The sequence below is a fragment of the Phaseolus vulgaris genome, chromosome 6 (genome assembly GCF_051622355.1).
Source record: "Phaseolus vulgaris cultivar YP4 chromosome 6, ASM5162235v1, whole genome shotgun sequence".
NCBI classification, from domain to species: Eukaryota; Viridiplantae; Streptophyta; class Magnoliopsida; order Fabales; family Fabaceae; genus Phaseolus; species Phaseolus vulgaris.
In genome coordinates, this window is record NC_143503.1 from 30,772,544 (window position 1) to 30,828,871 (window position 56,328).

The 56,328-nt window shown below is 32.0% G+C and overlaps 7 protein-coding genes across 13 annotated transcripts; 2 read left to right on the top strand and 5 right to left on the bottom strand.

The window, feature by feature from the left end:
* Positions 1 to 617: 617 nt before the first annotated feature.
* On the bottom strand, positions 618 to 5,445 carry LOC137832095 (putative WD repeat-containing protein C2A9.03). Its single transcript, XM_068640087.1, has 10 exons — positions 5,149 to 5,445; positions 4,361 to 4,540; positions 3,984 to 4,151; positions 3,808 to 3,894; positions 3,422 to 3,556; positions 3,225 to 3,335; positions 2,802 to 2,893; positions 2,568 to 2,673; positions 1,348 to 1,434; positions 618 to 1,265 (listed from the first exon to the last, which is right to left on the bottom strand). The coding sequence occupies exons 2-10, from the start codon at positions 4,502 to 4,504 to the stop codon at positions 855 to 857; spliced, it is 1,341 nt and encodes a 446-aa protein (XP_068496188.1). The 5' UTR covers positions 4,505 to 4,540; positions 5,149 to 5,445; the 3' UTR covers positions 618 to 854.
* Positions 5,446 to 6,081: 636 nt separating this feature from the next.
* On the top strand, positions 6,082 to 10,983 carry LOC137832096 (Phosphoglycerate mutase family protein). Its single transcript, XM_068640088.2, has 5 exons — positions 6,082 to 6,431; positions 7,047 to 7,146; positions 7,248 to 7,427; positions 8,005 to 8,122; positions 10,576 to 10,983. Exons 1-5 carry the CDS (start codon positions 6,194 to 6,196, stop codon positions 10,636 to 10,638), a joined length of 699 nt encoding a protein of 232 aa, XP_068496189.1. The 5' UTR covers positions 6,082 to 6,193; the 3' UTR covers positions 10,639 to 10,983.
* A 3,803-nt stretch (positions 10,984 to 14,786) lies between these two features.
* On the top strand, positions 14,787 to 21,340 carry LOC137832097 (uncharacterized). 2 transcript variants are annotated; one of them, XM_068640089.2, is made up of 14 exons: positions 14,787 to 15,109; positions 15,635 to 15,888; positions 16,219 to 16,300; positions 16,433 to 16,536; positions 16,668 to 16,794; positions 16,987 to 17,081; positions 17,305 to 17,428; positions 18,750 to 18,830; positions 19,359 to 19,457; positions 19,562 to 19,741; positions 20,072 to 20,215; positions 20,298 to 20,369; positions 20,581 to 20,718; positions 20,964 to 21,340. In XM_068640089.2, the coding sequence occupies exons 2-14, from the start codon at positions 15,848 to 15,850 to the stop codon at positions 21,165 to 21,167; spliced, it is 1,491 nt and encodes a 496-aa protein (XP_068496190.1). In that variant the 5' UTR covers positions 14,787 to 15,109; positions 15,635 to 15,847; the 3' UTR covers positions 21,168 to 21,340. The 2 variants fall into 2 exon arrangements, with proteins under 2 accessions (XP_068496190.1, XP_068496191.1); XM_068640090.2 differs by having other exon boundaries at positions 14,825 to 15,109; positions 16,219 to 16,304.
* A 2,467-nt stretch (positions 21,341 to 23,807) lies between these two features.
* On the bottom strand, positions 23,808 to 28,069 carry LOC137832098 (myb-like HTH transcriptional regulator family protein). Of its 3 annotated transcripts, none has more exons than XM_068640091.1 (7): positions 27,807 to 28,069; positions 25,981 to 26,211; positions 25,629 to 25,705; positions 25,502 to 25,544; positions 25,301 to 25,361; positions 24,907 to 24,976; positions 23,808 to 24,554 (listed from the first exon to the last, which is right to left on the bottom strand). In XM_068640091.1, the coding sequence occupies exons 2-7, from the start codon at positions 26,198 to 26,200 to the stop codon at positions 24,042 to 24,044; spliced, it is 984 nt and encodes a 327-aa protein (XP_068496192.1). In that variant the 5' UTR covers positions 26,201 to 26,211; positions 27,807 to 28,069; the 3' UTR covers positions 23,808 to 24,041. The 3 variants fall into 3 exon arrangements, with proteins under 3 accessions (XP_068496192.1, XP_068496195.1, XP_068496194.1); XM_068640094.1 differs by having other exon boundaries at positions 25,301 to 25,358; positions 27,807 to 27,993; XM_068640093.1 differs by lacking the exon at positions 27,807 to 28,069 and adding an exon at positions 27,413 to 27,785.
* Positions 28,070 to 32,255: 4,186 nt separating this feature from the next.
* LOC137832099 (protein PHR1-LIKE 2) lies at positions 32,256 to 37,835 on the bottom strand. 4 transcript variants are annotated; one of them, XM_068640096.1, is made up of 6 exons: positions 37,122 to 37,835; positions 33,937 to 34,013; positions 33,803 to 33,857; positions 33,249 to 33,318; positions 33,078 to 33,147; positions 32,256 to 32,941 (listed from the first exon to the last, which is right to left on the bottom strand). In XM_068640096.1, the coding sequence occupies exons 1-6, from the start codon at positions 37,318 to 37,320 to the stop codon at positions 32,471 to 32,473; spliced, it is 942 nt and encodes a 313-aa protein (XP_068496197.1). In that variant the 5' UTR covers positions 37,321 to 37,835; the 3' UTR covers positions 32,256 to 32,470. The 4 variants fall into 4 exon arrangements, with proteins under 4 accessions (XP_068496197.1, XP_068496196.1, XP_068496198.1 ...); XM_068640095.1 differs by having other exon boundaries at positions 33,249 to 33,327; positions 37,122 to 37,776; XM_068640097.1 differs by having other exon boundaries at positions 33,249 to 33,327; positions 33,937 to 34,033; positions 37,122 to 37,653.
* Positions 37,836 to 43,677: 5,842 nt separating this feature from the next.
* On the bottom strand, positions 43,678 to 47,691 carry LOC137832100 (putative E3 ubiquitin-protein ligase WAVH2). Its single transcript, XM_068640098.2, has 3 exons — positions 47,118 to 47,691; positions 46,680 to 46,793; positions 43,678 to 45,310 (listed from the first exon to the last, which is right to left on the bottom strand). Exons 1-3 carry the CDS (start codon positions 47,274 to 47,276, stop codon positions 43,904 to 43,906), a joined length of 1,680 nt encoding a protein of 559 aa, XP_068496199.1. The 5' UTR covers positions 47,277 to 47,691; the 3' UTR covers positions 43,678 to 43,903.
* Positions 47,692 to 52,258: 4,567 nt separating this feature from the next.
* Positions 52,259 to 54,411, bottom strand: LOC137832101 (uncharacterized). The gene has a single exon (XM_068640099.2). The coding sequence runs from the start codon at positions 54,327 to 54,329 to the stop codon at positions 52,356 to 52,358; it is 1,974 nt and encodes a 657-aa protein (XP_068496200.1). The 5' UTR covers positions 54,330 to 54,411; the 3' UTR covers positions 52,259 to 52,355.
* Between the last annotated feature and the right edge of the window lie 1,917 nt (positions 54,412 to 56,328).

Consider the following 56,328-nt stretch of genomic DNA (forward strand, 5'->3'; position numbering starts at 1 on the left):
AACGTTAGAATCATATTTCTAAAAATTTAATTTTTATAAATATCAAATTATTTTAGATTATTTACAAATTACACACACACATATATTAATCAAAGGAATTTACATTGATTACAAATTACAATATTTAATTTAGTGTATAATGTTTAATACTATTTTTAAAGTTAAAAAAATACATTTATTAAAATAATAATAATAAAGTAATTCTGAGACTATGTTTAGGAAAAAATACAGAGAATTGCCCAATAAAAAAATCTTCCAGAAAGTAATATATAATAAGGATAAGCATCAAGATATAAAAATACGAAAAAACATAAAGTATGCCCTTAATAAAGTTACCAAAATTTGATCTTACTAATTTTTTCTAAAAATCTCATGCGTTTATATTTTCATAATAATAATAAAAGTCCTTAGAGAAAAGAGCAAAAATAAGGGAAGGTGAAGACTACCCTAGTCCATGTGATCAAACACAGATGAAGCCTCCAATGTTGGCTTCATATAGGGTAAGCATTCTTTGTTGCATTGTTGAATACATGCAAGGTATAATCACTGATTCATTCTCAGCAAGATCCAACCATGAAAAACCATGAAAAAGACAAACAACATGTGTATAGATCCTCTGTACAAACTTCCTCCAATTTATTACCATCCCAAGATTGAAAACAGACATCCCAAGTCAAATGTTATTTAGCATCAAACAACTGTAACATCCTCAACCCATGCTCTACAATGTATGATGATGAGGCAATCCACCAGTTTTTCTTCTTTGGCTAAGATGGTAGCACCAAACTCAAATTCCTAAACACTACACAACACAACATACACTGTAGGTACTTACAAGGTGTAAGGTTACAAATTTACAAGCAGTCCAGATACATGTAGTTTCTTCGTCGATTCAGCTGTAGAAGGCTTCCATAGGTGCGGTCCCAAACACCAATAAAAAGTGATTCTGTGTCAGGGCTAAAGGATACACCAGAGATCTCCCCAAAAAAATCAATCTCCTGCTCCTTTTCAAACCCATGCTTTGCGTCGTAAACATGCACGAAGTCGGCTGGCTCTGCCGTCGCCATGAACTGACCATCGGACGTGAAACGTATTGAACGAATAGCTCCAAGGTTGCCCTTAAGAACAGCAACAGATTTTGACAAGTTCCGAACATCCCAAACACGACATGTTTTGTCTTGGTTCCCGGTAGCAAATATTTGCCCATTAGGATGCCATGCGGATGCAAATGAGAAATCTAAGTGTCCATGCAAAGGTGTGATAGTCTACAAAGACAACCAAAACTAAAATTAGATATCCACAACTTTTCACACTTGCATATATAACAGACTAACAGAAGATGCCAACCTTTCCTGTTTGAGAATCCACCAGTAGTGCTTCTGGGTTGTCTCCAACAATTGCAAGTAGTTTCCCATCAGGGCTTAATGAAGTATGCTGCAGACCGAAAGAAAGCACGTTCGTATTACCATTTATTCCATTTACCAATAGACATTAAATCATATTTTCGAACACTATCAGCAGGCATCCACAATGCACATCAAACTAGAAAATTAAGAGGATATAAATAGAAACTGAGAGGGACTAGAATTATACTGAAATTAAGATATATGTTCAACCGGAAACTCTCGTTTACTAAAGAAGAAATTCAACGGGTAACATAGAAAGTGGGCAGAACAGATAACAAGCTGGATCCTCAGACTCTTCACTCCCAGGCCAGAGCCACTAAGCCACCTAGCAATTTCTCCTCCTACTTTACTTCATCATTGCGTAATTTTCCTCTCCAATCACTTGCTGCCACATTTACATTTGTTACTCTCCTTCGACCATTTCATTCTTAATCCATAACACATATATGTCTCTTCTTCATTCCACCTTCACTGGTCCATTTCCTTTTTGCTTCTTTCTTAGATACATGTGCAGAAGGCCCATAGACTCAATTATTATCAATTCTCACTCCCTTTTAAACTTTAACCATAAGAATCTACCCATAATGATATCATACAATTTTGTATTTGTAATTGTAAGGAGTTTCTAAGATAGATGTAAAGCTGAAAAATTAAAATAAGTGCTGTCTTAAAATTGATACCAAATGAGAGTTTCTTCTTACTTTAGTGCATGGATATTTTTTAGGCTGCTCATCCAGAAATTAATATTTCTTAAGTTTTAACACCAAGTTCAAGACATACAGACACCCAATTCAGCCCCAATTGACCAGAAAAGGGTATTCAACATTCAAGTTCACAGAATAAATTTATTTTGCAAGCAAGCTGTACAAATTAAGGCCAAAAGATGGTCAAAATGGTACTAAAATGGTCCTTTATAAAGCATAACTCTGTTTTTCCCCTTCTATCCCCTTCTCATTACTTGTATCCTAAAGAAGCACAAAGCCAAAGTCACGCCAATTTTAACAACAACCACACCTTTTTAATTCCACAAAGTCATGCCAATTCTCAATTGGTAAAAAATCCTAGCATAAAGCAATAACTATGCATCAAAATAACAATAACAACAATGTCATTATTCATATCTATAATTTAAAACATGGAAAATCAAGTGGAAGTACTTACATTTACTGGCCAAGGAAAGGAGAAATGCTTTGAAAGCTGAAACCTCTCCATATCAAAGTCTCTAACTCCAGAGTCATTGTTTGAAGCCATGAAATGAACAGCTCCACTGATAGATTAATCAATCGTTAGTAAGAATCCCTATTTGAGAGCTGTGTACAGTTATTTCTAACACCATATCAACAATTCAAGACCTGGAAAAAAATCAAGGAAAACAAGAAAGCAAAGAAGAAAGACCTTGGATGGTCATAAATCTCCACAGCATTTGTGATTGCATTGTCCTCATACGTAGTTCGAGTACAAAAACTAACTCCAGGCCGGTCTAAGTACTGCAGGACATTGAGATCAAGGAAAAAAAAATTAAAAAAATTGAGGATGGCTTCATATTATTCCCATTTTATTAAGCAGTTTCAATTAATCATACAAAAAAAATAAAATCAAGCCTATCTCAAAAAACAGGGTTAACATCTATACTGTATAATAAGTGAGTGTATTAAAACCAATATACTAATTTGACCAAAAGCCAAAAAATTAAAAAAAAAAGTGTGCATGATATTTTCTGGGGCAACATCACATAGAGAGGAAGAAGAGTAGAAGGTTTAGTACAGATGAATAATTATTTGTGTTAAAATACTAATCATTCATAAGTATAAAAAGTACCTTGCAAATAAGTTCTCCTTGAAAACCTCCAGCAATCAACAAGTTATCCCGTACTGACAGTGTACTAATTTGTGTCTGAGTAAAACCTTCCAAGAGGCTTCCAGGATGTTTCTATTAACAAAAAAACATTTGAAAAATCAGATGCTTTGTTTCCAAGTAAAGTTTTGAATAGAATAAAATAACTGAAAAATTATTACCTCACAGGGAGCTACATGGCCTGATACATTCAAAACTTCAGATCTCTTAGAACTTAATGAAGACCAGTGAATAATTGAGTAATTTGAAACAAGATATACATCATGTTTTGATGTTGACCAAACTAAATTCCTCAACTGCAAATGAAAAAATTAGAGTTTCACATAATAGTATTGCCAACAACTGCTTAATATAAAGTTCCACAAGAAAATAGAAAAACAAAAACATATATCCGATGTAGCAAAACACTGTCAGTTATGACAAAGGTGTACAGTGAGGTACAACAAGTCATTCCAGAAGAAACAAGATGACAAAATGGAGTGTAGACTACACAAATCTTATTACATCCTCACATGAATAGAAGTAAAGAATTACAAAATTAACATACTTGGAAATGAAGTATTGTTGACTTCACAGATCTAGTGTTTTGCCAGAAATCATAATAATTTCCCCCTTTATCTGTTGCTTTGCATTCCTATAGATGTGGAGAAAAAAGTACAGGGTCAAACGACATTTTCAAAAATGAAAAAAACTACACAGAAACCTCCAAACTAACATATTTACCTTCTCTGACAATTCCCCAGATTGTGGTATATTTTCATAATTCTTGTACTGCTCTAGTCTGGTTTGTCTATATTTCTCACGACTAATGGTCAACCTATCCCAAGGTATACCTTGGATATCCTTCCCCCTCCTAGCTTCTGCAGCAGTGGTATCTGTTATTCGGTCTTCCTGCATCAGGGAACCAAAAAGAGAGACGTGCAAGAAAATGAAAATATTATGTCAACGACCACATTCTATTAAGTTGTTGAATAAAACCAAAAGGCAGCAAATACATATGCAATAATACAGAGAAATATGTGTGCACACACACATAACATTGAATAGGGCTCAAAAGTTAGAATGAGCAAACAAGGTTTTGCTTATGAATCGAAACAAACCAAAGGGTCATATTCATAGTCGTCATCATCATCTGAATCTGATTCACCAAATGCTATGCCGCGAAAATACATATCATCTTCTACCTCTGCCATTTCATTATCATCTGCCGCATAGTCCATTTCATCACCATGGTATTCAGACATGTTTCTTGATGCCCTTCGGATTTTGACAACCGATACCTGGCATTGAGATAGGGTACTAAGATGAGTTCAAAATCATCAAACTCCATGACCTAAGCACCGCAGATACTAAGCTTAATTTTTTAAAGAATACAATTGGTTCATAAACCACTTATTGGTTCAATTTTACAGAGCAAAGAAAACTACTTACAGCCATTTAGCAGCAACAAGAACTTCATAAAAACCCTAAACCCAAATACTTTATTTTTTAAAATCCCATCTCATCTCATTTAGATTCCAAACCTAAACTGACAAGCTAAGTGAAAACAGGCAAAGCTTAAGAGCAACATAAACTAATTTGGGCAAATTTCAATTACCCCACGACGAAAGTAGACACATCTACATACATAGCTGGATTTTTTTCTACTAGATTCAGAAATTAAAAGAATGGTTTCACATGGTCCAAGATAACAATATTCGAAAACCATAAACAACAAATTAAACGTAGCTAACCGGAGACGAACTAGCAGCAAATATATACAAAAAAAAAAAAAAAATTAACAGAGAAAAAGGATAATTGAATTAAGAAAATGAAAAGGGGTGAAACAATTGCAATTCATAGCAGGAATGGTGAAAAGGGGGGGCTTGAAAGGTTGAAAAAATCGAACCTTTTCAATCTAATTTTCTGGGTTCGTGAATCGAAGGGAAAAACAGGTCCTTGTAGTTGTGAAGTTGTTGGATCTTAGTGATAAGGACCCGAATCGGATCTGGGCATAGAAATGAAGCAGCTTTGCAGAATATATAGATTATAATAACGGCACCTTTGAGTCTGTGATTGATAAAATCAGACACAGATTACTCTGTAGATTTTCTTTTCTTTTTTTTTCTTATATATTTTAAAAATAAAATAATGCTACTGTCTCCAATATCACTATGGACATCACAACCGAGTTACCCAGGATTTCACTCTCTTATCAATTTTTAGTTAGGTTTCAAATTTTAATTTTTTATTTATTTACTTTTATCTAATAATTATAAATATCATTTTAGCATAGTGATGATTAGGATTCCAAGTGTTTAAATCTTATTTATATTATGTTAGATTATATTATTTGCATCATAACATGTTAGACGATAAATCTTTAAATTATTTACATTATTTTAATCTCATTTTTTCTTAGTTTTATATTAAAGCTATAGTATAAAAAATAATTTTTTTTAAACTAATAACCAAGAAAATATTTTGGTTTAGTGGTGCTATTATGTTTAACAAAGGATTTGGTTCAAATAATGTAAGCATTTAATTGGGTAATTCCTACTAAATAATAACTCAGTTAATTTCTTTGAACAAAAAGAGTAAGAGATCCTTTGCTCATGTGCTCAATACTTTTTTTCCTCTCTTGTGCCTTTTATATCTCATTTTGTAAAATATTCCCAAAATGCTCATTTTTATGTTATTTTCAATAAAATCCAAACATAATTCCTAATATATATATATATATATATATATATTTACAAAAATGTAGAAAACATATGTTTTTATTATATAAAAATAAAAATATTAAATAAATTTAAATAGTGTCTCTGAAAAATGTGAAAGTGATTTTGGTAAGAGGGTGGAATCATAGATGTGTGTATTTGAGAAAGTTAAGGAAAGAGGAAAGGGTAAAATCCTGAAAGTGTAAGCATTCATCAGAGAGAGAGAGAGAGAGCATGAATGTGGGTTTGTGTGAGATGCATTCTGTAATCTGCAGCACCGCCGTCGCACCTAGCCTTTCCGGTCGCCGGAGCAAAGTTCGAAACCCTAATCAATTACGCGCCAAATCGTCTCTGCTCATTAAAAAACAGGACACCCTTCTGGCAGAACCCTTCTCCGACTCCGTCTCCGTCTCGCGCCGCCTCATTCTCCTCCGCCATGCTAAGAGTTCCTGGGCAAACCGCTCTCTCCGCGGTAACCAATCTCCTTCCCTAGTTTCAGTTTTAAACTCTCAATCTTTGCGCAATTACTTAGTGAGAACATAGCCTTCTAACAAATTGGAATGGAAACAGAGCTAAAGTGGTACTGCTTCCAAGTAGAACAACTGGTGGGATTCTGCTTGGTGCAATTCCGTGGTCAAAGTCTCGAACTTCATTACCTTACCCGTGTGAATAATGTTTGTGTTTTCGGACATGCATGCTCCCAGAACATCTTTTTAAGAAGAAAGAAAAAAGTGGCTTAAATACTGTTTTGGGTCCATGCAAATATACCAATTTTTTTTTTTTTTGGTTTATGATCCTTTGTATGTTTTTGGTTCCTACTGTACGTTTCTCTTTCAAACTCGGTGTAATGTTTTCACAATGCCACACCGGTATTCTTATAAGGTGGGATTGCCACAACACCTGGTGGAGTGATTTAAGCGATTTTGTGAGAGAAGGATAAAAACAAAGGTTTTAATACGGATTAAACAAGAAATATAAGGAACTTAAAAGCAAAATGTGAAATATTTGCAGGTGAAAAAGAATATTTAAACCTTTATTTTAAGAATTTGAAAGGAAGATAAATGAAAAAAAAAGTTTTTTATTTCAGACCATGACCGGCCGCTGAGCAAATCTGGGAAAGAGGATGCTGTGAGAGTTTCCCGCAAGCTCCAAGAGTTGGGTTGGATTCCTGAACTTATCTTGTCTAGGTTAGCAATTTCGTGGCTCTTACTTGTGTTGTGGCATTTCAATTGAGGGTCGTTGGGATGAATCTGCTTTTTGAGTTGTGTATTGATTTCTCGTGTTGCAGTGATGCAGCGCGGACTAAGGAGACACTTAAGATAATGCAAGAGCAAGTGCAGGAGCTTGTGGAGGCTGAGGTTCATTTTGTTTCTAGTTTCTATTCAATTGCAGCTATGGATGGGCAAACTGCAGAGCACCTTCAAAAGATTATTTGTAGATATTCAAAGGATGAGATACTTACAGTCATGTGAGTATCTACAAACTCCAGACCTTTTGGGTGGTTTCTAAATTTTGTTGTCTTGGTATTTGAAGGTGGAGGTTGATGAATGAAACTACATTAGAAATGTCGGTTTTATTTTTTTCACAAGCACAACCTATGGATTGTAGTTATTATCAATACTTTATTTGCTGCCATATTTGTATATTGAATTTGCTATACTCGAGAAATCACACGTGCATTTCAAATACAGAAAGTCAGCAGAGTCACATTTCACATTTTCCTTTTTCATAACCATATATTAATTTCCTTAAACTACTTGAGTAGTGTCTTTGGACTTCTTCCACAATGAGGATTGAGATGCATATGACTCATCTGTTCGTTGAATTTGGCTGGTAATTACCCTGTGTGTAGGTTGTTGTTATCTCAATCATGTAATGTAAAACCTATAAATAAACAATATTGTTCATTTTCAAGGATTCTCTCAGGGGCCTTCATTTATTTTTGGATGATATGTTTTAATTTTATTTTTAAGAAACAAAGTTTGATACTTACAAACTAAGATTGATAAGTTTTGATGGGTATTTGATCATTGAGTGGTATACAGGTGCATGGGACATAATAGGGGGTGGGAAGAAGCAGCATCAATGTTTTCCGGGGCCTCCGTGGAATTAAAGACATGCAACGCTGCACTGCTTGAGACTGCTGGAAAATCTTGGGACGAGGTTTGATTTCATAACCTTGCACAAGACTGCATATGGTGTATTTCCTTTCAAGGCTTTACCGTTTCCCATCAAATATTAGGTGCTATCTTTCATTGTTTACCCTTTTTTATACTTTTATGAAAATAAGTTATTCTACTAAAATATTTTATGGTCTTGTCTTTTGCAAACTATTATGTGCTCTGATTAACTTCTAATTGTTGGAGTTTAGAATCAATATCTATGAGGCTATAAATTAAATTTAGTGTTAGACCATTCTCTGTACAAGTAATTAAAGTGATTATGTACATGCATGGCTAAGATTTCATATGTTTCAGCCATTGGAAGTTTGACAAATACAATCGTTTGTTTCTACGTGGCCAAATATTGGCCATGCATGTATAAATACCTTGCTGTTATAACTACTTATTTTCATTCCAAAACAGTGAGAGATTATAATGAGAGAACTACTTTAGTAAGAGAAAAATATTAATTTAAATGTTGAGTGTTTGTAAACACTATTTTTATGTTTCCTTTTTCAAGTAGTTGAACTCCATTATAAATTGTGTTATTATTCAGCATTTATCATATTTCTCACAAATCAGATTATAGGGAATGTGCATAATTTCTCAACAATTGGTAAAGAGTCATTACTAGGACCCATAATATTTTATGTGGACATACCCCAAATTCCATGGATCTGAAGTTGTGGTTTCCCATTAAATGAAGAAATGATACTCTATTTATGCTTCTTTGGATTAGATTTTGTGTATATTATAGATGTAGTAGAACTATTCATGATCTTCACCTAACTACTTAAGCTTTTATGGAATTCTCTTCCCAGTGTCTACCTATCACTTGATGATTAATCACGTGTAAAACATGGTTAACTTTGTTTCCCAGGTGATTTAAGAGTAAAAGAATTTGATTGTATGTAATTATTGATCAATACTTATGACAGTAACGGGTAAGCATGTCTCACAAATGGTTAATAGTGTCATGAAGTTATTTAATGGAGATTAACTTTGCTTCAGAAGCGGTTGAGTAAATGAATGTATTGTATGTATACAATTATCAATCTTTTCTAGTGGTACTAATGGTTAAATATGCTACACAAATGGTTAATAATAGTGTCTTGAAATTATTGAAATATCTAATGTAGTTAACTTTGTCTCGCAAGTGGTTAAAACTTAATGAATGTGATTGTATACAATTATTAATTTATACTTCTGGCACTAATGGGATATACCTTACAAAGGTTTGATAATGTCATGAAGTTATTAAAATGTCTAATGGTGGTACTGTGCCTTAAAAATGATTAATTGTGTCGGATGGATGTTTTAAGTGGGACTTTTTTTTTCCTTAGTAGAGTTATTCCTTGACAGTCTCAAGTTGCTTTTACCTGGATGCAATGTTGCTGTTCATTGGAAGTGTATAGCTTTTCTCATGTATGATTGAGCGTCCTTTGTAGTTCAAAATATTTGTTGAGTGTTTTGTGGAGGAAATATCTATAATTTCACTTATGGGAAATGTTTATTTTTCTTTTGATAGCTTATAATTAATTTCTGGGGGTTAAGTGACTCTTGTTGATTAGAGGTTTGGGAAATCGGTAATAAAATTATATTTGTGACATGAATGCTGAATGGCTTGTTTGTTTTTTAGTTCAAGCAACCTAAACCCTGATGAACTCAAAGCTTGTCTTGGTTGGTTGAGTTCAAGTGGGGTTCGAACTGTTTCAAGTGAAAAACAAAATATGCCAATAAAAATTTGGAATTCCCTTTTAACATCAAACTTTGTTGTATAGCTGTTAGTTTTAGATTTCCAGTAACTGCGGGCATAGTGGAGAGTCTTTTCCTTGTGGTCATCATCACTCCCTGAAAATTACTCCTTCTCCTAAATCTTATAAAACTGTGACTCATAATGTGTTGAGGTAACTGTAACCCAAGATATTTTAGTTATTCCTTCCTTGAATTTCCGCAAAGTTGTTTCTTAAAACTAGTTGCTATTATCCCTGACACTTGCCCCAAAAAAGAAAAGCTATTTATAGGATTTTACTTTGGAAACAGGCGAATCGTGTCCATTCACCACACTGCTCACTTTCTAAATTTTGAAGTCTATGCTAGAAAGTGTCAATAATTTTAAACTCGAAATCCTTGGTATACTTGGATTTGCCTTGTACATGATTATCCACAAAACTTTAGTTTCTAATGCCAGGGTAGTGGCAAGGGGTATAAGTTTGAAATTTTGTACCATTATTGTAACCCTTCCCGCACCCAGAAAGTGCTCCAGAGTGGGATAGAAAACACTTTGATAGGAGTGGTTTGACCTTTCAGTTTATTTGAACAGGCATATAAAGAGGGGAAAAAAAACTTTATTACTTACATATTTTCATTCAGTATTATATTAGCTTCCAAAAGATAAAAAGTATGCAGTTTTGAAGTGACAAAAAGACGTGTATCTAACTTAGTATCTTACAGGCATTTGCCACCGCAGGATTTGGTGGATGGAAGCTTCAGGGTATAGTAAAGCCAAGTAGCTAGCTTGTTGTGATTTTCCTTGCTGAGTAACCTTACAAATAGATATGCAAGAGGTTGGAAGCATCAACACTTATCAAGGAAACCTAAAATTCCTCAGCTAGGTAAAGGCTACACAGCTGATGACTTCGGAAAGTATATACATGGTGATTCAAGATGATACATTGCTGAGGATAATGTGCAGGATCCCAATGGTTCATATATGCTGCTTAGTGTGAGGCATTTGTTCATTGAAGTGAACTTATGCTGCTCTGTGGTTGATGATTCATACACAACTACAGGTTTCCAAAGAAAAGAAATATTGCTTCTGTAAATCATATGCTGTGAAAAAAAAAAGGCATTACCTGTTACTTTTCTCCCATTACCCCCCATCTCTTCCATCTTGATAATAAAGACTGAAAAATCTATTTTGAAATACCAAAATGGTATTATTGGTTAATGATTATCAGCAACCAAAAAGACAAGAAGCCTCGGCTTAAATTTAGAATGAAGAGCAAGATAAGATTCCCCTAAAGGAATGACTAATCAAAGTTCAAAACCAAACAGTAATTACCGTGTTCAATATGTCAAATATGTTCAATAAGATTCTCCAGTGGTAATTTTGCTCAACATTCTGTATCAACTATGTAACCAAAGTTACTGATCTATGATTATGACATTGGTTTATGCTTCAAACAGAAAAGGAAAAAGCAAACGATACCATAAACAAATTGTACTGAATAATTTGACTGAAAGGAGCATAATTAGACAAGTAACTATGCCAATTTTTCCTCACTTCCACATTTTTTATTTGCCAGTTTGTATTTTCTTCAAAAGCTTAAAATTGATTAAATTCTCAAAATAAACAAAGAGACCTAAGCATGACTAGAAAAAAAATAGAGCCGAACCCAATACATAGACTAATTTTGATAAAAAAAATTAGTTAAAAAGATAACTAAATAGCTGAAAACTAACTAAAATCTAAAAGTGTATGCAAAACTAGCTAAAAATTATAAAATGATAATTTAGGACATGATTAGTTATTGAATCAAATCTCAATATTAGGTAATTGTATATTTTCAATTATTATAAATTTATCCATTTTAATTTGATTTAAACTTTTTAATATAAATTGAATTTCACATAATATTTGTGTGAAAAACTATTCTTTATTATAATTTAAAATATTTATCATTTTGGAATAATTTTTTAAAATAGAAATAAACAATTCCATAATTAAAACAATAATTAAAAAGTGTAAGATTAAATAATAATAATACAAAAATGTAACAATAAAACAATAACCTAAGAATTATAATGATAAATAGGATTCTGACATTCTGATTTTTATTATTATTTTAAAAGGTAAAATAATATATTTTATCTAAATAGATTATTTTGAAACGTTAATATAAGTAATTTTTTAATGCAAATTTAAAGCTATTAAAAAATTCATTATAAAACATAAATCAAATAATCTCATAAAAAAATCATCTAACACATATGATTTACTCACAAACTTAGGATCTTAAATTTCACTGAATAATCAATAATATTTGATTTTCATATTGTTTTTGTTGTAAACCTTCTACTTTTAGTTCTACTGCATCCAACAAAACAACACTAAATCTTTGTTTTTAATTAGTACATTTTCCATCTCATCTTATCTTTCTTTAATGCACACATTTTAACTACTACTACATTATACAATTACAAGAGTTTATTATTTTCAATGATATTGTTGAAAAAATAAATTAATAATTTGTATATTCTGAAGTACAAATAATTTGAGACAAAGAAATATTCAAAAAGTGACAAATCAAACGACAAAGTTATCAGCATTTAGATTTGTAAAGAGAAATAAAATAGTAACCATTGTTGTCACAATCTAGAAGGGAGAAAAGTGTGCAACTTTAACCTTTTCAAAATATTTAAATTTCAGCCTATAATATATATTATGTAGATGGTAAGTGTTTATTTTTATATAATTAAAATTTATAATAAACATATTTTCAATATGTAAATTATGTTATACTTAATATTTATAGTAAATAAAAACATTTTAATATATTATATTTATAATTTACAAAAAACCAATTTAAATTATAACACCATACACAATTTCCATAGAAAGAAATTAAATCTTAGTTTAAAAATAAAATAAAAAAATCAAAAGGATAAAATATATTAACATACAAGTAAGTAAAAAAAAAAACTGTTTAACTAATTGTAACAAAATGTATGAATACACATTTAAAAAAATAGAGAATAAACATCTTCATCTCTAAATTGTTTATTTTAATTCTTATATATATAAACTGAGTATTAATAATTGATCATCCAACCACAGCCTCTCATAAACCTTTCTAGATAGTTAAAGGTAATAATACTATAGTGTGTAGAAATATTTTTTTAAAGCAAAGTTATTTACTGTCATTTAATGATATTTGATATTTTTCTTATGAAGTTATTAAATGTCATTAAATGGTATTGAATAATTTCAATTAAAAGTTAAACTATTGATATTTAAAAAAATTGAAATTTAACTTAAAAATTATAATTTGAGATGATTGAAATAATTGGTTTGGCTAAATTGTAAGATATACACTAACTTTTTAAAAAAATATAAAAAAATGCTTATGTTTTAATTTTATCAGTATTTATATGTTTACTCTTTATAAATAACTCAAACTAAATATTAAGTTAAAAGAGTAATACTACTATTGTAGAAAAATTAGTACTCCTTGTGAAAAAAATGTTACTCTCTTCGGTTTATGAGTTGTTTAAGCTTTATTTTTACATAAAACTTAGTTTAAATCCTAAACCTAAAAATATACAACTATTTTATATTACATATCAAAATATATCCCTCTTTATACATAAAGGATTACAAACAAAATATTCAAATGAAAACTTATATTTCTTTGATTGCTCACTGAGGAACTTTATCACCTGCAGTCTCATATACTCACATGTAAATTAATAAATTAACACGATCATCACATATTAAAGAAAACAAATACAAAATAAAACACATGATATGTTAACTATTTTTATTTATTTATTTTTTATTGTTGATAAAAAAAAATGTTAACTATTTTCAAGAATTCTAATATAAATTTGACTTTTAATAACAAGTATAATCCATCAAATTCTCATCATTTGCACAAAATCATAAAGTGTCTTTCACATTCATAATTCATATTATTCCTATCAGATTTCTACTAACACTACTTTCAGAAGACTATATATTGACATTAGCATCCAAATACATGCATCTGTCATATTATTCCCCGTAAATTCACACAGTAATGTGCATAATCATATCAATATCTCATCATCTTATATAACAGGATAAATCCATATGATCTACTATGATCAATTCTTTCAAACCTCAGACTCAGTCAAATGAACCTCTGACTTTCACCAACTAATTAACTTCATCTATATGATGATTCCGTTATATCAGTAGAATCAAGTCAAGATCGTCTCATTCACAAAATACTCTCATATCAATACACACTAATAAATTACATCACTTCTAATCTAAGGTTATTTTCTAGATCCTTATATTACATGGTGAGAAAAATAGATAAAATAAAAAATTGTACATTTAATTTACTAGAATAAAGAACATTTATTAAAAAATTTATTTCAACAAAATAATCTTAAAAGCATATAAAGGAGGAATATATTATAGGGGCAATAACAGTTTAAATTGTACTTTCACCTCTCAAATATATAATATATTTAATATTTAATAAAAATCAAATTCTCAATATAAAACTCTAAATTTAAAAGCTTTGCTATAAGAAAGAGTAGTAGTAAATATAATTTTGTTCACTAAAATAATTATGCACTCTTCTCTCTTCGTTATTTGCAATTGTTGCACATCTAATATGTCAATAATCAAGTGTTATTGAAATTATAAAGAAATATATACAGGAGAACTATTTGTTTTCAGAGGCAATTTTTTTTTTTCAGAAAATATGAAACTGGGATAAAATGAAACAAAGGGAGTAAGTTTTACATAAAATTAATAACATTTAATTTATTTTTATGAAGACAATAACTGTCATTTAATGTTTTTAATTGAATATGCTCTTCACGTAATTAAATAATGGCATAAAGTGTTGAAAGTTTATTGGTTAATATTTTGATTGAAAGTAGAGAGTATAACATAAGATGCTAAATTTGTATAGACTTCATTAATTGATGTTTAATTATGAGACAGACAACAAGGTGAGCATGAATGAATGAATGAATAAGAAAGAGAGAAAAAGTGGAAATTTAAGGAAATTCCAGCTGGTTGCTTCAGATGTTCTGTCTGTTTTTGATCTTCTCCTTCATTTCCCATCTCCGATGATTTCTCCTACTCAGTAAAATCCAAAGGACAAACCAAAAAACAACAACAAAACTTTCATTCTTTCTTATTTCTGCATACTCTTCCGATTGGCACATGCTTCTGTTTCTGGGTCATACCCTCTTCTTCTTTCTGGTAAAGTTTTTTTCTTTTTCTTTTTCTCTTTCCATTTCCCCGGGCTTTGCTTCCCCTTGTTGTTAAAATCAGATTCAGGGGGCATTGGATTGATATTCATCAACATGGTGAATGTGGGATCTGACAAGGAATTTTTGTCCCTTTCTTTCATCTCTCTGCCTGCATTCATGGCTCGTTGCTTGTTTCATCAGCTTTTGCCATTTTTGTTGCAATGTTTGGGACTGTTTCGTGGGACTCACGTGTATACTGTTACTCGTGATTGGAATTTTTTAGCCGTGGATAAAGTTGATGGAATGATGGTGGAAAAAAGTGGGGTTCAAAAGGAGCTTTTGTTTGGGGTAGAAATTTCGGGCTTTCTGTGCCTTTTGTATGTTTTTTTTTCGTAGAAAGCAGCTTTTGTGAACAAATTATGGCGTTTGATTATGGAAACGCTTTCATTTTATTCGTTTTTCCTCATGTAACCTGTTCTCTTTTGATTGAAAATGACACTTTTTTCTTAGAAGGTTTGGTGTATGTTTCTTGCAGGAATAGGGCATTAACAGCATTTGCTGGAAATGGTGTTCCTTGAGTAACGTCTGTCATTCAAATTCAGGCTTGAATGATTTGAGATTAAGGAACAACTACAGGAGTTTCTTCTGCTTCGAAAGATGAGGGTGAATTGACTTTGAGCTTCTCAGAGGCTCCATCTAGTTGTAATCTTATGAAGTGGAGCTTCTCTGAGATACATGTTGAAGAAAGATGATTGAGCAATTCATCAATTTCATTATTCGGCCCCCCAGGTATTACATTTTCCTGTTTGTAGGTGGCTTATCATTAATGTATTTGCATTACAAGTTTGACTAATATGTTTCTTGTGTGTTCAAAATTCATCTTTTTATTTTATCGAAATTCGAATTGCTCTGTACTTTTCAACTGAATGCCTCTATCGTTTTAGGCAAAGCTATTCAAACAACTTTCACTACATAATTAAATTACTGCTGTTTCTGAATTTTTCTCTTGTATTCAGCTAATTCAACTACCTAAGTGCCCCTGCATGCTCTACTTGTGGTTATCTTTTCTCTAGTAAATTGAATTACAGTATCAGTGTATCTACTTTGTCAAATATACAGGGCTGAATATGATCCAGATCAGTACCTATGGGAAAAGGAATTCACCCTTGCAGGAAGAACGTACCAACGGCAGGATTTGGAGGCAAGTATGGACATAGTTTTTTTAGATTCAACTACTATTGTCCACTTTTAGAAGTTTCTTTATGACTACAATTTACTGCAAATCTTTGAAAAATAGATAGATTATCTTCCTTTTTTCTTATAAACCTTGCAGCTCAAGAATTCCAGAGGTTATACCTTGCAGTGTAGCCATTATCTACCTTCACCTTTGCCTGAAGATATTTCCCTTCCCTGTGTTATATATTGCCATGGAAATAGGTAAGTCAACTTTTACAAATACTGCTATCACTTCAATAATCATAAAGATCATTTTTAACATTTTTTTCAGAATTATACGCTCACTCAATTCTTCTCTATTTTGGTATGTATGTACATGTACTATGACACAGTGGATGTAGGGCTGATGCCAATGAAGCTGCTGTTATTCTTCTTCCATCAAATATTAGTGTTTTTACTCTTGACTTCTCGGGGTCAGGCTTATCCGATGGAGACCATGTTAGCCTTGGTTGGCATGAAGTAAGTTACCTAAATATTTATTTCTTTAATTAGTTTCCAAGATTATATGTTCATCCATCTGACTAAGTTTTCTCGAGTATCTTTAAATTTTATCTTTCATGAAATCAACAATGCAACACATGTATACACTTGCATGCTTATCTGTGTAATTTTCCTGCAATGTTTTCTCAAGTTTAATGTTTTCTATGACAGAAAGATGATCTCAAGATGGTGGTGTCATATTTAAGAAGCAAAAAACAAGTATCTCGTATCGGTCTCTGGGGACGATCAATGGGTGCTGTTACTAGGTATTACTTCTTCCAGTCAGCTTCTTTGATTTTTGATGCAGTAGTTATTTCTTTCTATGTACTTATATTACATGTTAATTGTATATAAACCAAAAAAAGGCTTTTCAAGAAAGTCTAAACTTAAGAATTCAATGCTGGGTTTTAACAGTTTGTGTAATTATAAGCCTCATCTATGAGAATCTTTATTGTAATTTATTTCTCACTATGCTTTGGTGTGGTGTAGCCTTCTTTATGGAGCTGAAGACCCTTCTATCGCTGGGATGGTGTTGGATAGTGCGTTTTCAAATCTGTATGGTCTGATGATGGAGCTCGCTGATGTCTACAAAATTCGACTTCCGAAGTTCACTGTACGTGTTCTCTCTCCTTCCTTCCCTCTCTGTGTTTGTGCATATGTAGTACTTTAGGTTCTACCTTCTCCTTAGTGATAATAGTAAATTTGGAATTAAAATAGAAAAAGAGGATCTTCTTTTGGTTAACTTGTTACTTCTTGGAGCGATATGGTATGAATCTATAGATTGTAGTAGTTCATGGTATCTGCCACATATGGTGTGGTCTGTATCATCAATATGATTTTTTTTTTTTCTGGTTGTGAAAGATTTCAGTATTGCATTGCTATAAATCATCTCAAAAGCTGTTTAGTGGTGTTTCTCGGGGAAGAAATAGGAGGCTGTAATTGTAATGTTTAATTTAATTTAAGAACAATTTATCATATATGTTTGTCAGGAACAAAGACATGAAGTAAGAAAGGCAAGAAATTTTTTATTGAATAGGATGAAAATAACAATGAATAGGAGAAAAATCTCCCTCCCAAGGGCTTCCCTTTCACACAGGGCTAGTACTCAATTTACAAATGAACAATACTTTATCAATTTTGACCTTGAGTACAAGGTTGATTTTTAGAAGGGGTGGTATTGTTTGGACTAGGAGAAAGAGGGAGTTAGTTATGACAGTTAGGATATTAATCAGTTAGTTACTGGTTAGTTAGGATATTAATCAGTTAGTTACTGGTTAGTTATTTTGAGTTCTTTATAAATTGAGTATTAGCTCTTTGTGAAGGGGAAACCTTGGAGGAGAGATTTATCCTATTCATTTTTAGAAACCCTTTCCTTTCTTTCTTGATTCTTCCTAACAATGTTATTTCCTACACCCAAGTTATCTGACATGGGACTTTAAATAAGAATTTATTCAGGATTTAAGGTTTCTTGCCTCTTAGGGTTGTTTTTCTAGTTGGAAATTCAAACGATAGTATTGTTTAATATCTATAAAGTGATAAAGTATTTCATCTTAAATCTTTCGTATGCATATTCTTGTCATGGTTGGATCTTTAATTTGAATTTATGTCTATTGCCTTTTGTTTTTTCCTTTCATTTTTTCAAGCAAAGTGGATCTAAATGTTAACTCAGAGAGCATAAGGCTAAAACCCTGCCTTCTTCTGCTCGATAATTCTCATATAAGTACAATTTAATTGTCAATCTGACTTTCAGCCCACTAAATCTGCTAAACTGCATATATACATTACAGCATATTATCCTAATTAAGATGATAGAATAACAGTTACAAATACAAATAAATGGGCTATAAATTTGGATTGTCTTCTAGACTGTAATATTTCTGACCATTTCTAATTTTGATCAAGTCTAAGATTTTGCTGATTTGTTCCACAATTAGGTTAAAATGGCTGTACAATACATGCGACGGGTTATTGAGAAGAAGGCAAAGTTTGATATTATGAACCTGAACTGTTTGCTGGTATGGATTCATTCTGCAATTTTTTCTTGACCTGGTCCACTTTTGAAATTGTAGAATTATTAATGTAAACTTAATTTATCATGTGTGTTTTCACCGGATTGGGATCCTCCTCTTCTATTTATTGTTAACAAGAGAGATAAATTTTAACCATTTATTGCGCTTTACTACTTAGTACCATTGAAATAAAAATCAACTAAAGCTATGAAAGAAGAATAGGGAACATGCATGCCTGATTAGTGGGTTATTTGGCTTTATTTCAACCTTAATAAATGGTTAGGATTTATTAAACAGAACATCTTCTGTTAACAAGAAATAGGACAGGATCCCAATCCTATTTTCACCTTGAAATCTTGCATGTTTGAATTCACTCAATTATTAGGGAGAATTCACCACTTTTTTTTATCGTTAATTATGTTGAACACAAACTATTTCATACATAACTATAGTATAATAGCATTCATTTTTTGGCTAAACAATTAGTTTAGTCACTTCCTTTCATGACTATCTTAATGCTTTAAAAGCTTCCAGGCTGCACGGAAGACATTCATTCCTGTTTTATTTGGACATGGTAATGATGACCAATTCATTCAGCCTCATCATTCTGACCTCATCTCTGAATCATATGCGGTATTCCTTCAAGCCATCAGGCTAATGCTTTTAAAAGAAATATGCTATTTTCCACTCTTTGCCATAAACAATATATATATATAACTTGGTCTCTAAATTTGTAGGGAGACAAAAATATCATAAAATTTGATGGTGATCACAACTCCTCTAGACCACAGTTCTTTTATGATTCAGTATCCCTTTTCTTCTACAATGTCCTCCGCCCTCCTCACATTCCCAGAGCTCGCAAGCTTGACAGGTATTTTGAACTAGGGGATTTGAAGATCGGTTCTGCAGTGAATGAGGTAAGTAGCACTTGAGAGAAACTGAGTCTACAGGAAATGTATATGAATTTATACTTTGTGCCAAGAATGTAGTTTGTGGACTCAAACAATGATAATACATCAGCAAACTTCAGTGACAGTAACTTGTCATCGAAAGGGAAAAAGAAAAAGAAAGGAGATACGGGCTCATCTAGGCTTAAGTGCCTGAAACCTGTAAAATTTAAGATGTCAACTTCCAAGTCACCTTTTGAAAATATCAGTAGAAAATGTTATTATATGGTCGCTCAATTCAGTTTTGTTATGTGTTTTATTTGAATGACAAAGACTAATTTTCTCTTGCTTTCATTCCAGAGTCTATTATATGGGATAATCTCTAGTCTACAGTCTGCAACTATTGATGCTGCAAGTTCATCTTCCGCTCGTCCAAGAAATTCAAATTCAAACACAGCTTCTGTTAGAGAACTTATTCCAAAAGTTGTTGCAGTAGCTGCTCCTGTAGGATGCTTCCTTCCATTTGTCTCTGTAATTTTGATTAAAAATCTTTGTGCTGTTAATTCATTAATTGCTTTTAATGCAGGAGTCCGTGATCAGAGAGGAACTAATGCGTGGAAATGATGTAACTGGCCATGATGAGCCTCCAGATATGAAGGTGATTTTATCAAGGACCCTCTCTGAAATTAAGAAATTGTTCAGGGCTTTTTCACATCTAGATCGCACTATTTCCATCTAGAGAGGAATTGGTTACTTTTTTTTTTGGTTATAATAATTTGCTATCCATTGCATTAGTGGTCTTAAAATTCCTTTGTAGATCTTGACTCATTTTTATTTTGTCCTGAAATGGACTTTTAATGATTCAACAGGATGAGCCAAATGACCTGGCTGAAGATTATTACTCATACACTAGCTCAACTCGAGAAAGCTGGGGCAGATGTTCTTCTTTAGTATTAAGCGATGAAGAATCTTATCCAGATTACAGGGATGATGATAATTGTTCTGAGGTCTGTCTCCAATACACATGCATGCAAATGCACATAATATTTGATCTAAAAGTGACGTGAGAAACTTATTTGATGGTAACTTGTCTGCTTGTAAGAGAAAATATCAATTTGCATTTTCACTTTATGAAAAAGTTTCTCGAAGCAGGGCCTTATTTGTAGTAGACTATTTTATTTTCGGGTAATTAATACATTGGCATGGTTGTTATGTGCTTCATGTGTCTAATAATATTGAAATACTCTTGAAGGCATTTGCAACACCCCTTGGAAGTCTGAGAGAAATGTCTGCAGACCCTAAAGAAGAGGAAAAAAGCCAGAAAAAGAAGCAGAAAGCTGAAAGATCCACAAAGAAGCACAAGTCTGACAGATTTGAGAAGTGGGAGTCCTTAAGTCGGAAGCTGCGACTTTGCATTCTAAAGGGATCTGCCAATCGGAGACCAAAGCGCTCTTGACATGTCTTGACTGCTATGTGTTACATAGTTAGCTAACTACATGTTTTCATAAGATCAATGTAAGACACTGCTATGTTTAGGCACTTCATGAAACTCAACTTGTTTGTAGGTTAACTAGTTGATTGACTTGACTCTCATTTGGGAAATAATTCAACATGTATTTATGTGCGAAATGTTGGTTTCTCTTTCTGGCTCATCAAGTTCTTCTTCTATTTATATTTAGGTCTCTTAATTAGATTCTATTCAATATTTATTATTGAGTGAACATCCATTTTGGTCTTTGAAACATATAAACGGTGACAGGTAGATAGATTCCTGAAAGAATTTATGACATTCAGGTTTTTATGGTTTTCAAATGTTGGACACATTAGTTCTTGTGTTAGGATCGTAAATAGATGTCTGTTAAGTGTGAAGATGTCATTTTTTTTACTAGTTAGCGTTTCACTGTTATCCAGGTCTTCTTCTATGCAGACAAACCCTGCTGCTTCGTCTCTTCAATTTCCTCATGTTTTTCTCTCTGGCTACTCATTCATCTCTTTCTCATCATTGGGATCTTTAAACTCTCATTTTCTCTACTATCTCTAGAAATTGAACGTGATTTCTGCAACTTTTTTGCTGTGCATTCTCCTCCCTACACAGCTAACACTAGTAGATTCTGTGTTATTGGACTCATCCACACAACCCCTTTTGCATTCAGGTGGACAAAGTCAAAACCAACCCTCTCTTTTTCTTCCCAACACAAGAAGACATATCTTTTCTCCCACACATAACAAAAAGTAAACTTCTTTCGCTCACAATTCGGCTGAATTTTGGACCAAGATGGGTGCAGGGAACTATTACTGGATCCTCTAGGTGAACAGCAATGCCACGGATGAAGAAATCAAGAGGGCAAAAAAAATGTTTGCCATGAAATGACACCCAGATAAGAAGGGTTTGCAGAGGAGGAGAAGAATGATATCTTTTACAAACATCAATTATGACAGAACAATGATATCTTTTCACATAACATACAACTGTTTACATTACTGACAGAGTTAACTGATTTTAACAGAAGGATTTATATATTCAACAGTTGAAAACTATAAGAATTTAAATGTCACCAAAAAAAATTCAGAAATCTACCTATCATGTCCTATGCTTTTTAGAGACAAAAATATTATTACTCATTTATTATTTTTGAAGTTGTTGATGATAAATCACACCTTAAAAGGTAATTTAATATGCTAATAATTATTTAAAAATATATTGTGTACTTGTAAGTTAATTTTTTTCTGCACTTTCATCATGGTAATTTCTCCTCTTATACTACTAGAAATATTTGGAATTTCGTTTATTTTGTTAGTCATTCTCTTCCAATGTGAAATACATTGTTCAGTAATTGTTGTACAAATAGTGTAAAAAAATAAAAAATAAAAAAATGGACATAATTAAAAGTTGAAAAGCTATTGAAAACGGGGAATGTTAGGAGTGAGAAAATGAAAATGAATAAACTAATTGAATTAAATATTTTTTATCAAACTATTTAACTATAGACATAATTACTTTATTGTCACCCCAAATGATAAAATTTGTCTTCAAAGTATAAGTAATTAATTGAAGTTTTACAGCTAGATAATATCTGAAAGTTAAAAATAAAAGTCTTATTTTTAATTTTTTAAGGATTATGACATCATATCATTTTAAATTTATTCATTCAACTTAATTACTTGTTCTGGTTTTGAATATATTTTTGAGTTGTTAATTAAATCCTACATTGCACGTGAATTATTATTTATATTTTTATTTCTTATTTTCATATCTGTTACATAATTTATGGTTCGTCTTGATTTTCGTTTTTTATCTTTTTATCAATTTCATAATTTTAAATTTAATATTTATAACATTAAGGTGTATGAGTCCTAACTTCAAGGTTTATTATGGAATTTGAGTATTTTACATTTCCAATGATTTAATTTGTCTGATTAAATAAATATATAATTGCGAATGTTATGATATCATTTGTTATACTTATAAAATATCCATTTTGTTCAACAAGTTCAAATTTAAAAATCTTATTGCAGATTTTAAAGCTGTATATTGCGTTTATTATTAAAAATTATAAAAATACATATTATCATATAATCATTAAACTAACTATTCAATATAGTAATAATTATTAACTAAATCCAAGACACCACTAATCAAGTTATCAACTAATATATTATTAATGTACATAAAAATTTTAGAACGTATTTTTAAGCTTTTGTGATATTTAAAAGTATATTTTAAAACTTATATTTAATCTTATGAGAATTTAAATTTTAAATGAAAATTGATATAAAAATGGATAATACGAAATTTAAAATGAATCATAAATTTTGTAAAAAGATGGTAAAATATATGATAAGATATTAATGTGTTTGATAATAATTTAAATATAATGTAACATTTTATTGAAAATTTGAAAATATTTCCAAAGATCAATGACAGAAGTTCTTGAGTTTAAACACTTAATTTAAAATGAAATTTTATGAGATGTCATAAGTGTTTGAAAAAAATAAAAATAAAAATAAAACAACTTTCACTCTGAATCACACAGTTCCTCTGGGCAGTGAAGTGATTTGAATTACCCCACCATAATGTTCATGTGAATTACCATGGTTTATGAAGCAAATGACAAGATTTTTTCTATTAACCCAATTCAACTTAGTTCTCTAAAACAATTAAAGGGTGGATGTTTAGTCAAGTACTGAACATTTGAACTGAAAACTAAGAACATTGGGAATCTATGATGATCAGGTCCCCTGGTCTATTAAGGAATACAAATAAAACAGAAACTAAGCTTAGAAGGAAGATAAAATGAGTCCTAGAACACAACCTACACATTACACCAAATCACAGATTACTGCCACCAACCTTATCCAATTCTTCACCACTTCTGCTAGACATACCCATTGAAGGATCAAATTGCTCTTGCCCAAGAAAAACAGTGTTAGGATGTTGGTATGATGACATGCTTGACTCCAGTATCTGAAGTGGAAGCACCATGTCTTGCTTAGAATAAGATCCGTCCATGTTTAGCCGTTGCTTCTTGGTTGATCTCTCCCCTTTAGGACTGTCAGCAGGGGAACCACCATGGCATCCAGAATCTGGTGTCAATGGTTCATGGTGTGATGAAAAAGATTCCCCTGAAAGACTCTTTGCTGGGACACGGTCCTTGGCAGCCTTTTCCGGGTCCGGTGTAGACGGGTCGGTATCAGGTTCTTGGCACACGTCCCCTGGAACCACAGCCACAACCCCAGTGTCAGGTGCCTCTGAAAGAACTCCACTGAGCCGCTGTTGTTCTTCAATTATCTTTTTCAGGTATTTACCCTGGGCTTCTATCCGTAGTTGTAGCTGTCTCTGCACCTGTTCCACATCAAAATACAAAATTACTAGCTTGGCATCTTAATTACAAATAATTCATCAGTTTGTCATTTTTGTCTCCACTTTGTACAAAATTGAAAATTTATAACTTAAATTTCAGAGCAGCAAATACACAAATTTTAAACTCCATTTTCATATTGTGCAGTACAGAAGTCTCAATGTTTCATCATGAGATACGAATACACTTTGTATGGTACAACCAAGAAGTTAGTTATTATATAACTAGAAATCAATACCATCATTTCCTCTCACATGATTATGTGAAATAGAAATCATAAATTACAATCAGCTAATAGTGTGAAGTCATCAGATCAGTTGAAATAGGAAAATATACCTCCAATTGTTCATGAAGTCGCTTCTGCACCTCCATTTGAAGCTTTAGTGCTTCAGTAATCTGCATCCCACTGCAGAAAGATAAGCCCACAAGTGAATTATTAATCACTTGTACCACCAATCATCAAACAATCAAGAGCTTTTGGTAAAAGTGTTACATTCTCCGTTAAAATTTAAAAGGCATTGAATACAGAAAAATAGATAAAATTTGTCCTCTGGTGTTGGCCTAGCAAAATGTAATCTAGTGACCCACATATATATATATATATATATATATGTGTGTGTGTGTGTGTGTGTGTGTGTGTGTATCTTTTTTAAAATTTTAAGTCACCACCAACAAGTAGAAGTATAAAATCCCAAATGTAAGGGGGGGAATAAGAGGCAGCACAACTCACGATGAACCATCGAGATTCGAAAGCACATCCCCAGTTTCTTTCTTGTCAGCCTTTTTCCCTTCTATCAAACAAATTTAAAAGTTATCATACAAAACAAATATAAAGGAGAAACCAGAGTAAAATGAATGTTTAATTGACTAAAAAAAATCTTGAACGTGATTTACACTAACAATTTAAATTGCATAAATCAGATAGACATACCATCAGATGAGGAATCCGGTAAATATTTTGCTAGTCGGTACTTCTGTAAGAGAGAAGAAAAATGAAAAACCAATATTTATTGAGAATAATGGACATCATGTTAAGAGGCCCTTTAAGTGCACATTACCTGTAAATGGCTTTTGACATGGTAAATGGTCAAGCCTTGTACACCCATAACTCTGAGGACACCTTTGGGTGTGGCACCTAGCAAAGATGACAGTTAAATTTAAAACATTTTTTTAAGGAATGTTAAAATCATTCATAGAAGCTTGAAATACTCCTTAGCTAACAATAGGATATCTAACCAACATAAGTATACAGATGTAAAATCGATGAGAAGTCAATGCATTATTTTATTATCTGCTACACAACCTAGCCTTCTCATTTTACAGACTAAAGTCGTGTTTTAAGTTTGAGGGGAGCAGAAAAAAACAACTTTCAGATTCCTGCTAACCAAAAATAAGGGGGGAAATACTCACGATCTGGCCCACCAAGTTGAGCCACAGCATCAACGAAGCGCTCATGTAATTCATGTGTCCACCGTAAACGTTGTTTTGAGTTGAGATTAGAGTTGTTACTATGACTGTTTCCTCCATTGCCATGATCCATTGCGCTGCCACCACAATCTATGTGCTGACCATGAACTAATGAATTACCTCCAACTAAACTTGCACTAGGAACATTCTTTGAATGATACATTTGTCATTTATCTGACAGCAAACAAATAAAAGTGAATACAATATAAAATGGAAATTAATTCAATCATCTTCAACTTGACACCATATTGGAAGAGGTTTGTGAAAAACAGAGGGGAGAATCAGACAAGCAGGCAGACAGACATATAAATCTACTGGTTCCACAAGATAAGAGCAACCTTTTGAATTTTCTTCGTTTATAGTGTATACATTTCTTTTAATTATTACAAAATTAGTATGTTCTGAACCCAATTCCTAATGTGAATCAATTCATTTCATATTTGGTTCTGTCGTGAATTCACATTATGTAAGTCTCTCAATCAACTTTTCCGATTGTCATTAACAAAATTTACACAATGAATCTTTTAGAACTCACAACACAAACTTTAAAAATGATCCCTGATATCCAATGGACCATTTGATCAAAGTTGAATAGAATGTTCATTCATTTTATTGCAAAGGCCTTCTTTACCTAAAGCCTCCTGATTTCTTTCTTCAGGTGAGTTCCCAGGAAAAAAACTCGAGCATCATGGAAAAGGCACACTGTTTCCATGTCTAAAACACATAAAAACAAGTGATTTTTTGCCTAAAGTCATCTAATAACTAGGTAAAATCTTGTAGTGTTTTTATTTGATGAAAGCACTCTATAGAAACACAAATCCACTGAACTTATAAGTGATTTTTAGCCTATGTAAATTTATAAATAGGACCCTTCAAATATCATCTAATTCTAGTACAACTAAATTATCAACTGCAGTTTTGCAGAATAAATATATCGCTTGAAACGAAGAACACATAAGAAGACAAAAAACATCATAATTTAAGGCAATCCTTCTTTCCCTAGCATAGGTTAAACCCACCCAAAATATTCGAGATGAAAAACCTAGCACTCCATCCAACAAGGCTGATTTTTCTATATGCTAGGAAGTTGAGAGAGACATCATTCTTATTTGTAGAGCGCTAAAAATTCAATATCATAATTGCTACTTGCAAAAGAAATCATTAATCAGATGCAATCTAATAACATGAGCAAATTGGGACCCAGTGCTAAAAGTTGACTTATTTTCATCACGCTAACACTTCTGAATATCAATTAACAACAACAAAATCGATGATTAGAAACATCACACATGGAATAGAACACCCCCAGGACTCTCACCATGGCTGAAACAATTGTAACAAACCAACCAACCAACATTAAAAAACACAAACTTACCACTAGTAATTGGGGTTCTGGCCCCACATGAAGAAGAACCCAACAACTCCCATGATGAAAAAACTGAAAATTTTACACCTTTCAGACCAACTCTTTGAAATGTTCCATTTCCCAGCACCAAGCCCAAAACTTTAAAAGTGGGGCAATACAAGAATCAAAGTAAAAAAGTGTAAAACACGAACTTGAGGCCTAGTCAGGGTCAGTAGCATCATTAAAATGAAGCTCAAACCAAAGAAACCTAAAGGGTCACAAAAAATGATACAAATGAAAGAAACCAGAGAAGCACAAGCCTCAGAGACAGATACAGAGAGAAAGAGAGAAACGAAGAGAATACAAAGAGTGACTGAAAACTGAAATTGATAGAAGGAATAAATGGGGGAAGAGAAATACTTACTCAGATCTACGAAATCCAACGCATACAAATTTTCTCCCCCCTCCAATTTCGGAGCTGAGGAGTGTTGTGCTCTGCGTTTTCTCTTTCTCTCTCTTCCTTTCTCTCCCTTTCTCTCTCTTCCTTTCTCTCTCTTCATACACAGTGATACCCTCCAATGAAATTAATGATTTTTTTAGGGGGCTGCTATGGTAAATTATTAATCTTCTTGTTACAAACTAAAAGAATGAAAGAAAAAAAAAATCAAAGCAAAAACTAAAATCAATGCCACGCGTTTTCTTTCTTACTTTACGTAATACTATTGATATAAATAGTTTAATTACGATAGAGTTTTCAAACTCTAAAATTCTAATTATGTCCTATGATTTAATTAAGAGTTGTTAACTTTTAAGTAATGATTTCAAAATCATCCTATTATCATTTAATGATAAAAAAAATGGTCATGTTAAAACTTTTTATAATCATTATTTTGAGATTTATATTAAAAATAAAATTATTGATTGATAATATGAAATCATCTGCACCGCTGTCTATTAAACTTTATTTGTTTTTAGTTAATAATATATTACAGTTAAACTCTAATTCCTGTTTATATGTATCAGTAACACATCTGTTTTATAAAAATACAACCCAGGAGAAATAAATAAAATTGAAATATCAGTATTTATTAATAAATAAAATTGACCGCTTAATGGTATAATAAAATTATTATATAAACTTTTGAAACATATAATTTGTCAAATAAATTAACTTATAAACTTTTAAAATAATTTTCGTATTTTTGAAAATTAATAAAATTAAATTAGACTTTTGACCGTTCAACCGGCCAAATTCTCTCTTTCTTCGATTTGTCTAATCGTTTTCGGGTTTTTATCCACCGTTGACTTTTGACCGTTCTCACTGCTATTACTGGTACTAGAGAAATAAGAAACTTTATTAGTTTAAAAAATAGAAGGGAAAAAATAAAAAGAAAAACAAAATTATAATATATGTTTGATTTTTTTTTATAGAAAAGAGAAAAAAATAGAAAATGTAAGAAACTGAGGATTGTTTGATAAGAAAAATGTTTTAAATAAGTAAGAAAACTTTAAATTGACATAAGTATTCTTAAAGGAATGGTAATAAAAATATAATGTTATTTATTTTTCATAATAAAATTTTATTTTTTATTCATTTATGATTGCTCCACTAATCTCGTATTAAAGAAGGGATATTTTTCCCTCTTTTCTTTCTTTTTTTGACTTAAACCAAATGTTACTGTTGTTTTTAAGAGGCTTCTAACATATTTTTTATTTATTTAATTATGATTGATATAGTAATCAGTTGACATATTTGTTAAGTATAAGATGGTTTATATGGATTAATAAGGTATTTTTTTATAAAATTAATTTCATTGCTAAGATGTATTTTGAGTAATTATGACTTTTTTTAATTATTTTTATTTAATATGTATAGTATTTTTCAAAATTTAATTTATTTATTCATTCTATTACTAACTTTACATTATATCTTAAAACATTTTCAATCAAATTTAAAATAAAATAAGTCAACATAAGGTCAGTCTATGCCATAATTTTATTATATTAATATATAATAGCTAAAATTTCCTGAAATATAATGTAAAATGGGATAAAATTTTATAAAAGATACAAATAATATAATGGTTAAAAATAAAAAATATGTATAAAAAATAATAAGAAATTTTAATAAGTGTTTTAAAGATAAAAAAAAATGAACAAAATGTAAAACTAAATTTGAAATAAAATATAAAAACAACTTATTCTATTAAAAACTGTTTCTTCGTGAATCGTTATTAACAAGGAAAACAAGTTTTTCAATCACTAAAAAAAGGCTAGTAAGAAACTAAAAGTGCTTGCCCAAAAACATACTAATTAAAACCAATTAAACTATTTTTTGTATCCTAAAAAGACAGCAACATTTGATACTATTATGCATTTTATTTTAATTTCACTTTTAAGGTTTTATGAAACATTAAAAATTCAAAATTTTATTTTCTGAGAATGTAATTAAAATTCAATAGAATTATCTAAGCATTATAATTTTAATATTTTTAATTATTTTGTGAATTCCTTCAACATTATTCTTAATACAGCTGTTTTTTTACTAAATAGCACCTATCTTAAAATTATTTTCTAACTCTCTTTTCATAAACACTTCTATATATCCATCTAAATTAATGCATGTGAGCACTAAATTACACCATAAAATCTCTAAAATTAGTTAAAAAAGTAAACACAAAATTTAGGTCCAATAAAGTCTTCAAAATTGGACATGGCAATGTGTGCACTGCAACCAAACATGCAAACAAATTATTGTTTCTAGTGATTCCATGCACAAACACCCTTATATGAACTTGTTGGAACATATATATAAATACTCACATAGTATATAAGTTTAAATATAATGAATTGGAGCTAAGATAGTAGTCCACTTAAAACTTATAATTGTCATTGCCACTTAAGCTAATTAAGATTAGGAGACATAAGAACACAAAACGCAAAAAAGAAAGGGAAGCAAATAACAAAAGAAAAACATGAAAGTGTGTTAATTTGGTTTGTTTGATAAAGAGAATAGAAAAAAGAAGAAAACATACCTGTGAGGCATGGATATTGGAATTAATGACTCCCTTTGTATCTCTGTAGGTTTGATTAGTGAGTTTTATGTATGATTTGGGTGTGTGGACATCCTTATTCTTTGTTGTTTTGGAACTTTGTTTTGTTTTTTTGTTTTATTAGGATGATTGGTTAGTGTGAGAAGGATTGATCCAAGTGGGTGAGGGTGAGTAGTGAAATAATGTAATAGTTAATAGTGCTTGTTGTGAACATGACAACAACAAGTACCATTGTAATAAGCTAACATGGAATCTTCCTCGTAATATTCCCTTATATCCTTTCTTCTATTAACAAAAACTATGAATCAATTTTAAAACATTATCACTTCAAATATTAAAAAAAATTAATATCTCTTTCTTTTTTTTTCTCTCCATTTTCAATATCCCATTTCATCTCCCTGCATTAAATATCTAATGAGAGTGGAAGTGGTAAATCTCATTCCTTTAAACAAAGGTAATAATAATAAACATTATTCCGACAGTGTGGTCCTTTTCCTATTGCTTCCTGCGCATGTTGTACGGTTGTGTATTCCTTCACCAATCAAATACAATACAATTAGAATATTCAATTTCTCAACATAAAAGAAGAGAAGTTTGTGGTTGACTTCATAATGAATATCCAAAGTATGCAGTTTCTCTGGAGTAAAAACTTCACCATTTTCTTATCAAAATTACACTTTAAGTATTGAAAAAAATATACAAGAGAGATCTCAAAGTATATAAAACAAAGTAAAACTAGCTCTTGATTAAGTTTTTTTTTTTTAACTATAAATTTAAGAAAGAGCCTATTAGATACTCTCTCTTGAATGTTTCAAACAGAAAGAAACAATTTAGAAAAATTGCACACTTGTTGTAAACGGAATTCCACTGAGACGGTCAAAGAGAGGTGGTGTTCATTGATGATATCAACTATGATGTTATACCTAATCATGCAAACCCAAATCAATAATAACCCTCCACGTGTCTCAGATGTGCATTTATTTCTTCATGCCATTTTTATATTCTCTTATCATAGTACTAGTCATGTAATACCAATAATGTCTTTCTTCAGAGTCTTCATTATTTTAATTATCTTCAAGAGCTTTCATTTCAAATCTTGTGGATAAAACAAATAAGATGAGACCATAAGTTTGTTTTCTGAAGTAAATTTATTTATCCAACTTAATTAGATTTTTATTTATTAATTTTATAATTTCTCCATTCTATGACCGTCCATCGGTAATATCCTGAGAAAGAGGCTGCTCATAACAGTTAGCATCTCCACCACTGAGTCTATGAAATAATCAACTTTTTTGTTTTTTTTAAGAAACAACAAAATTTGAACACTTGTCATATTCCACCTACCACTTGCATGATGATACAACATTGCAATTTGAGCTGCAATTTTCATTTCATTTGACTGACAGGCCAAGACTATGTCCCCAAGAAGTGCAATGGAGTATATTATTCAATGCTAAAGCCACATTACAAAACACGTAAAATCATAGAATACAACAAAAAGTCACATAAAAAGCAAATGCCACTACTTTAAAACATGATTTGATGAGGAAAATATTTTGTTTAGGGAGAAGCATGGATTTTAAGTCAAACCAATTAAAAATTGTCTTCTCATTCATTGAATCTCCTATCTCTAATGACCCAAATATTCATAGATTAAAACAATTGTTGGAAAAAAAAGTAACTTGTGGGAGGCTTGTGGGAATTCAGCAGTTCTTAGAAGAGTTCAAGAGTTTACTAATGATTCCACTCCTATAATTGAAGGGGAGGAAGTATACCATTTATTCAGCATGATGCAATAAGCAATAAGGAATCCATAAAAGTCATTCAAACACACAAATTTTGTATAGTCAAAGCTAGTTTTTGCAATGTTTAAAGCCAGAGAGAAGTTTGAATTTACAAAAGGGTAAAATTGATTCCACCTATGCCTCACTACTAACTTACAAGACATGGGTTCAAGTACCTGTATAGAAAAAGGAATATATGAAGCCCAAAGGTGTACTATTAGAGGATGAACCATCAAGTAGACCTTCCATCCCTACATGCCATACCTAGTTATTCCTTGAGGATGACTACCCTGGGCCACATTGATGGCCTGAGTTCTCATCTTAGCTTCACTCCAGATCAAAGGAGCTGCCATAGAGTCCATGCCTAGCATCCTTCTTTTCCCCCCACCTGGAGATCCTTCTAAAGTCAATCCTCCAGAACTTTCATGTGAGGTTAAACAACTTTCAGTTGAACAATCAGCCCTTTGGGGTGGAAGACTATGTGGTATTTCTTCATCCGGAACATTCACTCCAGCCACCTCAGCTGATGGCAAGGAGTAAAATCCAAGAGGATCAACCAAAGTACCTCTTGGTGTTTTGCTTCCAATTGCTTGAAACTTTTGGCTATCAGTGTCTATAACTGTAGCACCAATAAATTGATCAGCCAGCATCTTGCAAGCTCTTTCAAGCATGGCCATGTATCTCCTCTCTGCATCCTGGCGAATCTGCAAATGCTTCTCTGCCTGCAGTGTGATACTTGTTTCAATTACACTCAATATATGCAAACCTAAGATACCATACGACTAAATTACCAATGTAGCAAAAAATTTGTTAAGCCATATTGGAAGCATAACTTTGCACTAGGAAAATTAAATTTACCTCCACTTGCAAATGTAATTTACTCTGCACTTCCATCTGTGCTCTCAATGCCTCCTTGATTTCATAACCCCTAGGCACAAAATTAACCAATCCTTCAATTTGGTAATTCAAATCCATTGAGACATTTGCCACAACAAAAATTCTTATTTATGAATTAATGAAAAATCTTACTCGTTTGTGTCGGAAGTTGGCAGCTTTGGAGAAGTGTTCTCAGTGCCAGGGCTTTCTAAAAGATATGAACCTGATATTCCTTCCATAAAAGAAGTCAGTTTGAAGCCAAGACAATAACAGAAACGCTTAGAGTACATTACTGAAGTCCTGGAAAACTTTTTCCAGTTTAGAAAGTTGTTTGCAGAGAAAAAAAAAACTATAATCAATGTTCAAATTTAAAGAGTAGTTAATATGTTAAGCATAAATTAACTGGGTTATCCAATTTTTCAAAATTAATCTAATTGGCTCCCTAATTACCAATATGTCCATCAACAATTTGCTACCCAATTGAAATTCTGCATGGAAAGTTCCTCATCAGTTTGCATCAACAATATAACCTAAGTAGGTGACATAAGATTATGGCATTGATTCATCATACTCTGTACAGATTTAAAGTCCAGGTGGACCCCCTCTCTGCTGAAAGGGAAAAAGAAAGGCAACTACAGAACACATTGCACAAGCAAACTCAGATGACGGGAACATAATTAATCCAGAGAGGGGAATGACGATCATACCATCTTTGCATCCTTCACCCAAATCTTTCCCAGATTGCTTACCAAGCCTGTATTTCTGCAATTCGGAAAGAGGGGCTTCATTTTTGGCTCATAGCTTAAATTGGGCAGAGTATGATTAAGAGAATTAAAGAGACCTGAAGATGACTCTTCAAATGAAACAGAGTCAAACCCTTGACATTCATGGTCCGCATTATTGCTTTTGGTGTAGCTTCTGCAGATAACATCCACAACCTAGTCAGATAATGATATTGATGTAAATCTATGCATGAAGACTTCAAGATAAGCAATGGAAAGTAGGCTTAAAATTTAATAACTACTTTGCGAACAAGTCAAGCCAGTTTCATTTCTAAACTTCAGCAGACAACAAAGGCAAATATAATGAACTAATATACTTTCAACATGGACAGGTAATGAATTCATGGAAAAGTATCTTGCTTTGTTATAATTATTAAATGTAGAGAACATAAGCATGTGGTTTGGGTTGAGGATGTAATATATCACAGGCACAGTCACACATGAGTTGGACCCCCTTAACCTGGCAAGTATTTACAAAGGAAAACCTGAATTTGACACTATATAAACTCATTTTACTCCAAACACAACATGATTGACCCAATAATGAATACAATATCATGTCACAAACCCAAATTGTCACCCCTCGTTGCACATTTTCTTTGCAGTTATAATTTAGTATCTTTACAACCAAAGCTAGAAACTTGTCAGAATCTTATAGCAGAAAATGGCACTGAATAAGTATAAATACATGCCCATGATAAAAACTCGCAACCCATCTTCTCGTTCAAATCTGGAAACTAAAAATAGCATCATTTTGGTCCCTCTCATATTACAATAAAATAATCCTACCAGGAAATGACAAAAAAATTAACATTTGTTTGCCTTGCTTTGTTTCCTAAATAGCAATCTACAACAAGAATGTTTATTATAAATTTTCATGATTAATATCACCTGTACCATATAATGTGAATTGGGAACTATGCTAGTATGTTTTTGACAACTTTTAGCAAAGTCATATTGGGTCTTAACGACTTTTGCCATGTTTATGAAACACGACCTCATTATTGGCAATATTCACGGCAGTTTCTCTAAAACAATAAAAGTACTTCATGGTTGTTGGTGGCTCAGTGGAAATGACACATGGTGGCAAACAAAAAAATGCTTTAGTTACATAGCACATTATTGAGACAGCCACATCAACGAGGAAAGTGAATGAAATGAAAAAAAGGAAAAAAATTGTAAATCCACATAATTGGGAATTGTATAGTTCCAAACTTAATCGAGCAAGAAGGGGAACACATTTGATCCTTGAAATATAAGTCATATCAAATAGGTCCTCAGATGATAATTTTCTGTCATCCAATGACATCAATTCGGTCCCAATCATTTTTGGACTATTGATATCAAAATAACTCGTGTGAGATCAACTTGATTTTCCAAATCTTTCAAGGACCAACATTGGGGTTTAATAAAAATAAGCAATGAAAATATAATGGAAGAGTAAAAATCAAATTATTATAAAAAACAGATCAAGATTAACTAAATTCTTTCAGAGCTTAATAAAACAGTAATTATTACAAACATAAACAACTTGCATTGATTCGTTAATAATAATATAGATAGAAGGAAAAGAAGAACAAGAACACAGACAGCTCCATACTGTCAAGGAGATTCCTTATTCATAATTTCTTTTGTGGGTGCCAATGTACCTAAACTCCCTAACTGTGCATCCCTTAGATGAAGGTGGATTTTGGACTTTAGTGAGGTTCAAACATGAAATTTGGATCCTAAAAGAATGGGTCTGTTATGTTATGGCTGTCATTGCAGATTGCATCTCTTCAAGACACAACAGTGGAACCCTCTACCAAAAGTATTTAGGAGCAGCAAAGAGCCATTCAGCTCTGCTTTGCCACTGAAGCAACTGTGACAGAAGCAATTGACAACGTAGTAAACAAATCTCTACATCTAGCACTATAAAATCAATTTTAAGGAGTCACACCTAGTAAATTCCAAAAGAATCCCTTCAATTATTTGAAAAGTGAGTATTATACTTTACAATAACCAAACAAACCCAAGGTGTTAAAAACAATTGTTTTACAATTTGATTCATTCTCTTAATAATCTAAACCAAATGTGCTGCATTGTTCTTCAACTCTTACAATTAATGCATCTGTTAATGCCACATTTAATGTATAAGATCAGTGCCTTTCAAACCACTTTTCTTTGGCAACAGAAGTTCAACAAGGTTGACAAGTATTGACAAATTGTATTTTCTTTTATTCATTCATGAAGTATGCATATGGCAATTTAACTTAGTTCCAAAATCCAAACCTCTGCTAGGTACTTCATTTCGGAAAAAAGAAAATTAATATGATCTTACAAGATGGTTCCATCATGTAAGAAAAACAGGGAGGGAATGCATAATGATAATTGATAACCCACAAACCAAAGGACAAAATATATTGTAATGTTTCATCATATTCAAAAGGCTAAAAAAATCAAATGTGGCAACTAAATAGATCAATGAAACTATGGTAAAAAACACAAAGTGCTAGATCTAAATACTGAAAAAGCTTTAAAGCTATGTCTGGTACCATACATGTTCATCAATAAGCCAACTTCATTACATTCGTACTGCCTATGCAGAAAAATAGTTTCTAACCATTCTTTGGCTCCAAGCAAATGCTTAAAGCTCCCAAGTCAATCATGAGAACATTCAGCACCCATCAACAAACGAGGGTCCCGAAATTGAACAATGATCTCTTCTAAACACAACTCTCTCCAATAAGTTTTATACTTTGTGGTCAAACTCAGAACCCACTGATTGAGAATCTCATTCAAACAAAACAGTATCATATTAAAATTTCCATTAAGCAGTCAAACAAACTAACACACGACTACCAGTAATCAGCTCATGAAAGTATTCTCCACCTACATTGTTACAAAAAGTTCTACTCGTCACAGTTCACATGCATCCCAAGCAAGACCAACAAATCTAGATAAACATAATTGATAATTCCAACTCCAATTATGACAATTTACAACCGAGACAGGAGTATAACCATAAACAAACTCCACAACACCTAAAATTCAAAACAGTAAAATAAAAAATACTCCATTTTCCCTTGCTCCCAAATGCAAAGCTCTCTCATTTCATTTCAAACAAAAAAGCATCACACGCAGCCAGCATAAATACTCAAACAAATCCACCCCAATTTAAAAAAAAAAAATCTTTTTTTTTGCAATTTCCTTAAAAAGAAAATTCAACCAACTTAAGACAAAGAAGGACTAAGAAGAGACTCACTACTTGCTCCCCCAAGCTGTGTGACGGCATCAACGAAGCGTTCGTGCAAGTCCTGAGTCCAACGAAGGCGAGGTTTGGGATCAGCAGTGAGAACAAGACAAGGGTCTCCCTTGTGAGAGTGGGAGAGGTTGGAAGCAGCAGCCTGCATGTCATCCTGCGCCACAATCCCGTCATGGGGGTGTATTAGCCTCGGGTACATCCTCCTTCAATGGGGGAAGCCCAGCAGCCCAGCAGCCCCAGAGAGTAAAAATGGAAGCTTTTTCAGTGAAAGAAGGGACAGAGATCCGAGACAGGGAGAGTAGCCATCTGGGTGTGGATGAAACCAGGAAAGGAGGGAGCTTTGAAGTTGGTTGGGAGGTGAAAGATGATGATGATGAGGATGATGATGAATGAGATGAAAGTGAGAAAGCAAAAGGGAAAACTGAGTCTGACGCTGGCTCGCCTTTCCGGGATCTTGTCCCTTACTGGTCTTTTGAGTGAAGAAAAGGAAAGAGAAAAGAGAGAGAGTTTTTAAGGGTTATTGTCTCTGCCTGTGGGACTCTCTATCTCTCTCCATGCCAATATGTCTACATCCATTATTGCTATCTCTCTCTCTCTCTCTTTCTCTTTCTCTCTCTTTCTACCCATGTCACTCTCTCATTCTACACTCATTATTGTACTCTTTTTTCACATTCTTTTTCTTTTGGAAACAACTCTTCTCCTATGCTTGCTCACAAATCTCAACATTTTCTTAAAAAAGGTTATAACTTGAATTGCCTCCTCTTTCTTTCAGAGACGAAGGAGAAATAAGAGAAATTAATATCTGAGAAAAGAAAAGAAAAGAAATTCAATTTGTTGATTAAAATAGTTTGGCTCCAAATAAAATTAATTATAACGCACTATATGGTTACGCAATCAATTATGGAATATGATTTAATTGATTACATTTCTACAAATGAAAAAAAAAATATCAATAAGGGATTTTTGCATTGTGTTTTAGCTATTCATTTCCATTACTTTCTTCACACTTTACTTGAAAAAATATTCCCTGCATTCCAAAACAACATTTTGTTTCTATTTTCCAAATAATAGTACTTTTAGTTTTAGCCCTTTTAAGCTGTTTTTCTAGTAATACTTTCATATAATTACGAGTAATTAATAATAATAAAAAAAGACATAATGTAGTTAGTCGTTCATAGTGTTTATTTATTTTTTCTTTTGAAGAAGCAAATAAATGCAATAATTTATTTATAAAATAGTTATTAGATGTTTTTACTCTTCTTTATTTGTACATTATAGTAAATATATATGTATAAAATAATTAAATGTTAAGTAAAAAGTGTAAAAAGTGTAAAAAGTAATAAAGGTTTTTCATTTTTAAAATGATAATTAAAATAAAACTATTTAATTTCACAAAACTAATTTTAGTTAGATTTAACTTTAGAGTAGAGTGATTTATATTTGTATGCTTTTATTATTTAATAATAAGGTTCAGTATAATTGTTTCTATTCAAAACAACAGTTATCTAAATTTTAACTTAGAAACAATTATGAATCATTAACAAGTTCCGAACATGTTAAACATGGGATTAAATATGTAAAATTTGTCTAGAATCATGTTATAGTTGACATAAGTAAGGGTAACAGAAAGTCAAATTAAACAGACTTGGTTCATAGAAGTCACCGTATAATTAAGAATTCAATAGAAAAATCATTGTATAATTAAGAATTCAACGTGTTTTTAGTACATGAAAATTAATTTTAATTCCAATAAAAAATTGTTTTTCCTCCTAGAAATTTTAAATATGTTTCTAATAAAAAATAAAATATGTAAATTTGGGATTTAATTCCTAAAAAAAATTATTCCTCTAGACTTTCAAATTATTAATTTTAATTTTTAATATTTATTTGAAATAATAATTAACATTTATTTTATAATTTTTTAGAATCTATTTGAATGTCACATGTTTATAACATTGATATGCGAATTCGAAATTGTTATTTGATTTGATACTTAATACATAAAAAATAACAATTTTCAATTTAAAAAACTAAAACAAGCAAAACAAATATAGAATTAAAATCAAAATTTGCTATTTTACTCGGACTAAGATCTATTAATCACTTAGAGTATTGTATGTTTAAGTAGTCTAATTTTAATACAACTTATTTTATAAATTAAGTTTGTTTTAAAAGATAAATAAAATTTAATTCAATTTTATAGATTTGTACATATTTATATATTTTGAATTGATTTTTTTTAGTTGATGTGAAATATTCAACACATTTGCTTCACGTTAAAGTTGTTAACTTGTGAACGAGATTATCTATTTATAGGTAATTCAATAACAGTTCAATGACATTGTATATCCAACAAATGAATTTCTAATGATTTTAATATCATCTTAAAAAATAACTTTAAGTATAAATAAACTTTATAAAACTAGCTCGTAAGATAATGTTTAAACACATTTATATATTTTGAATTGATCTAATTTCTTATTGAGATATATCATCAACATTTTATTAGAAGTTTTTTTATTAGTTTAAACTTAGTTTTAAGACAGTCATAAAAAAAAAACACACCACTTAAAAACTAAAGCAAACATGTTTTTCATGGTCTAATCAATCAACAACTTTTCTCTTCTTGTTTTTTTTTTTTTGGTGCTTGGATGAGAAGGAAGAAGCAAGAAAGAAAGGTGAAGGGGCATATGGTGGTGTTCCTTTTGATGGAGGGTTTGGTTGGTTTTATTTGCAGCTTCTATTGTTTTGGAAAAGCTAAATAATGATGGTTGATGGTGGTGTTTTTTCATGGTCAACCTTACCTCTCATGATTGCTGTTTATTTTTCTAAATTTGTTTTGGTGCATTGTCAAGTTAAGGTTAGTTTTGTGGTTTGGTTTGTCCATTGTGTAATGTAATCTTGTCTTCTATCTTTATTCTCTTTCTATTCTTATCCTTTGACGCGTAAACACATGCAAAATATCATCACAAAATTCTATTTATACAAATTATATGATTATTTATTTTTTAAACCTACTATTAATTCAACTATATATGTCTTATGAAAACACCCTCTTTCTCTCTATCCTCTTACTTCGATATTCTTAAACACCTCTTCGTAACACTATTAATGATTATGTTACTGAAACATGTAAAACAATGGCATGTTATCAATATTTTGGAGGAAATAAATAATGTATTTTTATAAATAAAACTTTGTATGAAAATAAGTTTATTTTTTTCTCTATTTGAAAACTAACTAAAAGTATATAAAAATAAAGTGAGAAGATGAAGGACCACTTCACTTGTGTTGTGTCAAAATGGATCGTGACTCTGTCTTATTCATTATTATTTGACCATTTTTCATAATGTACTATGGTAGTTGTTCTTCATAGTTTCATCAACCTAACTTTTTATTTTATTTTATTTTTTGTTTTAGTCAACTCCTCCCTTATTGTTTAATGCTATATATTTACATATAAGGTGGAAAACATATTTATATATATATATATATTATTGTTCTTGTTAATGCTTATTTAATTATTCAATGGGCAAACAAAAATAAAGGTAGCAGTTCAAATAAATAAATAAAAATTGAAGTATAAAATTAGAAGACTTTGATAGCCAGGTCAGGCATAAGGATTAAATAATTTAAGTTAGGTGGGTTTTAATAAGTGCTTATTATTTTCATGGAAAAAATAAACGTTAGAACACAATGAACTTTTATTTAATTTTTGGGATAGACTATAATAAAACAATTTTTATTTGAATTATATATCAAATTACTGTCTTTATAAATATAACCTAAATTTCAAGAACTAAAAACCTAAAAATTTGTTCCTTTGTTGGAAAAGAAAACTTTACAACCAAAAGAAAAATCCACGTGGTAAAGTGATTCTTTTTATAGATCATGTTCTTGAAAACCATTGGTTCAATCGCAAATTACCTACTTGTCATATCAATTACGTGTTAACGAAATCAATTTCAAAAGTTTTTCACCCAAGAAAAAAGTAATGATCTTGTGGCCTACCCAAATAAATTTTAAACTTTTTTTTAGTAAACATGATTTAAATTAACGTAGTAGAAGAAAACATTTAGAAATTTTAGTCGGTTTTATGGGATTGAGTTAAACTTAAAGTTTATTTTTTAATATGAAATCAAAGTTATTTAAAAAAAGTCTATCATAATCAGTGTTTGTTGTATTTATCTTATCATTCGCTATCGAACCGTTATTACCCATAATATGTTATAACACAGCTCGTTATTTTCGGTGTGAGGGTGTATTGGAGATGCGTTATTTTTATAATTCTATATTCAAATACACTTTGTAATTTTAAATTTTTTTACATGAATGTTTTTTCTACTTTTAGTAGTTATAATAGAGAATAATTAAGTATTATTATTGGTGAATGAATTATAATTATAATTAGATTTTACGTTTTAACTACTATTTGACAATTTGTGATGGGATTCATGCATGTGTGTGCTGGATGATGGTGACATCTAATATTTAATATTCAGCTTTGCTATATAAAACAAAATATCACGAAATAGCCCTACCACTTTATTCATTTATTTTCAATGCATACTTTTATAATATTCCTAAAAAACAATAAAGGCACGTGAATGTAATTAACCCACATTATTCATGCATTAAGTGTATTATGCTAATAATAAAAATATAATTGGACTCTATTATCATAATAAAATTAATATTACATATATTTGTACATTGCTTCGTATCTATAAAAATCAATACTCCGAAATTATGCCAAAAATTCATTATTTTATATTTAAGTGTCAAACGAACTAAATTTGATCTTATCAAAATCCTTTCCAAGTGAAATTTTGAATCAAACACATCCTTATAAATATACATACACAAAACAACATATTTCAAACATTACCAATCCTTTTATCTTATAACAAGAGGGAAAAGCTTATTTAAGAACTAAAATTACTAAAATTGAGTTTTAGCTCATAAATCTCAAAATGAAACTTTTTCAAAAGTTTAACAGTTGATTTTTTTTTTTAATTTGATTTACAAATTATCACATGCATACATGTTACGACTTAAAACTTACACTTAAAAAAAATCATGAAATAAAAATCAATTTTAGAGACAAAAAATAATTAGTTGATATAATGACTAAATTAGAGACATTTTAAAGACTATTTATTTTTGGTTTCTAAATTAGTTTCTTGTTAAATAGTTTTTAAATTGGTATTTAATTTTGATAATTTAGAAAAAAAAAATTTAATAGTTTCTAAAATGGTTTATAATTTAGTCACCGTAACAATTAATTATTTTTTATCTCTACAATTGATTTATATATTACAATTTTTTTGTAATATTAAATTGGAATTTACAAACTTTTCTTACATTAGTTTTCCTTTTGGTTTTAATAAATACTAGTTTTATTAACCCGTTGCACGGAAAAGGAACGCGGGATATTAATTATTTATGAACTACTATTAATATACTAATAAATAAGGATATTAATTATTTATGAACTATTATTAATATACTAATAAATAAATAAATTGCTTTAATTAATTTGTGTTAGGTGAAAAATTGAGTTTTTTTATTCTAAGAAACATGCATGCATGAAGTTTTTTTATAGCACCACGTGTAAAAGTTTTTGCTTTTAGTAGACTATTTTTTTAAACTTGAAAAATTGTGGCAGTGAAACGCGATAAAACTTTCTGTTTGTGTTCCATTGAAATATATTAAGTATACATTCTTCAAAAGTAAAAATTGTAGTCATAAAAAAATTCATTTCACACCCAAGAAACCATAGGCATGTGTGGTTGTATTTGAGGAAGAAGATGAAAATGAAAGAAGAAGAAGAAGGACTTTTCTTACTTCTATTTGCAACCCCCACAAAATACTATGCTTGCCCTTTTTATGCATCTAATTTTTCCAACCCATACTTAAAACCCAAACTCTTTTTACTTTTTACACCATTCAAAAAAATATTAATTTTGTCCTTAATTTAAACACCACTATCATCCTTTTATAAAACTAAAAGCTAACACAAAATTTATACATATCTTAAATACACAATTACCTAATTAAACAAATTTAATTTAATTACGACTTTTAAATTGTTTACACATTTATATTAACACATAAAAACAAAACTCCTTTTAAATATATTATTATATAGTAATGTTAATTTCACCTACACAATTATAAGATATATATCATTCTACAACTTTTGTTTCTTCTGTTTTTCTCTTATCCTCCTCTATCTGTAAAACAACACAAATATGAAAGGAGATATTTGAAGGCTACTCCTCAATCCACATTCTCTCTTTAAGTATGCATTTGATAGACTTAAAGTGAGAAGGAATGTGAATGTGATATTTTTTAAACTTTCTACCATTTGAAATATAAGAGTATCATTCAGCAAACTTTTCAGCAAATTTGTGCTTCTTATCCAAGTATCATTCCCAAAACTCAAGACAGTATTAAGTAGGAATTTACCATTTATACCACATCTCTCCCCTTTATCTTTAATTAGTTTATATCATTGCCTTTAAACTGATTTTAAGTAAAGTCAAACTTAAAATGAAACAAAACAAAACAAAACTACATTAAAAACAAGTTACATATGCAGTGTTTTTTCTTTGTTATCTTTGTTTTCTTGGTTGTGTGAAGAAATAATCTCTTGTATAATCTTTTCCAGTTGTATACGATTACAGGTCTAGCTAAAAATATTGAAGACAGCAGGGATGGCCTAGAACAAAATAGCCTCACAGAAATGCATTGGTCTACATAAAACAATAGTTGTAATTTCAAAGTCTATAACCATGCAAATGCTTGGCCCATCTTCTGGCCATGTAAGGGCCATGAAAATCCCAACTTTCAACACTGCTAGTCCTACCACCACCACCACCACCTGTGTTCATATCCCTCACTGTTTCTTCACCATCTTCTGAAGCATCACCTTTATGTTCTCCAACACCTACAACAGTTTCTCCTGTCCTCCTAACACATTCATCGATTTCACCTTCAATGTAGCTATATTCCACATACACATGAGTGCAGTCACCAAGGTCTAACAGAATCCTTCTTTCTTCTCCACCTCTTATCTCTCCAATCCTTATGACTCTGCCACTGCCAACTTCCTCTCCAGCACCACATATTCTCAGCTGGATTTCGCGCACAATGCCTCCCAACATCTTGGCCAAGAACTCCTCAAACTCTTGTATGACAAATCCACTAGAAGTGCCAAAGCCAAATCCAACATGAAATCTATGAATTGGTGTAGATGGTAGTTCCATGCTTACTGCATGGTATGGTCTAGTAGGATTATCTGACAAGTGCAGGATACATGATTCGGGGTTCTTGTGCACACGGTCTTCAAGTATCTTGATGCCTTTCTTCAACCCTTCAACTGGATCAGCTTGCCCCATGTAGAACAACCGGTCAATGACTTGAAGGGCTGTGCGCTTTCCATAGGATGTCATGCGTCTTAAGGGGAAGACACGAGCCGCAGCTGAGGAATATGTAACGATGGCCAAACGGTCTATCTGTCTAAGGGAGAAAACCACAAGAGCCATTGCTTGTTTGAGAAGTCTTAGGTGTGGTCCATTTGGACTAGCCACCAAGACCAAGTCAGTGGCTCGTTCATGGGTCAGTTTCACAGAGAGATAGGCTCTATTTGAGGAAGGGCACATGATATAAGGTGTTTGCATTGGTGGAGATTGTACAAGTGACGAGGAGCTGCAAGTTAAAGGGTGGAGTGATAGATGGCAAGGGCATGAGGCATGTTTAGTCACTTGCAAAGCTGGATGGTAACTGGTTGGTGCATTTGGTGGAATAGGCACAAGAGAGAAACACAGCTTGGGACTGTCAGGTGTGTCATCAGGTTCAACTGGATCATCATCATCATAGCGCGCAGAGCGTAGAAGTGATCGGCGATGAACACGGAAGGTAGCAATGGAATCATCGAGGATTCGAAGAATGGGATCGCTTTGGTTAGTAGAAGTGAGAGGCCCACCAAGGTTGTTGTTTAGGTTGCGAGGGAGCTGGGTCCAATGAGCACGGCAAATGGGGCAAGTGACACTTCCATGGCGGACATTGGAAGAGATGCAGGCAAAATGGAATGCATGAGAGCACTGAGCAGTGAATATAGCTTGACCTGGACTGCTGCCCTTGCTGTGGTAGCTAAGAGGATCTAAACAAATTGCACACAGATTCTGCAAACATATAAAACGAAGCAGGTGAGTCAAACGAACAGTGAAGGAACAAGTACATTCATGAATACTAGGAAGAAATACAAGAATACACTCATAATTTTGACCAAGAAAAACGTGTTACAGATTGACAAGAAAGACAGACAGTGAGATTTGATTCAGGAACAAATGAATCAAGAAAATGAATGTTACACTGACACAAAACAAACCATGCTGTATTTGCTTGTCCCTTTCAAGCTTCTAGTCGTATAGATGAATGTACATAACATACATAGCTCCGATATTTTCAAAGCTAACAGTACAAAGGGAAAAGAAGAACTCCCATATTTTCAAAGTGATATCACACTCTACTCAATTCAGAAGAAAATGATTAGATTGTGATGATAATGTAAAATATGGATTGCATTTATGATGAAACTGTTGACTTTTGTAATAATTGTTTTAGAAGTCATATCTTGTATGCTTTCTAGTTGGTGGATGTATAAAAGTCTTTACACTGATAATGAATCAAAATTAAACTCTTTCCAAAATAAAAAAGTTGGGATAAAACCAGATGATGATTGAAGAATACATAACATATGTAAAATCTTATCACTCCGGTGGTTTCATGCAAATATTCACACACAAATGCATGATTTCTTCAAATTTGTCAATTTTTACCATTGGATTAAAGTAGAGACATATACAGTGAAACTTTTGGTAAATGAAAAATGACATTCCACACTCAAAGTGACAATGGATTGTGTTCATCACAAAAGTTTATTCCCTTCATTATGAAGCTATTGGATGAAATAGAGAGGTTATCACGACAATAGAAGAAAAGGTATGATCATGCATGTAGTGGCAGGTGAAACTTCCCAACGTGGGGTCTGTATTTAATGAATTGATTCTTGGCTTCACTAATGTGCCATGTGCAGGTATTCACATGCCAGTATTCTCTATTAACCACATTCGGTGTTCTATATATTTCAGTACCAAAATAAATGCTTTAAAGCCATTTGGCAAATCACAGAAAAATAATAAAGCAAAAGGGTAGTTAAAAAGAAAGATTAAGCATCAATTACAAAAAAGTAAGAAAAAGAAGAAAAATGTTCCACAAGGTCAAACTTTTAGGTTCATTGGATTCCGAAGAGTTACAAAGCAATAATAGAATGAATACAAAGATAGGAAACGCATGAAAGAATTGAGTACCAAAATGTGTAGTAGCTAGAAGTTGGAAGAGTTACTTTAATCCTAAACCCATTAATTCATTAAAAATATTAATAAATCTCCAAGTTACCTCTGTAGAATCAACAATGTTAATATTTATTAATTTGCCAACCTAGAAAAATGAAAAGCCTTGTGGTGGTTTAAGGAACTAAACGTGAATTACCTTGCCATGAAGCTCATTGTTGATGTTGGTAGTGATACCAGAATCTGTTTCTTCTATTACCTCCCCTGGGGAACTTTTTGTTCTTGATGGAGACACAAATGAGGAATTTGAGGCCTGCAAACACACAACAATAATGACATCTATAACCACGACAAATTCATAAACAATCCAAGTCACCCCAACCACTATCATCAAAAGTATTATCAGAGAAAAACAAAAGGAAAACCACAAAAATCAAGTAGCAAAGAGCATTCCCAAATCCAAGATTTCACGCCCAAAACCGATGATGGATGAAGAGGCCCATCCAATTGGACACCAATTTAGCAAAATTGCAGTGCATCCCAAAATGCAGATAAAGTTTGAATCTTTCCCCAAAATGCAAACAGCCAAAGAAGAAAGAAATGCATAGTGTTGAGAAAAGGGAAAGTGGGAGTTTACAGTGGCAGATAGACTACAGGACGTGTCAATGGATACTGGATCCACCAAAGCCTTTCTCCTTGAGAATGAGCCACACGCATATGCTGCTGCCACAGCCACCTTCCTTGCTGCTTCTTTCAGCTTTGAAGTCCCTCTTCTTCCCCCTCCTCCTTCTCCCATTCTCTCCTTTCTTTTCACTAGCCCAGTTGTTTTTTGTCAAAGCTTTCAGTGTTAGAGAGTTACCCTCTGAAGCTTTTTTGTGTTTGTGTCTCTGATGAGGCCACAAGTGATGCAGAGGAACAGATGAGAGAGAGAAAAGAAAGGAGACAAAGAGCTCTGCAAAATTCAGCAATGAGCAGCTTCTGTTGCCGTCGCTGCTGTTACTTTTGTAAGTCACTATTATTGTTGTTGTGTTCTTTCTTCATCAGCACCACACACACGCTTATATAACATAAGTACATTACATTTCACAACCGCTTCTAAGCACTGCCACCCCTACACCATTATTATATTTGCTTATGCTCATTCACATTTACCAATAAAAAAAAATAACCCCTTTTTGTTTTTACCCTCTTACACTCTTCACTTCAACTTCAAACCCTCAAGCTACCCCAATTCCCATTTTATGCTTTCATCCATAAAGTTAGGTTTTTTATTTATAAATATTAAATCTCTTGAAAAATATTTTTAATTGAAGGATCTGCCTAATTTATTGTAGTGGAATATTTTTATATTCTTTTATGAAGGTTTAAATCCAAATATACATAAATCAAAAATAATCCGGGTACATTTTTAGGTTTGTACTAATTTTAACACAGTTGAACCTGACTGAAAAAAATGTCAGGGGTTGAAAAACTTTTTGAATGGAGAAAAAAAAATTCTATAATGTTGAATAGTTGATGTGTATTTAGGAAAGTGAGTTTTTAAGTGATTTAAAATGCAAAAAAAGTTATTTGATACTTGTTGAAAAGGAGTGTGAGAACCATATTTACTATTTAGGGGAAACAACAGTATTCTTGTCAAAGATTGTAATTTGATTGCTTTGAAAGGAAGAATGAAGTTGGGCTTGACAGTTTCCACTTGAAGGCATAGATTTAGATCCTATGGGTAACCTTTTTTTTCATGGGAAACAGACCAAGGCAAATTTTAATTAATTAGTCTACAAACTGTAGCATCAAACATCAACGTTACTTGCGTTTAAAACTATAGTTTAGTAAAAAGAAAAAAAGGGTGTTGAAATTGATGGAATAGCATGGAATTAGGAGAGAGGAAAAGGACCAATTTGGCCCTTTACAAAAACAATGATATTATGGGGCCATCCCACTCAACCTAATTGACCAATACTAGTTGTTTACAGCAATAGTGAGATCCCTCCACTTGGACCACGCTTATATTTTCATCCATTTTTTCTTCCAATGTTTATTGAAAAAAAATGCTCAAGCTTTCAAAATTCTATGTGTGCATCAAGTGTGTGATAAGTTTATGCACTTTTTGAGGAAAAAAAACATTTTTATGGCCCTAAATTTAGAGTGTATGTAGTGAGCGTTTGTGAAACATAATGACAATTTATGGGATGAGTTCAATGATGACAAGTTTCCATTAGATTTAAAGCACTTCACCCCACATTCTCCACAGAGAATTGGGTCCACCAGTTTGTAGCACAGGGACACATTTTTTTTCTTATTCTTCTTTTTCCCTTTTAAACATAGTAGCAGCAATGTAAATCTTTAATATTGGTACCATTTTTCAGCATGCGTTAGCTACGACTTTGAATCACTTTGGTACCAACCTGTTTCTGAAAAAAAAGAAGAAAAAAGAATGAAACTTGTGAATTGGCTCACTAGAGTCAAAACAGAGATCTGATTTGATGGCAGGATTGAAAAGCAGTGCAATGGAGAGGAAAAAATGGGGAAAATATAAAAAGAACAAAAAAAATGAGAGAGAAAAAGAGAAGGGTCAAAAGGGTTCCAAGAGGTGGGGAAAATGACCGTTTTATTTGAATTTAAAAGGTTCATTGCATTGATCCACAATAGCTTCCATAATTCCATTCTTTGGCTTTTTGTTCTTCTTCTTTTCCTTTTAGGATGTAAATACATAAATAAATGGACAATTTATTTGCAATGCAAAGCTAGTCAAAGCAAGAGAGACTAATGGGCTGGCTCCAAAATGCTTTTCTTGCACTGCTTGTATTCCACTTGTCTTCTTCATATACTTACATGGGCTACATTATATCTCTCCTTTTCCTTTTTTCTATATTCTTCTTCTTTTATAGCTCATGCATATTTATTGTTTAGCTTTTTAGGTTAGATATCTAATGCCTTCTTTGTTGGTGTAGTTATATGGATTAAGGGTGTCTTAAGATTCACTTTATAGGATGAGTTTAGGATTGATGGTTTCAATGACATGGTATTTTTTGTGTGCTACACTGGCTATTTGATTACATAATGAGAAATTTTGGTTGTGGACAAAAAGTTAACTGCATATTCAAACCAGGTTGTTGTTCATTTATGAGATATTAACTGGTTGTGCATGTGGTTTTAACTAATCATAATTGAACTTGATTAGACATGGAAGAGTAAGCAACACTAGTTCATGTGCTTAATTAAATAAGTCATATAATTAATTGATATGGTTAAGCTAACTGTGAATTTTGTTATTTGAATAGCAATATGAAAAAAGGCAAAGTAAAATTCATTTGATGAAAATAAAGCACACTGTGAATGAAAAAAGAGAAGGGGGACTCAAAAGGGGTTATTCTGTAGTGTAGTTTCATTTGTGCTTTTGCATGCTTGTTGTTGCTAATTAGTTTCTTTCCATTCCCTTTGATCAGAAAAAGGATGAGTTGTCCCATTGATGATTAAACCGCGTTAGAATAATAGGTCTTCTTTGAACTACTGCCATAGGTGACAATCAAATGTCTCTTTCCTCCTTTTACCTTTTTTTGCCATCCAAATTCTCTTTTTTTTTTGTCCCAAAATACCAGAAGAGGGTCCCAAAATATTACCTACATATTAGGTTACTGTAGTACTCTATATTCAGATGAGATAAATTCCATAAAGTATCCATATCACTCAAAAAATATGAAACATAAGCATCCCAAGTAAAGTAAAATATATTCCACTCCTTGAGAGATGTTTAAATTGCAAATGTCTCCCTCTTCTTCCATTGACATAACTTATTCCATTTTAATGTAAGTGAATTTGTTAGTACTAGTGAGTACTTATGAACAAACCTCAATTGAAAGTTTTTTTTTTTTTTTCTACTTTCAAGGCCATGACAGATAAATTTTGATTCCTGTGTTATCAAGTTTTGCACTTTAGCAGAGAGAACAATATTTTTTGAATCAACCATCTATCCTTTTTCATTTTTTGTTCAGAATCTTCATTTCACCTTTTTAAAGTCATAAAGTTTGTATTAGAGATTCAAAACTAACTGTGGATAATGCCGAGTCTTGTAAGATGAGAAAAAAAGTGGCCTCAAGAGGTCTGTTTATATGAAAATAGATTAAACTGTAGCAGCTCTTAAACTAAATCTATCAGGGTTTGGACTTTGGATCATGCTCTTCACCAAACTAGGTGGAATTTTTTGAGTTAAGTAATAGACACTAGACAACAATTTAAGCAATCAGCTAAGAAATCAAACGTGTACATAAATTATTAGTACGAGCAGAAACGTATTAGCATAGCAAGTTTGCGTCCACGTATAAATATTATCATTTTCTTTTCTGTCCACAAGTTATTTGGAATGGTTAGGTAGTGATGATGCTCCTACTCACATGCTTCAGGCAAGACATATAACAAGAAGACAAATGACAAAAAACCAATAATTCAAATTTAATGTGTACGAACGAGCTTGTATTGAGTTGTCGTGGTAATCAATCACTAAACTTGAATGTGCTAATTTTAATGCAGATTCAGGTTTATTCATTAATTGTGGGGTACGAGAAATGTATCAAAATTGGATATTTTCTCTTGAAAGCAAGTTCTTATAATGGAGCCAGAAAACGATGGATGCACCCAAAGGAAAATAATGACAGTACTGAGAACTTAGGGAATCTCTTTTTGTGAATGACATGGGAAAGCTATTGGTGATCCTCTCTTGCCTCTCAAAAGAAGGTAAAGGGGAAAGTTTTCTTGTGTCCGCAAAAACTTGCTGCTTGCTAGCCTACAAAGAACGAGTGTGTTTGATTGCTTCTTCAAATAGTTCAGTTTGACCTGGTCAAAGTATAAGGGAGTTGAACTTGGATTATAGGAACATGACCTTATTCGGAACTTACTTCACCTTTTCAAAATAACTTATGGCTTCTATAACTTATTTTTGAAATTATCAAAATAATTTTTCAACTTGTTTCAATAAGCTTTTATGGTAATTCAATTGACAACATGTGTTGAGTTATAAAAAGAATTTAGTGTTCGTTCTAATAAAAAAACTCTCCATAAAAGAGTTCTGGGTTTTAAATATGACTAACGAACCAGAAGACTTAAACTCGTTAGCAAACTTCATAATCTCACAGAAGAAGCAAAGACTCACTTTACATGATTAAGAAAAATCATGTCATAAGGTTTATATAGAAATAAGTATTTTATTAAACTGTTGGTTGTGCAGCTTGAGCATATGTTTTTAATCTTATTCCAAGATGTTGCTGTCTCTGTCCGTATCTTCTTTCTTAGTCATGAATAGTTTTTCCTTAATACATGCACCATATTTCCCGGTGGTTGTTAATAGGTCAGGTCACAAGACTCACAACTCACAAGAGGCCAAAGTTTGTCATTTTCTAATTGTTTGACGCCCTCACTTTTCATAGTCCATTAATCATAATGCAACTGGATTTCACGGTCACTTCTGAATCTTTCCGTTCCAATCTGTACCACTACATAAAGAAAAAGAAATAGTTATATCCACAGCTTTTAGAAATCCCATGATTAGAACAGAAGGGTAAATCATTAGCTTATTTGAATTTGATTTGGACTTTGGAACTGAACGGTTAGCAACAATTTCACTTTTTACCTTTTCAGTTCACTCTATACTTATGTGTGCTCTCCTTTCCAATACAATAACATAAAACACCTTCTTAACTTAACTGTTGTGTGTCAACTCTGTATTCTCACCCGTTTTGTTGTTCTTATATCAATAATTTATATCATGCTAAATAGCACACCAAGTTTGAAAGAACTAAGCAGGGGCCTTCATAATAACACAATAAAGTATACATTTTTTTATGTTAGATGTAACTTTGGTTAGTACATAGTTAATTGAGAACTAATCTACTAGCAACATGTTCTCTGGTGTAGAAACCATTTCCCTCATCAAAGGTTGAAGATTCTGTTGCAACAATCTGTCAATTTCCTCAATCTGGGGATGAGATCTTTCCCCAACAACAAATACATGATTTTTCCCTTTTATCTGTATTTGACTATATCCTGGAATTTTCTTCAGATATCTCTCTTTCATTCTTTTCCTAACTTTTGCAAATTCACCCCACTGACCCTCTGCAGCGTATGTATTGGCTAGTAGTACATATGCCCCCGAACTAGATGGATCTAGATCTAATAGTTTCTCACCAATGGAAATTGCCATTGCAACATCCCCATGAAGCCTGCTCGCACCAAGCAAAGCCATAAGAACAGCTTCATCTCTCTTGGAAGGAGGAACAGTAGACACTACATCTATTGCTTCATCCATAAGTCCTGCTCTACTTAGAATGTCTACAAGGCAGGAATAGTGCTCAGCCTTAAGATTTAAATTATAAGTACCCTTGATTGAGTCAAACAGTCTTCTACCTTGGTTAACAAGACCAGCATGGCTACAAGCAGATAAGAGTCCCACAAAGGTGACCTCATCTGGCTTAATTCCTGATACTAGCATGCGTGCGAATACCTGCAAGGCATGGTGACCACGTCCATGATTTGAATAAGCTACTATCATCGCAGTCCATGACACTACATCTTTTGTCTTTAGTAACTCAAAGACAAGCCTAGCTGAGCAAAGATCTCCACTTTTGGAGTACATCGTAATAAGTGCATTTGTAAGCCATGTGTTGTGCTCAAAACCGAGCCGTATAACCATTGCATGAGCTTGCATGAGTTCCACCATGCCATCACAGGAAGCTACTACGCTAGTCATAGTGGTTTCATTGGGTCTAACGCAAGATCTTAGCATTACAACAAACAGACATAAGGCTTCTGCTGTATCACCATTCCTTGCGTAGCCATCGATCATTGTATTCCAACTTCCAACTTTCTTCTCCGGCACCTGGTTGAAAATCACGCGGGCTTCATCCATGTGACCCTCATCAACACATGCACTGATCATTGCAGTCCATGCAGCCATATCTTTATGAGGCATGAGATCAAAATACTTCCTAGCAAGCCCAATCATCTTGTTGTGTGCCAAACCCGAAACCATAGCCGTCCACGAAACATGATTCCTATCCGGCATTGATTCAAATAAACCTATAGCCTCATTCACTCTATTGACCCTTAAAAAACCCGAGATCATGATGTTCCAAGAACGAACATTCCTTTCAGGCATTTCAAGGAAGAGCTTATAAGCCTCATCAAAGCAGTCATTGTCAAGATATGCCTTGACCATAGCTGTCCAAGCTATGATATTCTTTTCAGGCATGAGATCAAAATACTTTCGAGCATGGTCCATCAGCCCATTGCGAGCAAAACCTGAAACCACTGCACTCCAGGACACAACGTTTCTGTCAGGCATTTGATCAAACAAGTGCATAGCCTCGTCAATTCTTCCATAACTAAAATACCCAGAAATCAAACTAGTCCAAGAGAATGCATTCCTATGACTCATACTATCGAACGCCTTACGAGCATCATCCAAGCGACCAGCTTTAGCATACCCAGCAATCATTGCGGACTCTGCAACAATGTTTTTTCGTGGCATTGCTTTGAACACTGTTTCGGCTCCAAGTAGGTCCTTGTTCTTCAAATAAACGGTGATCATGGAATTGTACGAAACATCGTCTCGTTGAGGCATTTGGTCGAACAGCTTCTTTGCTTCTTGGAGCTTGCCCTGGAGACCCAAAATTGTTATCTCCGCATTGCGTCTGTGGAGTGCATCATCCGAAGACCTTGGCTTTGTTCCAGCCCCATTGGAAATTTTCACCAAACCCTTTTCTTGGTCGCTGGAAATGGATGCTTTGAAATGCCTCAGAAAACGAAAAGTAGGCTGCCAAATACTCCGCACGTGCTGACAGACACACATGTTGATCATCAGTACTACGTTGATATGTGAATTCTTGTCAATTACTAAATATTTTCATAATTTTTTTTAAAAAACTGAGATTTTAAAATATGTATTAAAAAAATAACTATGTATTTAAAAATATGAATTTTTTATTTGTTTTTGATGATTGTTGAGAATGAAAACAAAAAAGGTGTTTATCCAGGTTAAATATTCATATGGGACAACCTCATGCAACCAATAAGATAAAAAAGCAATCTCAAAGCAATTATTGTTATTGTTATGAGGAAATATCTGAGCACAAGATTATGAACAATTTAGAATCAACCACACAAATTTGGCAAACACCCATTAAGGCCTTGTCCTTATAATAATTCATTTTACAATAATTGAATAGATCTGTAGGAGAATTTAAAAAAAAAAATAGACAGGGAAAACATGGTTTTATAGTATTGAAACTTCAAAAGCTTTTTCTTTAAACTTCTTTTTGTTTTTCAACACTTTTAAATTTATTAATCATTGGAATTACATTTTAATTTGTATTAGGTGTCTGTTTTTTAGTCAATTTCTTCTATATGTTCAAGTGGAAGAAACCTAATATTTTAATAAAGGAATTTGAGTTTTCAACTCTTTTATATGTAAACATTAATTTATATTTTTATTCCTTGTATGTTTTTATACATATTTATTTGTTAATAAATATTTTTAGGTTTCATCACATAAAAGAAACTACCTAGGATAAGATGAAAAATTGAAAATATAATTATAATAATTAATATATATATATATATTAATTTATAGTTTGATGACTATTTTTTCAATATAATACTAATTATATCAAGATTTTAATTATATTCATTGTTTTTTATTATCATAAAATAAAAAAATAAAATAAAAAATAATTTTTACAATAACAATATGTATAATATGAAAAAGCCACTGTATTTCTTTTCATGTTTTTTTTTTATTTTTGTCAATAAAGTATCATTACATATTTTAGCAGGATTTATTAAAGCCAAATTGGAAGGTTTTTAAAATTTTCAGAATAGTCAAATTTAATTAAAAAATACTTGAATATTTAAATTAAAAAAATGAAAAAATATTTATTTTGGGAAGTGGTATTCTATTAGTACAAGTAAGTTTGCTGTTTCCTATACTCGTGACAGTGTGTTAGGTTAGACGTGTAAGCAAAATCTAATTCAGAAATGTACTATATTATGCAATTTCAATGTAACACTCACAAACGTTACATCCAATCACACCCATATAAAACCAATATATGCTGATGCAAGTGAAAAAGAGACACAAGAAGAATAACTCAGATGATGAAACATTCTCACGTTAATTTCAAAGAATATATATTTTAAATAAATTTTAAAATTTAACAAAGAAATATTCTAACATACTCTAAAATGCTCCAAAGTATTATATTATCAATTAAGTCACAATTTTTTAAATTATGGAATTTGTTGTTCAGTTTTGGGCTATGGTGACTCACATTCACACTATCATTTTCTGAAGAAAGCCCATCACAGTGAGAAACAGTGAGTCATGGTTATAGGTTTGTGCACGTGATCACATCGAGAAACCACACTCCATAGAATAACAGTGGGTTCCACCACCATGTGATAACAAATATACAAGTTGTGATGGTGCTGATTTATCATCATTTCTTTGCATGTCCTATTGGGTAACAGATCTGAATATGGGGCCCTTCCACCATACATTTTGCTGTAATGCACATGAACGTTATTTTCATGCATTCTCCACTCAAACCTACTTCCATCTTATATTCATAATTAATACATAAGCATGCACACTTCAGTCACCATATATTTATTTTCTGTTCTACCCTACTTCTACTTCCTCCCTTTATGACAACAACATTTCTTAACCATTTGCTACCATGATCTACTTGCAGCAACCTAAAAAGATAAAACTCAAACCTGATACTGAAAAAGTGAAGAGTCACTACCCAACCCACCAAATATATTGTCGGTGGGCCAATCCTTATGATTATATCTAACAA

Bases quoted from the DNA above. Each gene is read 5' to 3' on its own strand.
- LOC137832095 (XM_068640087.1), bottom strand. From the start codon at position 4,504: ATGTCTGAATACCATGGTGATGAAATGGACTATGCGGCAGATGATAAT. The intron at 2,894-3,224 runs GTACTTTTTATA...AATGTCCTGCAG, and splicing joins AAGGAGAACTTATTTGCAAG to TACTTAGACCGGCCTGGAGT. The intron at 1,266-1,347 runs GTTGGCATCTTC...TTGTCTTTGTAG, and splicing joins TGGATTCTCAAACAGGAAAG to ACTATCACACCTTTGCATGG.
- LOC137832096 (XM_068640088.2), top strand. From the start codon at position 6,194: ATGAATGTGGGTTTGTGTGAGATGCATTCTGTAATCTGCAGCACCGCC. The intron at 6,432-7,046 runs GTAACCAATCTC...TTTTTATTTCAG, and splicing joins GGCAAACCGCTCTCTCCGCG to ACCATGACCGGCCGCTGAGC. The intron at 7,428-8,004 runs GTGAGTATCTAC...AGTGGTATACAG, and splicing joins GATGAGATACTTACAGTCAT to GTGCATGGGACATAATAGGG.
- LOC137832097 (XM_068640089.2), top strand. From the start codon at position 15,848: ATGATTGAGCAATTCATCAATTTCATTATTCGGCCCCCCAG. The intron at 16,795-16,986 runs GTAAGTTACCTA...TTTCTATGACAG, and splicing joins TTAGCCTTGGTTGGCATGAA to AAAGATGATCTCAAGATGGT. The intron at 17,082-17,304 runs GTATTACTTCTT...GGTGTGGTGTAG, and splicing joins TCAATGGGTGCTGTTACTAG to CCTTCTTTATGGAGCTGAAG.
- LOC137832098 (XM_068640091.1), bottom strand. From the start codon at position 26,200: ATGTATCATTCAAAGAATGTTCCTAGTGCAAGTTTAGTTGGAGGTAAT. The intron at 25,706-25,980 runs GTGAGTATTTCC...CATCTTTGCTAG, and splicing joins TCAACTTGGTGGGCCAGATC to GTGCCACACCCAAAGGTGTC. The intron at 25,545-25,628 runs GTAATGTGCACT...TCTCTCTTACAG, and splicing joins ATGTCAAAAGCCATTTACAG to AAGTACCGACTAGCAAAATA.
- LOC137832099 (XM_068640095.1), bottom strand. From the start codon at position 37,320: ATGTACCCGAGGCTAATACACCCCCATGACGGGATTGTGGCGCAGGAT. The intron at 34,014-37,121 runs GTGAGTCTCTTC...TGTTATCTGCAG, and splicing joins ACAGCTTGGGGGAGCAAGTA to AAGCTACACCAAAAGCAATA. The intron at 33,858-33,936 runs GTCTCTTTAATT...TCCGAATTGCAG, and splicing joins ATTTGAAGAGTCATCTTCAG to AAATACAGGCTTGGTAAGCA.
- LOC137832100 (XM_068640098.2), bottom strand. From the start codon at position 47,276: ATGGGAGAAGGAGGAGGGGGAAGAAGAGGGACTTCAAAGCTGAAAGAA. The intron at 46,794-47,117 runs GTAAACTCCCAC...GTGTGTTTGCAG, and splicing joins CCTGTAGTCTATCTGCCACT to GCCTCAAATTCCTCATTTGT. The intron at 45,311-46,679 runs GTAATTCACGTT...ATATGTTTGCAG, and splicing joins ACAATGAGCTTCATGGCAAG to AATCTGTGTGCAATTTGTTT.
- LOC137832101 (XM_068640099.2), bottom strand. From the start codon at position 54,329: ATGATCAACATGTGTGTCTGTCAGCACGTGCGGAGTATTTGGCAGCCT.